At 40.1% G+C, this 71741-nt stretch overlaps 3 protein-coding genes across 5 annotated transcripts; all 3 read left to right on the top strand.

Annotated features, from left to right (window-relative positions):
- The first annotated feature begins 15190 nt into the window (after positions 1-15190).
- LOC103361423 (WW domain-binding protein 1) lies at positions 15191-21886 on the top strand. The gene is made up of 5 exons (XM_008287502.1): positions 15191-15223; positions 18181-18328; positions 19623-19784; positions 20769-21220; positions 21644-21886. The coding sequence occupies exons 1-5, from the start codon at positions 15206-15208 to the stop codon at positions 21884-21886; spliced, it is 1023 nt and encodes a 340-aa protein (XP_008285724.1). The 5' UTR covers positions 15191-15205.
- A 9996-nt stretch (positions 21887-31882) lies between these two features.
- On the top strand, positions 31883-52998 carry pdcd4a (programmed cell death 4a). 2 transcript variants are annotated; one of them, XM_008287052.1, is made up of 11 exons: positions 31883-32325; positions 38626-38898; positions 39599-39696; positions 44538-44651; positions 45377-45598; positions 46141-46238; positions 46342-46456; positions 48225-48332; positions 50544-50654; positions 50792-50931; positions 51790-52998. In XM_008287052.1, the coding sequence occupies exons 1-11, from the start codon at positions 32280-32282 to the stop codon at positions 51839-51841; spliced, it is 1377 nt and encodes a 458-aa protein (XP_008285274.1). In that variant the 5' UTR covers positions 31883-32279; the 3' UTR covers positions 51842-52998. The 2 variants fall into 2 exon arrangements, with proteins under 2 accessions (XP_008285274.1, XP_008285268.1); XM_008287046.1 differs by having other exon boundaries at positions 38596-38898.
- Positions 52999-55183: 2185 nt separating this feature from the next.
- On the top strand, positions 55184-65596 carry mogs (mannosyl-oligosaccharide glucosidase). Of its 2 annotated transcripts, none has more exons than XM_008287034.1 (5): positions 55184-55268; positions 60035-60398; positions 61472-61695; positions 61846-62039; positions 63071-65596. In XM_008287034.1, the coding sequence occupies exons 2-5, from the start codon at positions 60050-60052 to the stop codon at positions 64839-64841; spliced, it is 2538 nt and encodes an 845-aa protein (XP_008285256.1). In that variant the 5' UTR covers positions 55184-55268; positions 60035-60049; the 3' UTR covers positions 64842-65596. The 2 variants fall into 2 exon arrangements, with proteins under 2 accessions (XP_008285256.1, XP_008285248.1); XM_008287026.1 differs by having other exon boundaries at positions 61843-62039.
- The last annotated feature ends 6145 nt before the right edge of the window (positions 65597-71741 follow it).

The raw sequence follows: 71741 nt of genomic DNA, 5'->3' as shown, positions 1-71741 counted from the left end.
AAAAGCAAAAAAAATATCTATTAAGCTAATAAAGGAAACATCTTGAACCACTTCTTCAACGTAATTTGTTTTGAAGCTCTCAGTGTGTGCTGCGTTCGTGCTAAAACGTGACGAGACAAAGAACAGATCTCACACAAAAACATCACGAGACAATCCAGTCGCACAAAGCTGTCATTATGCACACAAAACAACACTAATTAAAACATTCGCAGAAAATGTAGCTGTGTTTTGAGAAAAAATTTGGTCGGAGCATCGTTTAAGTTTCTAAGCTCGGCCCCCATCCATGAGCTTAAAAGAATGCACACGCGCCCTACCAATAATTAGCTGTGTGCGCGCGTGTGTGTGAATACCTGCGTTGCTGACATGCCGAGCTTAAGCTTTTCATCAGCAAAACTCACAAGTGGTCAAAGGGTGTGGCGGGGACAAATGTCAGAGACAGCACGCCACTGTAATTACTACCATCTCTCGAGGTCATACATAGAGTACAACTTGTGTTTTTGCGACTGACTGAATGTGAGCCTTTGTTTATTCTCTTTGTTTGCTTGCACGAACACGTGCGTTATGTTCTATATGTGGATGTGTGTGTGTGTGTGTGTTTGGGTGCCCATCTGGCATTTTGGCCCACAGCTGTAAGGTACAGGCGCTGGCTCATGTCCCGTGCTGAGCTGGCAGCGGAAGGGAGGAGTGTTAAAGGGTCTGCAGTGCAAAGAGTCATCGTGGTTCTCCTTCCTGCTGCTTCCCTTACACACAGCATCAGTGTTTTCTTGCTTTTGTGGTTTTTAATCTACGTCTTTTAGGGAGGAGAGCTTGACAGGTGGCGTCCCAATCGGCCGTGACAGGTAATTACGACCGTGTGCAAGAAGCAAGCATCCGGCAGGGGAGGCCCGATCTGGAGGGGCATCCAGGGCTAATGTAGACACGCTAGTACTGGTGTCATCTTCGGGACCACCGCAGATTTCGTACAGCTCGGGCATTAGCTGTTTAATTCATGCTTACACATTGGCCGTTGTCCGGAGCAGCAGGAGGGAAACGCGTTCTGCTGTTGAGCAATGGTTTCATCTGAGAACAATGGGCAGAACCACAGATATGCCACACTGTTTTACAGCGCTCAAAGAAAAGGAGGGCAGTGAACCTCCACGGGTGATTTTATGAGGGAAGCGAAAGAATAACAAGAGAGGAAACATGCAAAAAGGCAAAACATGCAAACACTCCTTTCTTTTGTCCGCATGGACAGAGACCAACGGGGCAGCAGGGGGATGATTCAAAAGATTAGTTTACTTTGCAGTCCAGGAACAAGGTTCATAAGGATTGAGCATGCAGTCCCCTTATTCATCTTTTTTTTTTTAGGGGAGGAAAGTAGAACGACGTGCAGGAGTTTCAGAGCAGGGGGGGGCTTTCGAATAGCAAAGTTATTGCTCTGCACGGCTCTGCAATGGCTGCTGGCCTCAGCAGACAGAGAGAATGGCCCACAAACACACAGCTGTTTCTAATCGGTAACTCAGCACCGATGGCTGACCTACATTCTAGTGCTTGCACGTCTTTGAACCCGTGGTCCTGCCAGACTCAGCCATGGGGGAAGGTAGAGGGAGAAAAACAAGAGGGAGGAGAGGCTGGAGTCAAGAGGGGTAAAAGAAACAACAGGGGGAAAGAAAGAAAGAAAGAAAGAAAGAAAGAAAGAAAGAAAGAAATTCTTGACTTTCTTGCGTTGTTGTTATCTTATATTGGATTGTGCAGGTATAGCTTCAGCACAGGTTGCATGGCGTGCATGCATGTTTAATGACAGAGTATGTCAGACAGCTTGTGAATGCCTGCAAATGTTTCCACAGCCCCAATGTGCAGCTGTGCACACCTAAAAAAGAAGAAAAAAAAAAAAGAAAAACAGGAAAAAAAGATCTCATAAAAACCTCCTGACCGTCAATTTTCTGGTTCTCTGGATGGACTTGCTACACATGGAAAATCCTCACTTTTCGAAATTACTTTTCTTTGTCAACACCCTGCTGTCTATCAAACTTTCATAAAGTTGTCCCGTCTGCATCTGAATGAGTGTCCCTTTTCATTAAGGCTTTAGTGCATCTAGTCTAGCATTCCTTGCATGCAGAGGAGGGGTACAGCAGAGTGCCAGGGGTCCCCTGGTAATGACTCATGGCAAAGTTCCCTGTCCACTCCCACTCCCAAACAGGACGCTTTCCTGGGTTATGCAGAGAGAGGGAGAGAGAAAGGGTGAGTGAGTGGGGGTGGGTGTGTTGCATAAAAAAGAGAAGTAAAGCGAGGCTGGGTGTGTGGTGGTGGTGGTGGTGGTGGGGGAACTCTGGAGCAAAAATGCTGCAAAAACAAAAACCGTTAACTTTAGCATTTACACACACTCCGCTTCGGAGGGAGGAAGGAACTGGAAGTGGGTCACTGTGTCTCAGGACTCCAGAAGAAGAAAAAAGAAAAAAGAAAATAGAGAGCAGGGGAGAAGGAAAAACTGAGAGAGAGTCAGTGGTGGAGTCAGGCCAGCCAAGAATTCACTGGATTGAAATGTGCAGCAACTAAATCCACACAGACAGGAGGCAAAGGAGGACGAACTTACGCCAGATTAATTGAGAAAAACGGTGCAGTGTCAGTCAGAAAGAGAGAAAACAACAAATTAAAGGTGTTTGTAAAAGAGTTACTCCTCACAGGCACACTTTCATCTTGTGCCCTGAAAGCAGGCGTGGCACAGAGAAGTGCAAGTCTCAAAAGCTGTTTGCAGCATCGCACAATGGGGCATGTTTCAAAATAATTCAGCTCCTTATCAACAGTTTCCCACCAGAAAACTATTGTTTTTGTCACCAGACATGTGACTTTGTGCTGTCTAGCAAAATGTGACTGTGGTGGTAGGACCTGACGTTAGTCAGCCCTCTTTCAACCGCTGTCAGCAAACTCAAATAAGGCATTCACATGAGGGAAACCGACACACTGCAGACACGCAATGTGAACTGGCTTTTCTGCTTGTGCCAGAGTTTCCTCTGCTAACTGGGCTGCAGAAGTCAGTGGTGTGACTGAGTTTGGTTCACTTGTTGTCCTGCACGTTCTCCTCTGTTCGTCCCTGATGGTCCTCTGGGTTCCTCTTGTTGTTTTTGTGCTGGGCTGAGACAAAAGCTTTGTGTCAGCAGCAGCAAACACTGAAGAAAGTCATCACGGTCCTGCAGAGGGAGGGAGGGAGGGATCAACAGGGGGGTTCAGGGAGGAACGCCACTGACATGGAGGCCTTTTTTGATTTGTCCCTTTCTGTTTTTCGCATGCGCTTCGTTCAATTCTCTTGTTTTCTTTACTCCTCTTTAAATCAATGCTTTTTTAATACTTGAAGTATTTTAACCAGAGCCTTGTCTTGCTTAACTTTAGGCCCAAGCCTGACCCTCCCGTGGATAATTCATTTGGTCAGGGTTGACACTGTGAATGTGATCCCCCTTGGTGGCTGGGTTTCTTTTTTCTTTGATATATTGTGTTTTTCCATTGCTCAACTGGGTAAACCACTGTTGTTTCACTGCTGTCTTAAGCAAGAGTATCAGAAATAAACTGAAATGAAGGGGTGGCTGCCAAGAGCAGCATAAATCATGGGGCTGAATTGAACTGCCATTTATTACACTGTGAAGTGAGTCTCAAACATGATTGCTTACAATGTGTGCATGTGTCACTTCCAAACGAACATGTTCAGGCCTTGTTTGGCTTCAGTACAAGATAAAAAATTACACGAGCTCAGTAGGTAATCCTATCTAACCTGCAGGCAAACAAAAATATCAAAACTTAATTCAATGGATTATGGCACACAGCATTTTGTTTGTGTTCTCTGGTTGTGATCCTCTGAAGTGGATTTCAGGCGTCAGGAGTGAGGTAACCTGATGAAGTCTTCTCATATGATGTTTTGGTCGTGTCACTCATCAGCATGATAATCATGTTTGATAGCACGTATGTGTGTGTGCTGAGGTCCCTACTACCCTCATTAAGTTCACTATGGTTGACTTGCCAGGACTTGTCATGAACCTCTGTTTGGCCTGTGGTTCCAGTGTGTGTGTGTGTGTGTGTGTGTGTTTGTGTGCTGAGAGGGGGGCGGGGTCTGTCACTTTAATCTGCTGTCAGAGAGACGCACAGGGCTGCAAAACAGCCCGTCAGTCACGTGTGCTCTCTCTCTGTATGTGACCAGTGTTTGTCTCCTGGTGAAGGAGTTCACAGTTGGAGTAATGCAATATGTTCCCCTCAGCCGCCTTCAGTGGAAACAAGACTTCCATTAACAAAAATGAGCAAACAAACAACAACAACAACAACAACAACAAAAAGTCAAAAGAAGCAATACTCAGTGGAGGGAAATCAAATGATGCCTGTATTGGTGTGAGGTTTACAAAAAGGCCAAAAAAATTAATAAATAAATGGATTGGTTGTTTGTTTGTATTTTTAGTCAAAAAATAGGATTAATTTACAGATATTTGCCTTTATTTATTTATTTATTTTTTTGGGGGTGGGGGGGATGTACATTTAGGGCTGCATATTAGTTAACAACAGCAACAACAATCATTTTAATACATTTTTTAAACTTTTATTTTGCAGATGTTCCCTGTTTTCTTAAAAAAGCTAGTATATTGTTCTTTCAGAATGTGTGATCATAAAATCGCACAGTTGACTGTATTTATATCCACAAAGATGTCATTATTTTACAGATATTTGCCATTATTATTACTGGGGTTTTTTGTTTGTGTTTGTTTTTTTCTTCTTTTTATGGTTTTTGAATGTTACAGTATTTCAGCATTTTCTTAACACATTGTTTTTGGCACATTTGTTGCAGATTTTCAGAGTTTTATCTGTTTTTTTTACAGTGTGTAAGTTGAAGTGCAGCAGATATTTACTGCTAGCTTAATTTCGCAGAATGAAGGAGCACTCTCCTTCCAAGAAATTGTGATTTACATTAATTGAACTCTATATGGAAGCAAACAGGACGCATTGATTCCCTCTGCATATTGCTGCTCGCACGGAATAGCACGAAGCTGTTATCATGAAGCAATAAGGCAAATAAGCAATAAATGCTATTGTGTCTGTGCATTGACACCAGTGTATGGAGTTTTTCTGTTTGGTTTGCACGTGGCCGGTGGAGGGCTGTACCACAGAACATAATGACAAATGTTTGCTGCCAGATTAGTGCTGTGATCCTTCGACAAACATCACAGGAATAGTTTTGTGTATCTGTCTCCTTGTAGTTCTGTTTGACAGCTGTAGTATATTAGCACAGGGACAGCTGATTTACAATGCTGATGTTAACATACTGCCATCATACTTCAAACAAAGAGGCCAAAGACACTGATCCAGTGACTTGGTCTGTCTTAACCAGTGACAGCTGGCGAAGGATCTTCTAGGCAGCACATAAAGCCCTCATGCTGGATGTCAGGTATCTCTGGCAGGTACCTGATTCAAATATGACAAACTGTGTAGTTTGTAGAACTCGCAGTGACAGATGACACAGTTTTAAAGCGCCTGACAACTTTGTTTCAAAAGTTGTGTAAATCTTTAGTAGAATAAATATTTACAGCAACAGTAAAAAAGTGAAGTCAGGTTACAACATCATTTTCCTATACATTAAAAAGAGTTAAAAATTCTGCTAAACTGCTTCACCAGGACTGTGCGGGTGTGGTTGAATCAGAGTTGAATGACAGTGACATTTCCACGGCAACACGGACAACAAAACTAAACAAAACTGTCAGAATTTGCCACTTACGCTGAGTCCAAAATCACCAACTGTTAATATGATGTGCTCTTAAATGGCTTCATTCATTACATTATTTAAGCGTCAAAGTTTCGATCTCTCTGCTTCATATGCTGCTGAAAGGAAATTTTCATGCAGCACAACACAATAAGACCCATAAGTGTCCTAAATCTCCAGCATCTGCTCACTATAGATGGAACTAAAGTGTGTCCTGATCTCTTTAGGTTTGTGACGCCTTAAAATAAAGCAAAGTCTACTTGTGACCCTTCATCTAAAGTTACAGACATGAGCAGTGATGTACCTCTTTTTTTCTTATTTTGAAGGATTTTAAAGGCCTAAAGAGGGCAGTGTTTCACGAGAGGAAAGAGCAAAAAATAATAAGAAAAAAAACCAGGTGAATTTTTCTTTCATTTGCATTCCTTTAATCATCCGGTGACACCTCACATTTACCTTATTTATAGGCAATAATGAATGAGTGAATGCAGGTAGTGATAGGAGGAGATGTAGACTCGTTCTTATCATCTTGGCGTCACCTATTTTTACCGTCCTGACCACTTTAAACCAGTGATTTAAGCACAAACGAAGAAGAAATATCTAATTAAAATGACCAACACTGTTTTAGCTTCGGAACATGATACTGTATTTATGTGGGGCCCTATTGATTATAATTACAAGCTGGCTTAGAAAGTAGTTTTTTAGCTCCTTCAGTAATCAGTCTTCACAAGAAGAGAAGCTGTTGCAGTTGATTTTGGAGTCAAACTGGTGTTTTGGCATACTGACCTTTTTCGCTGGTTTTTATTCAGGGAACTGTAATTTGACATGTGAGTAAATTAAAAACCTGTGGCATTGCATGTTCTAAAAAAACAGGTTAAATATGTTGCAAAACTGGGCCTTCAAACGCTGTAAGGTGTAAAGCATCACGAGGGATCGGCCGTTCAGATATTGAGGTTTCTGACATGCACACGTGTACGTACAGTTACAATTGAAGGCACACATGGAAAAAAAGACAAATGTGCTGTAATTGTATATGCAGCTTAGCAAAAAGTGCTTCAGAAAAATGACTGGTAATGATGCAAAGTGTGGAATTTTTTCCTCTCCCCTTCAGGGACCCATCAGGGACCTACTGTGGACTGTGCTGTCATTTACAGTGGCATTTTTAAATGTCACATGTCCACAAGGCACAGGATGTGAACTGACAGTGTGCTAAGTGCAGGCAGATGAGGCAGATGCATGCTGTTTTTACGGCACCAGACCACTTTGCATTTCCCGGCATTAGCAAATTATTAAGCTTTGTTGGGTGTTTTGTGGACTTTCTGTTGGGGATTTAGAGAGAAAAAGGAAGTTCAAAGTTGTGCGACTTTTTTTCCCTGTTCACTTTCCAGAGTGACGTCATTGTCAAGCCTTAAGACTAGTGTTTGACGGGCAGGTTTCAAAATAGCACAGCGACCATGTGGCCACAGGAAGCAGTCTTTACTGTCATATAAGGACTTTTTTTTGACAACTGTGTCAAAGTCTGCAAAGTGAACTTATCAGTTTGGGCTTGAGCTGCATTTAAGCTTTCAGAAAACAACCTGTGTTTTGTCATTGTGCTTTTATCCTGTCATTTGCACTTCTGTACAATATGCTTGTTTTGCAAATGAAAGTGTACCAGTAGGTATGCAAAGGGGGGAAATAATATTTGTTTTAAGTTTCATGTATATATGCTTATTTTATTAAAAAATGAAAATATTTCAAATACAGATGTAGCAAAGTCCTACAGCCTTACATCTTATTAAGAATATACAGATTTTAGCCTTGCCAAATACATAAAGGTCTTTAATGGGTTGAAAAGCTCTCTTAGTTTTCACTCCTAACACAGTCTGCTTTTTGGAAAGCACAAATTGAATTATCTTTGTCAAGAAATGTTTAGGGGTTGGCATTATGGTTTTTGAACTCCATGTGCACCTTCCAGGTCTGGAGGATTCACTGCCAGACAAACATTTGAACAACGTCTCCCCAGAACTGTTACTTTAAAGTGTACTATTAAATTGTTTATGTCAAAAAAAACATTTAAAAAAATTAATATTTGTAACTTCATTCTTACTTTGCTGCATTTAAGGATGCTGCTTTGTGAAGTATAGCCACTCCCCTCTGTGAGATAAGTCAGAGGGAGAAAAAGAGACGTGCTGTAAGGTCACGTCTCATGCAGTTGTGCCAGTTTGCAATTTGCATTTCTGCATATTCCACGGACTATAAAACAAAGCCATAAAATACAAACAGGAGTAATTACTGCATAAACACCTTATCTCACTGGGGAAACATAAAATGAGTTTCACTTTAAATTTCCTATAAATGATAATTGCACACTTTGCGTCCCATTCAGTGTTCCTGTTCCTGAGTCAAGCTTAGTGCACCATAAAAGTTTGATCCACTGCAGCTAAGCTGTTTTAAATTTTAACAGTTCCTAATTTAATACGTTTTAAGCAATAACACTGTTTCTTTCTGTATTTTACACTGCATGGTGCATTTATGGAAATTGATTTTCACGAGAGCTACATCCACAATATAAAACACTAGTCAACCCTTTTACAGGTATTGTTGGTCTTGTGTACGTCTGTGAGGGTTTACATGCATGTGTATGAGCTAAAACTAACCAGAGGAGGCGTGTTCTGTCACATTGCGTCATTATATGCCAGCAAACAAGTTGACCAAATGTCTTGTCTGTAATGTTTTGGAAAATTACAGTTTTATGGTGGATGGAGCTGCTATGAAGATCACAATCATCTCTTATTTCTCACCAGATAAAAATCTCTTTTGTTCCATTTTCACACAGTTTAAAAGTTATGTGTTTTTTGATCTACTTTTAGTTCCTGTTTTAAGGAACTTGGTCTCAGCTTCGTTTCTGTCCTTCTTTCCTCGTTCAGCTACAGCTTTTAGTTTCGTATTCCACGCATTAAAGATGCTAGTTATAAATCCCTGTCTGCATGCAGCACCCTGACATGGCATGAGTGGTTATAAATCAATTAACACGTGTGGCTGGTTGAACAAAATACCTCTGCAAACACACCCTGTTTATCAGTGTCGCCATTAATCCAGATTGATGCACAGGCTTTACAGCACAAAACATGATTACAAACTAGTGAGCAAGAGCTGAAATATTTACGTCACTATGAGGGATTTTAAGCACAGGTATCAAATGTGGGGAAAACAGTAGGTGTGGCAGCTGAAGAACTTCAGAGTTTCCTTGTTCCCCTTTTATTTCAAGGTGCTGACACGCACACGCTTACAAAAAGAGACAAGAAGAGAGGTTTCATGACAAGCAGAGGAGGTGTATTTTTTTTTAAAACTGTAACACAACTGAAACTGTCCAACTCTTACTGTGTTCAGGCTCTTTTTCTATACCAGGTCATTGAACTTTCTGACAGCCGCCACAAAGCACAAGCCTGTTGTCTGCTGCCCTCTTGTGATGCACAGACACAAACTGCAATCGATGCGTGTTGCTACATTTGTACCGTTAAAACCAGAAGTTTACATACACCCTATGAAAAGACACATAACTTTTTTTTCTCACTGTCTGACATTAAATCAGACTAAACTTTTCCAGTTTCAGGTCAGCTATCCACACAGGGTCAAAGCTGTAATTGTGGCCAAAGCTGCATCTATTGAATACTGGCTTGAAGGAAGTAAATACTTATGTAATGACCATTATTGCATATTAAAATGAAAGAGGAAGACCAGAAGAGGTAAAAAATTAGGGTGAATACTGTATTTATTACATGGTTTAGGCAATTTATTTAGAAAAGCTTTGACATTTAACTGGTATTGCACAGGAGATGACTCTCTTCTGATGCATATTGTAAACACTCATTTATCAGGTAATATATATGTATAATTATTCTGGCGTTTAGGAAATAGAAATAATTTTGGTAATCCTAACTGACCTAAAAACGAAAAGTTTAGTCTGATTTAATGTCAGATAGTGAGGGGAAAAAAGGTTGCATGTCTTTTTATACGGTGAATGTAAACTTCTGGTTTCATCTGTATATGTTTGTTTGTGGAGTCATGATGAAGACATGCAGATAGTCACAGCTCACAGGTCCAAAACTGAGATAGTTCTGGTGTCCACATGTTCTTTTTTCATGCAGTCTGGTGCAACTGTGGTCTTATTAGTTGGTTCCTGTAAAATATTGTAAAATATTGTAAATATTTTTCACATCCTCTGGCGATGTTTTTTCTTGTATGGAGCCATGATGCATACATGCATATTCACACAGCTTATATGTCCAAAACTAAGAAACTATGTTCATGCAGTCTGGCCAATTGGAAATCACAGGTGTTTGTGTTTGGTTTCAGTGATCACAAGTGTATTCACTGTTTTAAGTTTTCACTTTGAGGCCTGTATTTTCAATACAGCCTCAATACAGTCTGTCTTGACTTTGGTTTTGTTACACATAAGAGGAAATAGTTTATTTGCAAACTTTCAAATGATGCAATTATTGAGGCAATGCAAATTTGAACATTTAACTGATATTGCACAGGAGAGGACTCATTAATCAGATAAAAATATATATTTTTTAAAAACCCCACCACAATTACATTTTGATCACCTTTGCATAATATACTGTTCATGTCATGTTTCACTATTATTTAAAAAAAAAAAAAAGAAAAGAAAAGAAAAAAGCCCTCGTGGATCTGTGCCCACAGAGCAACAGAGTGTGGATGCAGAGCCCAGTGGAGGCAGCCTCTGTGCGGCTGTTGCTGGGAGCTCCGGCCAATCAAAGTCGCGGCGCTTCCATGCAAGTAGTTTGGTGGCTGGAGAAGCATGACATCATGCACAGCTCCGTCCCCCCTTCTGCAAAAAAGCACGAGTGAAACATCTTCATTTCACTACGACAGACAGCAGCCGACCACTCCGCCGTCTAGACCGTGAAATCCCTCCGTCCCGTCCGTTAAAAAAACCCCACCGTGTGCGTGAGTGTGGTCCTGGCGTGTGCAGCGGAGCACTGGGAGGGGCATCCGGTACGTTTGAGGGGGGAATGGCGGATGGGAAGGATGCCGTGTCTGTGGAGCGGGACACCGGTGATGGGGGTTTAGCAGAATAACATCCCCCCTCTTGTGCGGGTTTTTTTCTTTTCTTTTCTTTTTTTGTTTTTTTTAAATTCTCTCTGTTTAGCTTGGTAGTCGGTTATCGCCATGGATCCAGAGAAGACGCTGACATTCTGCCACGGGGTGCAGGCTGTGGAGGTAACGCACCGCACACGCTGCTGTCAACAGCTGGGCTCCACTGATTCTGCAGAGCAACACGCTGCCCTCGGCCTGTGTTGTTGTTGTTGTTGTTGTTGTTGATGATGATGACACACAGTGGCCTCGCTGTCTTTTCATGTCTTCACCTTGTGCCACTGCACCTTTGACATATTGTTGGAGACAACAGGTGCAGGGCTTTTTTTTTTTTTCCTTCTTTGCACCACTGCAGCAAATGTTTAGTGTCCAGTCAAGTCAGGCAGGTTTGGTTTATGTTTGCATGGCTGGTTGACAATGGACAAGGCTGGCTGTGGTGATGGGGGCAATGCAAAACTGATGAGCTTTTAGAGTAGTGGTTCCTCTAATGCACAGCAACATCTATCCGGAACATTGTGTGATTATTTTGCAGACGCTTTAAAAATGTACCAAAAAGCTGCCTGGACTCAGTTTCTGCGCTGACAGGACAACCACAGACTCTTAACTTTGTCACTTAGGTTACATATTTTGGGATTTCTGCTTGAATTCAATTAAGTTGTTACCGTCAATGTTGCTTTTAAAATCTGTTCTAATGCACAAAGGATTTCACCTTAATTTATACAGGAGCCTGCCAGATTCTAAGAGCCTAATAAATCTAATGTACGGTTGGTTGTTCAGAAGAAGAACACTGTACTGCTGATTCAGGAAAACTGCTTGTTCATCCCAGGATGATGTTTGCTGCTTCAAGTGTGTTGTTTTGAGTTGTGTTAAGACATCAGTGAACACACGGCTGAGTCGATTATGCTCAAAGTACTCGAGGAGAGCTTGTGGTGAAAGCTGCATAGTATGATAAATTGTCACCTTTGTTATAAATATAGAATTGTCAGTGCGGTCTGTGCAGGATTTACTATTAGAATTTAAGAATCGAGAAAGTCAGAGACAAATTTCAACCAGTAATAGGTTAGGTCACTGCAAACAAGTCCTTAATATTAGTTGAATTAAACTCCACACTGAGAACCATAAAAGAACAGAGGCCAGTACACTTTTAATGTATTGCTGTCGACGTTGGCTGTAACGTGTTCTCACATGTTGTATATTGCTGCTTCCATGACAATTTCAGTTGTTTGCTGTTTTGATTAAACAAACATTTTCTTGGTTAAGTTTGATTTTGGTCCTTCTGTCTTTGCTTTGGCTGCAGTGTAGCAGAAAGTGTTGCCTCGTCTTACTCCAGCTCAACTCACAGCTGACAGCGATAATTTGACCTTTAACCTTTGACTGGATAGTGCTTTTATGACTATTTTCAGAATGATGAATATCATCATTTTTTCCTTACACTCCTCAGTTTTGTTCGCAGTGCAGTGGAGACCGTTGGGGTCCCCTGGGTGGAAATCATTTGTGGTTAGTCTGCGGTCTTCGGGGAAGCCAGAGTGACTTGACTTTACACACTTCATGTGCTGATCCTCTGCCATGTGGTGGGCTGACCACAGAAACTCTGCTTGACGTTATTTATGACAGAACATTACCCCTCGTGACTCTGACTTTCATAACAGTGTAGATTAGTTCAGTTATGAGGTACCTGAGGCTATATTTGTAGGATATGACAGAGATTTATTGTTGGACAATATCGGTGGAGGTTTATGCTTTTTTTAAAGAAAAAAAAACACTGCAGAATCTCTGATGTAGCTCTAGTTAACAGCAGAAAGAAGATCCATCCATCCATCCATTATCTATACACCGCTTAATCCTCATTAGGGTTGCGGGGGCAGAAAGAAGATACAAATTATAAATAAGATCGCGTCAATCTGAAATCAGCAGCATCATCAGCATCAGCTGTTAATGGCTTTTAAATGCATCATGGGCATTGGCTCATTATGAACACTGACAGACCAGTGATCCCTGTTGGGCTAAAATGTTGCATAAAAATAAACTTGGCATGTTTTATATGTAAGTGGAAGGAGTTTTGTTATTTGCCTTGTAAATGGCACATTTGCAAAGCATTGTACTTTATGTCTGCACCTGTCAGTGGGCCATCACGATAAGAGTAGGCATAATATTATGTTAATTCCACTACAGGGGAGGCTTAATGTTCTCTGCAATGAGGTGGACAAAATATGTGAATATATCAGCATCTGCAATCAGCCAAAAAGAGTTGGAAAATATTAGCATATCAGAAGAAAATCCAAAATCATGTATCCCTGGTGTTAAGTGAAACGTGCCTAAAAACTATCAATTAATGGGGAAAAAAAAGTTATTTTTCAGCCTGTGCAGATTACAGCGCTTTGACCTCTTATGTTAAATTGAAAACATGTTCTGTGGGAAAGAATGTTAACATTCCTCCATGTATACTATTTTAAATAATTCCCATAATTACACGACCTGCGAAGCTGACGTGTTCTTGGTCACGCAGCTCTGTTTGAAACCAGAAAACTTGAGTTATTCATTTCCTCTGCATGCTGCAGTGCTGGTTGCTTGTTTGAAGCCTGTGTGTCCTTGATTCGATGTTGCTCTTTCACCAGTGTTGTTCTGTGTGCTGCTAATGAACCTGTGGATGCATCAGGTGGTTATGAGGTGTATGCTACACACTACTGCACAGTTGTGTATGATTACTACAGTAAAGGATATTAAATATGAGTGTGTCTTTGCTAACTAAGCTTCTGTTGTCACTCGTTCAGCGTGTTAAAGTTAGCAGCTTTATGAAATTTAGATCCCTTATATTGGGTACTTTGTGAACAGACAGTAGTTCTGATTCTGATTCTGGTAAATAGCGCCTGCAATGGCATGTGTTGTGCACACACACACACACACACACACACACACACGCACACACACACTGCAGTCTAGAGCCAACATTGTTCCCCATGCTGACCACATAACCAGAAGCCATTTGTTAACAAAAGAGGTCTCATTTACATGGCTGCAGGTTTGCTGAGCCCCCAGTGTCTTCACATTGTTTTTACAGCGGCCCCACAACCAGCACACACGCTGACATTTTTCGATTTTACTGCATGCAGCAGGCCTGCGTGACATTTACAGGGGCATCAGTGACACCCATGAAATTTTGGCTAAATGAACATATAGTACTAAATTCCACTGCAGATCATCTTCAGACACAAATCATATATATATGATCAGGTAATGGTGTAAAATATAATCATCCCAAATCTGTCTAAATTTTACAAATCTTTTAAATTGGCCAGGTGTTTTGAGAATGCTGTCAGTTGATAACTTACTTGCTGATTGGGTTATCTATCAATCAAAAATGCCAAACATTCATTGATTTCACCTTCTTAAATGTTGGATTTGTAGTTTTTTGGAAGAATGAATTGAACTGCTGGTCAAACAAAACAGGATATTTAAACATCTCTTCCTGGACTTTTAGAATATGTGTTGAATGTTTTTCTTTGTAGCATTTTACAGTATTAACTTGTTATATCGTCAGCGGACTATGCAGTACTAAAAATAATTGGTGGTTACAATCTGTGATATATATATACCTTTTTTTTTTTTTTTTTAAATATTTATCACAATGTCAGACATGCTCATTTTGCAGGCATGAGTGTATTTGACAGAAACGAGGAAGAGAGCACAGAGAGAGAGGTGTTTGGTAATTGGTGCCTTCTGCCTGCTGCTACTTCTTCCAGCTGAGGAGAAATAGGTTTTGTTAAAAAGGCGCTGACCTTCCCATCTCCTTGAAGATCCAGGAGCGTGGCAGCCAGCGGCTTCTGACTGGAAAATGGGCCCTTAGTGGCCTCTTTGTTATGCTTGATTATTATAATAATAAGTGCACGGCAGATCTGTTGCTTGTTCTCGCCGTCCACGTCATGGCATTCATCTCTGCTGCTCCGTCCTAACTGTTGTCTCTCTCTGTTTTTTTGTCAGATGACTATGTCCCTGCATGGGTTGGATGCAACCGAAGATGCTACGGTAGGGGAGCTCAACCTTTAACCACAACTAACCATTTTGCACCGCTGGATAATATAAAACACTGTCCACGTTGGTAGAAAGCCTTAAAGCCATTTTCTCAGTGGTTGCTATGGCAATGCATACTTATTTGTTAGCACTTCTGAGTCTCATGTGTGGTAACTATGTACACAATAGATTTAGCAACATCTTCTCGCTGCATTATTATTGCGCTTCATAGTTTTGCTTCTGAGCTCGTCTTGACCCTTCTCCCAAAGCAGTGAAATGTAATGGCTTTTTATGATGTGTCAAATATTTAATGTGTGGGCTTTAGTTCTTCACTCTCTCACAGAGTTTTTTCTTTTCTCATTTTAGGTGCCTGTGAAGGAGATTGACATGAGTACAATTAATAAGGTGGGAGATTTTATTTTCAGACCTAATCTTAAACCTGTAGCTGCCGTCAAACATGCCGTCATCTGACAAAATAATCTTAAAGCGTCGGTAACCAATGTTTTTCTGTTCACAACGGGTTAAATGTGCGGCATGTAATATGAAAACGGTTGCGAGGAATTCATAGAAAATGATGACTCTCGGAGCTCTAGAGTGCCGCCATTTCTGTCGTTTTGGTCTGTTAAACTATTGCTGCTGTGCGCTTTGAGTCACAGGTGTTTCTATAGTTTGTGTTTGGCCCACGAGATTGAGTCACTGCAGTTTGGTGTTCTATTTTAGCTGCTTGATATTTTGGGTACAGGCAGAGTTACTCCATATTTTAGTGACATTTGTTCATGCTGGTTTAGCTGAATTTTTTTTTTTCTTACTATTTCTCAGTTCGACACTAATGAAATACAAAGTGTGTCTTTTTGGACTTTTTTTTTCCTTTATTTGCTTTGTGGGTGTTATAACATCCTGGTGATTTTCTAACGTGCAGTGCTCTGGCTGTTTGCTGCTGTCACATAGTGTTATCTCATATATGATATGTCGGTAGTAAACACTGTTGATGCCCTATGACTGAGCAACATCATGTGGGGTGTCAGGTCACTTTGGGCTTGGGGAGGGGGCAGCGCATTGTTTTGCCTGGGAGGTGCTGGCAAGTGGACCCCCAGCAATTATGAACGCACTGTTGACCAGTCAGTATCAGACCGACCGCTAGTCCCTGCTGCTAGCTCCACACCCATTGTCAATGCATGTTCCCGGCCCTTTTGTTCTGCTCTCCTGTTGGAGTGGCCAGTTACATGATGCTTTTTGTTTATATGTATCACGGCGTCCTCTTCATAACAACACAAGCCAGAAGCCCATCTGTGACGAATTTTAGATATTTGTCAGTTATGAGCTGCTGCACCTAAATGAAAAAGATGAATGCATCAATGCAACCAAGGTAGAGAGTTAATCAGGACGCCATACGCTCTAAAAGGATTTGAGCGACTTTCAGCTCATTCGTTTGGTTTTTCAGCCTCCTGCTTTACTGCTTGAGTTGGTTTAGTTTACCTAGTTGACATTCAGGCTCACATCAATCCTGCAGTAAACACCTTTTTTAGCACAAAGCTCTGAAAAAGTCTCCCAGAACCAAGCAGCAGGAAGACAGGTGCTACTAGCTATTGAACATACAGTGCCTGTAAAAGGTGTTCACCCCCTTGTGTTTCCATTTTATTGTCATTCAACATGAAACCATGGTCAATTTAATTTGAATTTATTGATGAGAATTTACAAAGAAGAGTCTTTCATGTCAAAATGAAAACCGATTTTTACAAAGTAATGCCAATTAGTTGTATATATAAAATGTAAAATAATTGATTGCTTAAATATTAAAGCGACTCACCTGATTTAACACAGATGCAGTTGATTGGTCTGATTGGTTGATGTGTCTCAAATCATTTGAGTATAAAGACACCAGTATCTGGAAGGTCCAGTCACTGTCTTTGAATCAGTACTCCTGACTGTCACTGTGAAAGAAAGAGATGACTGAAGTAGGCCACCACAACACAAATGATACCTCTGAAAGAGCTTCAACGTCTGAGATGGAAGAGAGTGTTGATTGGGTTTTTTAACAATCAAATCTTTATGTGAGCGTGTCAAAATATACATTACTGGAGTTCACCAGATGTCATGTGGGAGACTCTGAATTGAATAAAGGTTCTTTCAATATTGACTAGATGCTATGTTTGGTGGACACCAACCACTGCACATCATCACAAACGCGCCATCCCAACTGCGAAGCATGGCGGTGGTAGCATCATGATGTTGGATAGTCTTCGGCAGCAGGCCCTAGAAAGCTTGTAAAGGTAGAGTGTAAATTAAATATAGTAAAGTATAGGAAAATACTGGAGGAGAAGTTCATGCTGTCTGCAAGACAACTGTAACTTTGATGAAGATTTGTTTTCCAGCAACAGATTGACCCAAAGCATACAACGAAAGCGACACAGAAATGGTTCAAAGACAACCATGAATGTGACCTCAATCCAATACATAATTTGTAACTGGACTTGAAATGGGCTTTTGACTTAAGATCCTCATGTAACCTTACTGAGCTGAGGCAGTTTTGCAAAGAAGAGTGGGGTAAATGCAGATGTGCCAGATGTGTAATGTGACTGAGACCTATCCATGTAGGATCAAAGCTGTAATTGTGGCCAAAGCTGCATCTATTTAACACTAGCTTGAAGGATGTAAATACTTATGTAGTCATTTGTTTTACATTTTATAGTTTTAATTAATTGTGGAAATCAATTTTCACTTTGAAATAAAAACTTTTTATTTATTTATTTTTTTGTAAATTGCTCTTAAAAAGGCAAATTAAATTGATCATTATCCCATGTTAAAATAAAAGGGGGAAGCTAAAGTGCAAGATATTTCCCTCCAGATGATGGTGGAGACCAGAAGAATGAATACTGTATGCATTAAATGGATACTAATACAGCAAATTGGTGCAATTGTTGCTTTGCATTGGCTTGATGTATAAAAAAAAAGGAAAGATTTTCTAGTATGTCTGGCATAATGTATAGCCACACATTCCAGGGTGTTTGTGACTTGTTAGGCAAGGTGGCCAAACATTCAGATACGCTAGCTTTAAAATCCACCCACTAGTTTTTCCTGAAATTTTCAACTTTCTCTCATGTTCACCATTAGGAGGTACCTATATCTTATTGAGAAGGTTCAGTTGCGATCATGTGACTTTGAGTGAGTCGTGTACACGGGGAGCTCATGACCCCGTCTTGGTTAAAAGATTAGCATCAGTCTCTCCTGTTCTGTCCTCACCTTATGTTTTGATTAAATGCTGTGAAAAAATCTAGAAAGGGAAATCATAAAGAAGAAATGTTTAGTAATGTTGTTTTTTTTTTCACTGTTTTTACATTGCAATGTGGTATTTTTCCCACTAGGTGGTGAAACCTCACGGCAGTTCTGGTAGCCAGCCTGTAGTCAGTCCCAAGTACTGTCCTGGAGTAAACAACAGTCCAGGTTACCTGTGTGAAACAGGACACTGCTGCGGAGAGACGGGCTGCTGTACCTACTATTATGAACTCTGGTGTGAGTCACCTGACTGACTTCTTCTCCACTGTGTCACTGTGGACAGGACCATGAATCACTGACACATCAAGTGAAACATTTTCTTACATTACCTTTAAATATTTAGAACAGGTTGTAGAATTATTTTTGCCTTGTGATTGTTATTTTGACTGTATGTGTCCCACCAGAATCTGCAGACAACTCACTCTGTGTGAAAAGAATCTTAACAGGAAATTGAGTCAGGGAGACGGTCCAGATCATTTACACGCTACACGGTCAACCAGTTAGTTGTGAAATCTTCATCTCCCTCCACATCTCTGTTACTAAAATTGCTTTTTAGTAAGATGTAGTGTTTCTAGCTCATAGAACTATCATATGGTCAAAATTACATCTTTGTTAACCCTATTCAGGACCTTTGGGGTCTTTTGGACCCCAGACCATGTGGCTTAGTTGATAGGTATTGTTTTTTGTTTTTTTTTTGAAGATTCTTTTTTTAATATAATAAGAGGGACATTTGTCATGCATTTGGAACTCAACTTATCAGAGAATTTATTTCACATAGTATAAACGTCTATAGTAAATACCGACAGATATTTTGCACATTACTTTTACATTACTTTTGCACATGACCTTCTATGGATGGCAACATGGAAGTCCTGAATAGGTTTCATGTCTGAAGTGTTTAACTGCTTTTCTGGAAGCTTTTTACTATTTTTTTTTTTTTTTTTTACTAAGACCTACGTATGTCTGTGACATTGTAAATATGCCAACAGTTAGGCCTAGATTTAGATAAAGGTCGTATATAGGCAAAATTTGGGTTTTCTCATCTCCCTTTACAAATCTTTCTTTTCACCATTTTCATTGTTTGTTTTTTTGTTTGTTTTTTACAAAATAACCTTGAATTAAACACTGCCATGAATGAAGAACATTAGGAGATACCTAACAGCTGTTTTAGATCACAGGCTGCAATGCCATGTAGTTGAAGTTGGTCTAGTATTAAAAACAAACATCATGATATTTGAAACTTGAAGATTTTCATGGTCAGATCACTGCAGAACATTTATGGTTGAACAGCTCAAAACCATCATTCATGTTAGTGCATTCTCAGGGTGTGCTTTGGAAAATGAACAGCAGTAATGTGAAGCAAAAATCATTTGTATGAAATGGGATAAAACGTCCAAAACCCACTGATATTGTGTTTTTGTAACAGTTTGTGCTTCTGTGTAATCTGTGTAGGTCTGACAAGTAATTCAGACCAGAATGTTTGTTTCTTTTCATAACGATGAGCGCTGGCTTCGTTTCCTGTTTACTGCAGGGTTCTGGCTGTTGTGGACGGTGCTGATCCTGTTCAGCTGTTTCTGTGCTTACCGCCACCGCCGGGCCAAGCTGAGAATCCAACAGCAGCAGAGACAGAGAGAAATCAATCTGATCGCCTATAACGGAGCCTGCAACTACCCTTCCTCAATGCTGGACCTCAGTACGTTCATTTCAGTGCAGTTCTAAAACAGGTTAAATACTCTGAACTCCAAATGTTTCTGGATGGTTTTTGCTCTTGTCACATGTAACACGCATACATTTCTGCACCTGTGGCTAGAATTAGAGAGCGCTTATAAATGTCCTCTGTGCAATAGGACACAGTTAAAAGTTGAAGATAAAAAAAGATGTTAACTGTGTTAGAATATTTAATTTACATTAAAAAAAACAAAACAAAAAAAACAAACATGATGACTTAATATACTTATTTTTTAATGTCTGCTCTGTGTTAACACATCCTGCAGTTCAATCCAGTTCAGCTAAATAGTCCCTGAATTTTAGTGACTTGACTGACCGCTGAGTCAGCCAAAGCTTCTTGGTTCACTCAAGCAGTGCATTTTTTTTCTTTTTTGTTTGTTTGTTGTTGTTGTTTTGTGTGTGTGTGTGTGTGTGTGTGTGTGTGTGTGTGTGTGTGTGTGTGTTTGGCAAATTCTTAAATGAAACAAATTATATCAAAATATCACAATTTTAAGGTTATATTTGGTTAATTCAGGCTCTGATAAATGGTAGACTTTTGGCAACTTCTTTTAAAGACAGTATGCATTTCAAACTGTGTTTTGAGCTTTTTTCAAATTGTTTCTTTTTTCTTTTTAAATACTTACTGAAACAAATTTTCCAGACCTTGCACATGTCTTGCATATGTCTCCACTCTTGTTTTGTTTTAGTTTTTTACATTAACAACAATAATAGTGTTTGTATACTCTACATACAGTGCATTGCAACATTACAGCAGTTATTTTCACCTATTAGGACAGCATTGCTATTACACCAAACACAATAAAATTACATCAACAAAAATGTTTAATAATTAAACTCTGCTAAATATAACATGATCCAGTAAATCAATCATTAAAAATGAATTGCCAGCCTGATTGTAGTAAGCAACGTAGCAGAATCTGCATCTGAGTCAATGCTTCTTCTGTCGCAGGTTTTCTGGCTTCCTTCAAGTTGCCCTCCTACGAAGAGGTGGCTGCGCAGCCCAGCACTCCTCCGCCACCTTACAGCTCCGTCTTTGCTTTACAAGGAGCTACCACAGGGGGTCCCGGCTCCTCTTACCCCCATCATCACCACCACCGTCACCCCTGTCCTCCCTACCTGGGCCCCGGCCCAAGCGGCTTGACCTCCTCCCAGAGCTCCGACAACTACACCAGCTGCTCCTGTGAGTCATGCTCCCTCACCTCCCCGTCCAGCACCTCCTTCTCTGTGCAGGTGACAGACGAGACGTACGACAGCAGCCACATGTCCACGCCCAGTGAAGCAGGAGGCGACTTTGCCGTCATGCCGAGAGTCGGGGCTGGCTTCACGCCGACGTCCCCCCCACCTCCTCCATCGCAAGTTCCACCTGATGTGATACCTGCGGCCACTCCAGACGTCATACCAGTGCAGAGATGTTCCTCTAATAGCAGTGAAGGAGTCTCACCTCCAGCTCCGCCACTGTCTCTCCCTTTACACTCTCGTCCTTCACACTCTTCACGCCTTCCGCTCTCTCCTCTTGTCCTGTTATCTTTCATCCCTCCTGGTCAAGTGCATCCTCCTGTTTCCGCAGACCCTCTTGGAGCCGTGGGCACTCCGAAAGCACAGGAAGGAACCTCACCTTGTGATCCGGACCATCCCAGACCATCTCCCCCTAAACAGGCCCTATTCTCGCCAAACGTGGCTGTTTTCGTGCATCGCAGCAACAAAGAGGAGCAGAAAAAAGAAGAGGAAGAAGAGGAGGAAGAAGATGACGAGGAGGAGGATCATTTCCGGCATAGACGACTAACAGGTGACTCAGGCATCGAGGTGTGTCGCTGCCATGTGAAGAGAGAAGAACGGGAGGAAGAGGAGAGGCAGAAAGGCCACTTTAGTAAAGGAGGGAAAGAGGTTGTGAAGGAGGGGGAAAAAGCAGACATGTTGCATGACAGTGTGGACTGTTCCCACCGAACGAAGGCCGCCGTGCACTCGCCTGTCGTGGAGAACTGTGCGGAGCAGCGTGGCCACGTCTCATCGTCGTCCGCCGTCATCCACAAGAGCGGCGAGGCCATCGTCACTGTGGAGTCCTCGTAAGGTGACCAGATGGGAGGTGTTGTGAAACAAGAGGGAAAAGTGACATATTTATGCTCGACAGCTTACTTGTAGATCAAGACTAGTAGGTGAAAAGTAGAATCACTGAAGAAAAGTCTTGAGGATCCTTTTACTGTAGTGGTTGGAAGCAGAGGAACAGGATGAGTAATGGAGTTTTTTGGTGTCTCTGTATTTTGTTTGGAGAAATTCGAAGGGAACCCGACTCCTGAAAGTTTTCTTTTATTATTCATAGTTACTTTATTTGGTATGAGGTTTGGGAGATGGCATATTTTTTTCTACAAAATGCTAATTAATTAATTGTGCTTTCTCTTTTTTCAAAGCAGCTGCTTTGCAAATACCTGCATACATACTGAAACACATGCACTGCACACCAACCAAACCCACTTTTACTCCACTTAATCCTCTTTCCCCCTTTTCTGTGTGATGCAACATTGTTCTCAAAGTAGCATTTTAGCTCTTACACATAGAACGCCTTGCGTCGGTGGTTCCCAACCTGCAGGTAAGAACACATTTAGGGTGTGACAACACAAGTCATGAGAAGAAAAGTATGGTTCCACTTTTCAAAACTATAGGAAAAAGTAATCAGACTTTTCTATAATCTGAAAATGAAAATTCTGTTTTTATCTCTTTCGGCATTAAGAAATGATTCACATAGAACAAACTAAGAAGTGAGAATTAGTCCTTTCTAAAAAAAAAAAAAAAATCACAACTCGTTGACATGCAATGTGTGATGGGGCCACAAGAAAATATTATTTCAATTTAAGGGGGAATACCATAAAAAAAAACGGTTGGGAATCACTGCCTCACTTCACTCCTGTCATCCCAGTTTAATCAGCATCTAAAAAAACAAGACTGTTTATCATTAACTGAAGGTTCCTCAAACCAGATTGTGGAAAATTTCATTCTCAAAAGAGCAGCTCCAGTACAAGGGTGTTTGGATCCCCTTAAATAGTTTTACTTTCTAGATTTCTATCTTTTGAACTCAGTTTCACAAATGTTGAAATGTTGAAAAGTAATGGTTGTATTTTTGCTGCAGGGTTTTTCTTTCTTTCTTTGCTTTCACCAGCCTCCTTTCCTCCATTTATCAGTGGAAATAACGGCAAAACGCAACTGTTTGATTGATTCAGTGTGTCACTGTTAAATACATTGTGTCTTATTTTGCTTCCTTCGTGAAAAGGGGTGAAAAACGTTGATTGAAGCGTGTGGGTGGCAAAGCTTTACAATGGCATTATGGTAATACGTTGTTGTTTCATACTGTTATATGAATATACTGTATAATTACCTGACTGTTTGACTTTGGATTCAATGTGTTTCAACTTGTTCCTCGTTGCCATTTTTGCAAGGCAACGTGAATCTGACTCCTCCATGGACGGACTGTTGAGTTTTTACAAGGCAGACACTTTAAGCTTAATCTCGTCACTGATTATGAATGTAAAAGGTTATGCATTGCAACAACAAAAAATACACTTAAACTGTTTACAGAGAATTTTTATAGCATGATGCTTGACTGAAAAACCTCTGGGAAAGTGTCCGAAACTGCAGCAAGGCAATACAATCTGCCGGGTGTGGGCTTTGAGAAGACACTTTTGAAAAGAAGTGCCCATTGTGATGTCTGTCTGCGTTGAGTAATGCTTGTTAAAAATCAGAGGTGTAAAAAGTGTGACGTGAGGGTTCAAAGTCACAGAGCAGAATCTTTTTAGAATATTGCTCTGGCTTAACGTGTCGTCCCTTGGACTGGTTTTCTCTAAATGCATCCTGGTTGATCCTGGTTTTTTTTTTTTTTATGTGCACAGCGTCTGTCTCTAAAGTTTATTCTCTGCCTCCGTGGGCCCAGTGGTTCGATGCTCTGTGCATCCAAGGATTAAGTCGAGTTAGTTGGTCCTGGTCACAGTATGTCATAGGAATAGCACACATGTACTCTCTTGTAATTAATTGTCAGTACAAAATGTACTTGAGAATAGAACGAGTTTAGAAAGAGAACGTCTCTGATCACATTTTTTTGTACATGTTTGTCTTGCTGTAGTTGTTATGAGACAAGCGTCTCTGTAGTTTGCTGACTGGAGGCCACTTTGCTGTGTCCTCGCTGCAAAGCTGACTTAATTGTCTAATGCCTGAAGGCAAAGCTTTCAACTAATTTACAGTTCCGTGGACAGAAAACTTCACCACAGTTCGCTCTATTTGTCAAGGACAAAGATGTGTTAATTTGTACCTTCATATGTGAGTCTAGGGATTGCGAGGTTTGTGTTGCAGTTTGGTTTTGTTACGAAGGTCATTTTGCCGTCTGATCATCTCTGTTCAAAGCTCTTGTGCGGTGACTCACCAGTCTGTCTCAGAGCGCACTGATGCTCTGACGGACACATATCAACATAAAAGCCTTTTGGCAGCTGTACATTTTTTTAGGCTAAAGGCTGGACAGTCATTGTTTTCATTTTCATTAGTTTCAGCTACTGTATGATGTTGATCAAAGTATATGGTGCCTAGATGAAAACGGATTTTCTGTTAGGCTTTCTCTAGTTTATTACCAATATGTGAGTGTGCGTGTGTTTTCTTTAAATTGTGAATAGTTGTAAATTAAAATGTTTTCTAACAGTGCTTAGCAGTCTCTTTATAAAACATAGACAGTACATGTGAGACTTGCAAAAATAGTATTTAGCAATAGTATTCACACTTTTTTCCTTATTCTAGTTGATGCTGGTTGATAGGAAACAAACTGTTGTGAAAAAAGACATTTACCTCTTTGTTACTGATCCATGAGCTGTGCTGGGCAGAGGCCCTTGATTGTAAAAACACAGCATTTTAAATGCCTTTGGCTTAAGGTTTCTCCCAAGTGCAAACTCAGATTATCCGGTTTCACGTTAGCCCCAGTTTGTGTCTTGTGTATTAATATTACCTCTGATTCACAGAGATAAGCATCGATGTTTGTGACAGAACAATACCTGCAGATCTTTAAAAAAAAAAAAAACCTGGATATTTGCTGAAGAAATTCACAGATTTGTCAAAGACTTTTCCTTTCTTTCCATCTGGATAAAAATAAACCTCCACTGTGTGATATAAAAGATTTGTGAACCATTTCCTGAGTTGCAAACTGATTCCACGTAAAGTTTAACAATACATGCATGAACTAATCATTGAAAACATATGCATTGTAATATTTTTCAATATATTATTTTCTCCTGTACAAAATAAGACATATATTTGACCTTTGGTACTCAAGATGTGCAACATCTTATGTATGAAGAGTCTGTAGTGACTTAACTGTACATTTCTTTATTTTAGGTTTGTATTGGAGGATAGACCTCGTAGGATGCATCATCTTGTTTTCAAGTTGCAAAGCAAAGTTTGAAAAATGGCGGAGAAATGTAGAACTTGTATCTTTCGGTGGCAGTTCATGTTGGTAGCTTCAGAAATTTTTAGGAGGAAAACAATGTGACGTGTGATTTGGGCGAATTACAAACTATGTTGCATTTTATTTTGTACTGTACTTACTACAGTGAATTTGGACTCTCAGTGCGTATAATATCTAAAACAACAACAACAAAACAACAGATATAATCTGACATACAAATGATTAACAAAGAACAGTTGTTTTAGTTTAATGTGCTTACCTTTGCCTTCTAACTAATATGCAAAATGAGTTACTCCAGTTTAGCAGCACGGGCACATGTATATTATACACAACTTGTTTTGAGAGTATTTCTCATATTCTTTATTTAGACACGGAGGTCAGAAAACCTGATCTTCTCATTTATTTTCCTTGCTCTGGGCTATTTGCTGTTGTGTTTATAAATGTATGAGCAGAATTCTGGATCTGGCCTTTATAAATTCTTTATGAACTCTTTTAAGCTCATGTGGATGGAGCCTGCTCAGGTTCATGTTATTTAACACTGATAAAAAACACAAGTTGTCGATAATTCTCCTGTACAGTAGCAAGCAATGGGGTATATATTTTAATTTGCAATTTAGGAAAAGATCTCTCTTTTATTTGTATTTTTTATCCAGGTGGAGAGACAAAGGTTCGAGTATTCTGAAAGTGCTCTTGTGTAGTTGTGAAAATTGTAGTAAACCTGTGGAGGCCTGTTTTTTGAGCTTCTTTCAAACTTCTTTGTTTGAAAATCTTCTGCTTCTTGACTCTCACTTTAAACTGTTTGAATCCCAACACTGCAGCGGCTGATTCATTTCGTACTAATTACACATTGATTCATTAGACAAAAGATTTACAACATGATCTGTAATCAGCACACACACACACACACACACACACACACACACACACACACACACACATACACACTCTCATGGCTCTAATAACACCAGGGGCATAAACTGGGGCTACTTTTCTCCCGACTGATTTCTAATTGAAGCCAATCTTGTCTGAGTTCAGTGTATAAAGAGCAAGTTTGATTTGTTTCGCCTTGTCAGCAGCTAGTATGTGCAGACAACGTGCCCAAACTCTGCCCTCATTGCCACTGTAGGCCAAGGCCTGATATAAGACTGTTACCTCGCTCGAGTTTTGACTGCAAAGGACTGTTTTACTTCTTCTTCTGAAGATAGTATTTACTCTATATTTGTACTGATTTTATTTTGTAACGCCAAGAAACGAAGAATTAACAAAAGCCCACGTTGGTACAGCTGAACTACTTTGCCAGGAAAAAAAAACAAAAAACGTCAAACCCTGTTGATTCAGGACAACTCAAGACTGTTTGTCTCCCGCGAAAAACAAAGTGTTCTCCTTTTCCTCCTGCAGCTACGAGACGGCAGGTTATTTAGCAGTATCTTTATGTGACTGTGTGTGGAGTAGTTCAGATTAATATTACTGCAAAATGTGGTGTAACTTGAGGGTATCTTTGTGCAATTCTACCTGCAGCTCTTCAGTGTGTTGTACGCATGTGTGAGGGAGTTATTGTCAGCCGTGTTGTTGTGTTGTTGAAATCATCGTCGCTTATTATGAAGCCAAAGTTGAGTGTTGATGGTATTTGTTAACATGATATTTGTCGATATGAAAACACAAACATTTTTATGTCATCATAGATATCGAGTTGATTTTGTATCGTGTAGAGATTTCCGATGCATACTCAGATGTAAAATCCAAACAGTGAGATGCTGTCATATTTTTAAAGATCCTCTCTGGTCGATTAAACCCTTAAAATCCTACAGTTGTCCTCAAATTTATAAATACCCTCCCATTAAAGAAGGAAAAAAACATCTGTCACTGAAATAAGTTGAAATTGACAAAAGTAATAATAAATAAAACATATAATGAAAATCATGACATTGCTTTTGAATTGTGGTTCGACAGAATTTTTTTTTTTTTAAAAACAACAACAAAAAACACAAGCAAATAAGCATGATGGGACCTGTAAACTCATATTTTGTTGAACAACCCTTTGAGCCAATCACTGCAATCAAGTGTTTTCTGTAACTCTCAGTCAGACTTCTGCACCTGTTGACAGGTGTTTTGGCTTTGGTCCACTGCTAATCAGCAAAGTGCTCTAATTTGTCCGGGACAGTTTTTTTAAAATTAGTCTTTTGAACCACAATTCAAGATCAATGTCTTATTTCACTAAATTATAATTTAGCAAATTTTCATTTATTATTACTTTTTTCAGTTTCTAGTCATTTGAGTGACTATTGTGATTTTTGCCTTTTCTTTAATGGAAGGGTATGAATACATTTGAGGACGACTGTATCTCTCTGTATTAAAGTGTTTAGAAAATTTTCCATCCAAATAATCTCTTCCTGCCTTAAAATGGCTTAGACGTAACTCAACGTTGCCTCTTCTACAACGTGCAGATCTCTGTGTCCATTCACAACTCGCTCAAGCACACCAGCTCACCTATGACTCTGCTCAAAACTGTAAAGCTATTCTAATCCAGCCACACGAGTTAGAAAGAATTCCAAAACTCAATTTTCACCAGAGAGGGTCTTTAAATGTATCCTGGTGCTTTCTGCAGAAGGTGCAGGTGTATTTAAGTTTCTTTCATTTGAGGTTTTTCTTTTTCATTTCTTGTCACTTGGATTCTGCCATGTTGGACATCTTCACTACTTAACTCAACAAAAAACTTTGGAATTTTGTGTCAAAATAAATGTGCTACCAAATACATGTCTGCGTTTTTTCTTCACGTAGCGTTCTTCTTGTTGCTTTTGGTGCAAACACTCTTGCTTTGAAATACAGCAAATGTCAAACTTTTATTTGGGGAAAATAGGATGACCTAAAAGGCTCCCACTCATGAGTATCTGTCACTGCCAGTGACTCAGGATGAATCATCTCGTTGCACTCGCTCTGAAAGCTTCAGCTTTTCAGGAGTTTGATGAGTTTGAAATGTGTGTCCTTGCCTGGGCTGACGGCGCCGTGTATCAGCAGCGACGATCACAACATGCAGTGTGAGAAAATTGGCCGTCTTTTGTAGTTATACGTGATTGTAATGTAAGAGCTGCCACCATATGCCTTGACTAAACCTGTCTGGTCTCATTGTTCCTCTCACACAGAGTCTGAGTCACAGTTATTGCTGTGCCACTAGAAATATTACTGCCGGCGCTACATTATCAAGCAGCAGCTCCGGTGTTAACTCTGTGTCAACCGCTCTCTCCTCAATAAATCGAAAAGTTTGTTTGCAGTTACGACCAAAGCACAAACTCGACTGAAATGATAAGAGGCCAAGCGGTGGGGCTTTGCAGATTCTGACGCTGGTCAAAATCTACTTTCAAGACCTTCATTATTTCAGTCTAGTTGCGTAAGAGGAAACAGGTGTCTTCTCCTGCAACGAACTTTAGCTTGGTCGTCTTCCTCAAAACACAGCAATGCCTGTGAATGAGTCCTGACAGGTATTCTTTAAAATTGGGTTCTGTCCTGTCCACATTAAAACTCAACAACGCAACTGAAGTGCTTTCAAGGGCCAAAATAAAAGGTGGTGATATAACCTTAATCCTAAAGCCATGCTGGCCTGTAGAAGCCTGGAACAAAGCTTAAACTTGTTCCATTGGGCTGCCACCAATGCCATAATGAGGACTGTGGAGACTGAATTTGACGACCATGTTCGTCAATTTGTAGTGGAGCAGTAACTGTACATTTTTTTAAAAATCCTATTACTAAGGTTAGCACTGACACTATTTTTTCACTGAACAAAATCGGCTCTAAAACAAATGAGATAACACAAATTCTGATTTTACAGGCCAGAAACTCCAGTTTTACATGTCAACTGCAAACAAAGGTCTATAAAAGCTGGTTAGAGAACCTAAAGCTCCGTCTTATGCGATCTAAAATGGCATTTGCATGTGGACAAAAGGTCAAAATGTTTCTGAAAAAACTCCACAAGAACTCCATAGGTCAAAAAGAAAAACAGAAGAGATTTGTTGCATGTTGTATATTCCAAAGGTAATATGCATTGAATCAAATGCCCAAATGGTAAACCCAAGAAACACTGCACAAATTATCAAAAGAGTTTTTAACAAGTGGATTATTCAGGACTCACAAGTTATTTTTTGCCTTGTGCAGGTTGAGCTGTCAATGACTATTCCAGGCCTGATATGTTATTGTGGGTCAACTGAGATGATATCCTGAGGCGGCTAAAAAGAGGAAGTGCTGACTGCAGTGGAAGAAATAAACAACAACTCGGCGAACAGGAGGACATTGTAGGTAGTGAGCCAGCATCTAAGTGGGGTAGCGAGCGACACGCAGACGTTTTATTCATATGATTGTAAAAAATACCAGGAACATCTGAGAGTTTTTTTTGTCAAATGTAGCTACACAATTTTTAGCACCATCTGGTGGTGGGAAATCAGATGGCAAAAATACTTCAGTGTAGATTTGAACGTTTTCCTTTACCCAAAGGTTGAAGTATTTGCTTAAAATAATTTATCACAGGAGGCTGTAGTGACCTGACAGTTAATAAGGGAAGAGAAGATAAGAAAGACATTCAGCAACATACAGAAGTCCTTAACCAGATAAAACACCAGGACATCTCAAACCTCTACATCACCAAATAATCCCCCCCCAAAAAAAAAAGTCATTGTGAGACAAATAAAATTCAAAAAGGTGCACTGAGAACATGGACAGCACATAAACATGCAGGTATGTCCCCTGCAGTTAATCAGAACAGGCTGATAAACCACAGGACAGTCCATGAAGCTGCTCTGAGGTGAACATCCAAGCGTGTAACACCATCGTCTCTGTTTCATTCATCCAACAGCCACTGTTTTTGCAGTAGCTCTGACTTAGAAGCACCGTGTCCACTAGTTTCTTTTTCATACTTCTGTTTTGTATTGATCGGTAACCTGATTTTCCTGTTTTCTCTTTGACTCTTTACCATCAGAGCTCCACCTGTTCTTTCATCTAGCCAATACTTTCACCTCAGCTGTCCTGTTCACACGGCCTGGGTGTGTTCATTCTCGTCATTTCCTCCATGCGTTTATATACACAAACTCAGGTTACTAACATTGTACCATCTCTCTGTGGTAGTTTATCCTCTCTGTTCTCTCTCTCCCTGTACATCTCTGCAGGTATTTCTGGCTCTGGGGCTGCACAGATCTGATCCGCAGCTACTGGTCCCACCAATCAGTCTGGCTTTTATCTCTACTTTGTTGTCTACTGTCCCTTACCCTCAACCCAACCAGTCGAGACAGACGACTGCTCTATCTGAGCCTGGTTTTTGCTGCTGGAGCTTTCTTCCTGTTAAAAACCTCCAATTTTGCAACTTACACTTGCTCATGGGGAATCTTTGGATTCATTTTCCATGTATAGTTTTGTCAAGCCTCATTTTTGTTTTAGTCAAGTGAACCTAAATTTAAGGTTACTTTGCAAGGCTTTAGTGGTAACAGTAACTATAATGAGGTAAATTTACATCTTAACCCTCCTGTTATCTTTGGGGTCAATTTGACCCCATTCAATGTTTAACATCTCTAAATAAGTCATTGACATCATTTTTTTTCAGTTTTATTTAAAGGGCTGTTTACACATAAACTTGGGTAACAATTAGAGATGCTCGATACATCAACGAGCACATCGGTATTGGCCAATATTAGTGTTTTTTCCTATGTATTGGTACCAGTCCGATGAACACTTAGCCGTGAAAAACCAATGATTGTCAAACATTCGCGCCTTCATGTCAACATTTGATATTGCTGATGATTACAGATGTTTTTACTTAAATGGTCCTGGACTTGAACGTTAAATATATTAAAACATGTTTTTTTTACTTTTGTTACGTAATAAAGAAGACTATGTGGTCTAATTTGTGCTTCTTTTGAATAGTTATCATGTTCTCACAGTGCTTATTTATAGTCATTTTCGGCATGAACAAATACTATCGACATCGGTAATATCGGTTATTGGCGATACCAGAAATCTTAATATCGGATATCAGCCTCAGCCAGAAATTTTAATATTGTGCATCACAAGTAACAATTTTAATTATGATATTTCTGGAGGTTTAAATTGCTGGGGTCAAATGAAACCCAAGGATAAAGGATGTTGGTACATTTGAAGGTAATAGGAGGGTAAAATTACACTGTGAGGCCTTAACCTCAACTTTTAAACCTGTTAGGTAAATCTGCAATGCCAAAGCATTTCGTTGTTGTATTAAACATGCAATATAAAGTAAATTTTGAGTCCAGTTTAAAGTCATACAGACAATAATGCCAAACCGCAAATCTTTATTGATCCTAATTAGGTAAAGAACAACGTGAGATCACAGCTTAAACAAAAGCATGAATGAGTGATTGAACACAAGCAAAATGTTAAAAGATTATTACAGATCACTGATATATTTGTAGGATAAAAAAATTTACAAAATGGAGTCGCTGTAATAATTTGAGGCAATAAAAGAAAAGAAAAAAACAGCTAAACATTGAGGTATATTTTCCTGCTCTGTGATTGGTCAGACAGGACCAGCCCCCACCCCCTCGACTGACCACTCCCCATCCGCGTTTCCTCCACGTGACACCACTCGGGTCGCTCTTGCAAAGTTAAAAACAGACTTTGTTTATCTTGCAAGGCTGTCTGCTGAAATGCTCTCCGACTAGTTAACTCGCCCCCACCTGCACAGTCGTCTTTTTGGAACTCCTCTGAGGAGAAACTCACCGCGACTTGCTGCTTTTTTTCACTCTGTCGCCTTTTCTGCTCTCTTTGTAATTCAGTTTCATCGTTTTTTTGTTTTTTTTTTGTTCCTTTCAGCTGAGAGATCGTGCAGGAAAAAAACAGAGGGACTCGAGTGTTTCTCTTCTCTCGTTTGGTGCCATTTGTGCAAAAGACTTTGCTGCATTCAACGAGGTTACCGTGCACACATTTGATTTGCAGTTTTTTTTGGAGGGGGGGAAATCTGTTGCAGCTCGACAGGAGGAGAGGGCACCGTGAGGGCTTTTAACCGAAAGAGAGAGAGCCATGGCGACCGAAGTGGAGACGTGGTCCACCGCAGCTCCAGCCGACGGTGAGTGAATGAACCCCGACGTGATGTGCTGAACACCGGGTGCAGAGTCTCTCGGTGGGGGAGCCATCGCTGTGGGGCCTTGCTGCCGAGCTCTGCTCGATCTATTGTCCCTGCATGGGATGGGCTGCAGCGCCAGCCATGCTCCACCATGTGCTCCGTCCAAAAGCGCACACAAACACATCGAGGTCTCCTCGTGCACGAATTACCGCGAGCAGCTTTTGCACTTTGGTCGGTAAAACCATTTGCAATTTGTGTGTGTGTGTGTCTTTTGTTTCAGAGTTTTTCAACGTTTGTTGTTGAGCTTTTTTTTTTTTTCTTTTTTTTTTTTAACCCTTTCGCGCTTTTGATTGGACGAGGCCATGGCGCGTACTTCCGCTTTGACAAGTCGATGTTTTGTGTGTGCACACTTCACACTTTTTTCTTCTTCTTCTTTGCAGCACCTTTTTGATCCGTCTTTGCACGACTCCTCAGTCGCCGATAGTCGTGCAACACTTTCTAACCTTTTACGCACGCCAAAAAACGCCGCAGCGCAGCACCGTTCCTGCATTAAAATCAGATCGCGTTGCAGAAATCATCGCCCCGTTTCATCACATAGAGACTCTAAAATGTGACTTGCAGCAGCGTTTCTCTCATGATGATGATGATTTTAGATCTGTGAATAATAGCCGAGCTGCTGGCACACTGGGTTCCGAGCTGTCCTCTCTCAGCCTGGAGATGACGTCGACATGTATAGCCTACTATAAGAGCCAATCGGAACGCCTTACATAATCCCTGCCTTGTTGTGTGTTTAAATGTTATATAAGAAACGTATTGTTAGCCCCTGGAAACTCGTCTTAATGCATCAGTCTTAGGCATATGTGGTAAACATGGAACCCCACACTCATAATACCTTTTTTTCTAATATGCGTAAAAGCTATCTGCAGCAGACAGGCCCGAGGTGAATCAGTGACACACACCACATGGTATGTTGCTGGTATGTTGTGGCAGTGTAAAAGCAGCTGGTGCATCAGTACACAGATGGACTCTTCTGCAGCCTCAGTTTGATGAGGTGGTAACACACACTGTCAAAGAGTCTATTGTCTTGGCTGGAAAACAAAAAAGGGGGGACCAGCTCCTTGTTGCATTGTGGGTCAGTCTGGGCACCGAGCCACCACAACAGTATGGGGAACATACAGAGCTCGATCAAACATGAATCAGCCCTAATGATCAGGCTCTGAAGACTTTCTTTTCGGTCCTGGATCACAACTAATAGTTGCTGTTTTAATACAGATTAATCAGACACATTATGAAATGACTGTGGCATAATGCAAATGTTTTACATTGTTAGTCAAGCACGTTGCCAAAACACTCCCGTTATTTGCTTAAAAAAATAAACACGACTCTTCACGAAAAAGCAAGCTTTTAAGCTTCTTGCCTCCTCACATCTATAACCATGTAAATGTACTCGACCTTGGAAATAGTTTGATAAAATAGTCTCAACTCTTCAGAGCTTGTTGAGAGCTTAGGTTCCGTGTACTTCAGAACTGCTTACTTGGCTGTCAGGTTCCTTTTTTCCCATAGACTTTTTGTTGTTGTTGTTGCATCAGCTTTTGCATCGACATTTGGTGCTTTAGAACCTTTTGTTGTTTTAAGGTATCATGATTATTATTTTTTTTGGCTTAAAAGTACACGTTTAATTAGTTGTGAAAATTGGACACAATTTGATGTTTCACCACAAACATTCCCTTAAGTTTTTATGCCACACAGAGCAAGTCTGTGCTGTAAGCGCCCTATAGGGGCAGATTTTACGGCTGTGTAGAGCTCCACCTGTGAGAACATTTATGTAACTCCTTGGATAAATAAATGTGTTAAGAGCATAAAGGAAAAAAAAACCCTGCCATAAATGTCAAGCCAGATCTCCTCGCGGCCTGCTGAGTACACATTCTGTTATGGTCTTGGCCTCTGTTCTTTTGTTGACCCCCACATATGTTCATGAAAACGTGTTTGCACACACCATTCGTTTGCATTAAGGGCCTCAGTTTAGGAACTAAGCAAATCACCCAACCCGTGCAAAGCTGCGTTTTGCATTGCACCAGTGGAGGTGATTCCCTGATTATTGAAAAAAAAAAAAGCCAAACAAACCCTGCTATCAGATACTCGACTGTCTATCTGCGTAGCTCTAATCTTCTGAATGCATGCTATCTGTGTTGTTGCTCTGCAGCTGTTAGAAACAGCACACTCAGCAAAAGTTTCCATTTAGCTGTTTATTTTTATCTCTCTGTGTTCCTGGATAAAAGAAACTAAAGCATAGTTTCCTGTTTGACCTTTTTATTTGTGGTGCATGTGTGGCCAGTTTCTCAGCCTCCGCTCCTACAGTTGTATATTTAAACCTGATTCATCATATGCACACAAGTTTAGGCTGTGCGCCTGGAACATGTTTTTAAGTTTAAAAAAAATCTGCCCAAGTCTCCTTTCATTAAATGAAATGACAGTTAAACCCCAGGGACATCCACACCCTTCTCTCCTGTCATAGATAATCACCGCAGGACCATTTACAGGACGCCTGCTCTCTATTTGTCCCCTTTATCATGGTGCAGATGCTTATTTGACCCCAGAGGCCACCACACATGTGTCTGCTAATGTTTATCTATGTTTGTGTTAACGGAGAAAGACTGTTAAATTGAGATTGAGAGCATCACTGTGTTTCACAAACTGATGTGGGACCATGGAGTAAAGAAAGAAGAAACTGGCACAAGTCAACAAACTTATGTCATTTTCTTCTTTCCTTTATTCCATTGAAAACAGCACAAAAGTTTCTGAAAGTACTGTTTCTGTCTTTTCTTGTGTGCAACCCTTAATTGTGTGTGTGGTGGACTACCCACCAGCACCTGCTAATAATCAACAGTTTACACAGAGGTGTCATCACAACTTAATTTAGTGTGTCGTTTGCTTGCAGCCTTGGGGTTGTTGCACTGAATTTGTTAAGATACACTGAAACAGAAGCTAAATCTTAAACTTTTTGTGAGTTAGCCAAAGCTTTTGTAAAACACGCCTGATTTCTCCTTCTGGCTTTGAAAGGTCCCTCTACACATGTCCCTCCCCCGTTAGTGGTTAAAGCCTTAAAAGCTATTTTTTTTGTCTCAAAGTTGCATATTTTGAAGATTTTCCATGAATACCCCCTCCTGCCTTCAGGTGACTTAGATGCATGTCCACCCACTTCCCACTCGCTGCAGCTCAAACACACTAGCTCACCCACGATTCTGCTAAAACACTGCAAAGCTACTGTACGCTACACGGTGGCAAGTTGAACTATTGCAATAATTAACCCATGCATGTTCAAACTAGAAACTGATTCAGAAGAAGAGTAAAGGAACCTAAAAAAATAAAACTTTTTTCATGCAGGATAGGTCTTCCATCATATAAAAAAATGCCATATGGAGGTTTAAAAAAAACAACTTGCTTTCTCACCTGAGGGCGTCTTTAAGACATGTCAAGACTCTCTAGAGAGGATGAAAAAATCCAAGCTTGAGTTACTTGAGTTTCTGTTCCCTCATTCTAAAGTTAAGAATTTATGAACTTCTGGACACATATTAGTAATGTCACAAATCCTGTTTGTCTTAAACTCAAGATTTAAATTGAACAAAGAGAAACCTTCTCTCTCCTTTCAGCAGATAAACATAATAACAACCTCCTGGTGCCAAACTCTTACACTGCAAAAAATGCGTTTTGGAGTAGAGGGCTGCTATAAAAATGTTGCACTCCTGAAAATGTCAATACTACAGACTAGGAGACTTACAGTTACAGTTTGGAAAACTAGGCTGAGTTATGTGGGAACTCTGTTCCACTGACCCCCTTCTCATTCATAAACACTGCTACTGTATGGATGTCGAAGACTAAATACCACTGACGCTCAGGTTTGCTGTCCTTTCAAACCTCCCACGCAGCATATAGGGCTGAGGTCCTTCACCGGCCCACATCTGGCTCCGTGTTAACTGGTAAACCGTGGGGGCGGTGATGAAAAACCATCATGATACTGCTGGTGTACTGTGGTAGGCGTGCAGTGTTAAAGGCAGCGGTGTGAGTTTGTTTACGCAGCTTTAGGGGACTGTGACAGTGACGTTCAGAGCTGCAGTTTGTGGGGTGAACCTTTAAACAACACTCCTGGCACAGTCACAGTCAAACGCCGACCTTCCTTCCAGAGCCGCACGGTCCTTTACTGTGTTTAAAAGAGTTAGTTGGCTTGGCTGCATTTTTGTTAGGATTGTTTTGCAACGCCTGGCAAAGAGCTCTGACTTTTTCTGCCTTGACTTTTTTTTTTTTTTTTGCTCTTTTCCAGTTGGCCAGTTGAATGTTTTGGCATGCTGCCATTGGTTAGTTCCTAATTTACTGCCCTGGCAAGGCCTCTTGGCCTACATTTAGGGAAGGAGGAGGAGCCGCAGGAGGAGGTGACACATGGTCTGCTGTTTACAGATTTTTGAAGGCCAAGGGTGTGGTGCTGCTCGTACTGCAACAGGTTAATTCAGGGAGGTGACCTGCTTTTTTTCCTCTGAGGTGCTTCCTTTTGTTTTTCGCATTGTTGAGCTGCCTGAACTCAATGCTTGAAATCATGAACACCTTCTTTTAAAGTTGTCATGTAAAACATAGAAGTACGATCCCCACTCAAGTTGCAGCTATTTTGGTTTTTGCTCTTTAGATTATTAGTTTTATCTGTGGCTTGGCTGTTACCCCCTCCCTCTCCCCTCCTCCACATGTTTTCTACGTGTCCTATAATCTGAGAGGCCATAACTCCTTAAACTGCCATTTGGAGCCACGCACATGGGATCTGAGTATTCATTACACCCTCAGACATTCCTCCTGCTGCTTTCTCCTCTCTCTCCTGTCATGTGACCAGTCATGGCCCCAACCATGCCATATGTAGTAAGGTCCACTCTAGCTGGGGCGCACAGATCGCGAGAAGACGGAGGAGTAAAAAAAACAAAAAACTGGTGTCAGCATTTCTGCAGCATGTGTTTCCCTTCACTCCCTCCTCCCAGGCCTGCAGCAACGCTCCAGTCCCACTTGTTGTTTTGCTGCAGCTCTTTTTCTGCTCTTTACAAGAAGCAGTTTGAGATTAGGTTCTTTAACACAGCATTTCTGCACACCCACAGAACAGTAGTTCACTCATTACCAACTTGTCCCACCGTATGTCTGCTGATAGAACTGGCAAGCGTCACAACCACGTACGTGTGCCACCTTCCCGTGTAATGTTTTGGGGGTTGTGTGACCTTTGCCTTGCTGTGCAAAAAAACATTCCTGTCATGACACACGTAGGACACATGCAGCACACGCTGTCACAACGCATTGTTTTCATGCTCACAGCTGGTGTACCTGCTGGAGTGGAAGTGTGGTTAATTGTGCAGTTTGCAGAATACACACTAAATATTCCATACTGTTTGAAACGCAGGTAGAATTAGACCAAGCAGCCTCAGCCTTTACACCATAAATATGTGCCAATGTCTCGCTGTAGTCCTGAGCAGTTTGGTGCACCCGAAATCCTGGAGCTGTAGTAATTGCACAAGACTTGGCTTGACTTTATAAACATCTCTGGCAGAAACATGTTTGCAGAAAGCATTAACCTTGTTAAGCTTGCAGTCAGCCTCAGCTTTGTTAGCAGAGTTGTGCCATAAAGTTGTTTTTTTAGTGGAGTTTTTGTTATTAACTTTGTTCAGGTGTTTACTTCTGGAATCGATTCACAAGTGAAGACAGGATTTTTCTTCAAATTATTTGTATTATTATTATTAGTACTGTATTTTCAATAACAAATCTGTAACTGATACATGTGTTTGAACAAAATTCAATTAGTATTTCCTTTTCCACTTGGTTTATATTTTCAGAGTGTATGTTTCTATCAGTCGCACCACAAAAGGAAAGCGAAAGTTTAAAACGTACACTTCATGGCCAAAACGCCAACATGTGACTGAACCGATAACATTCTCTTCTCTTTTCAGAACTTTCTTAAAAGCATTGGAACTTTATTATTATGTTCATGCCACAAACTTGAAACATCTTTATTGCCTTGAACTGTTTGTCGAAACATCATGATTGACCATGATTACAAATTTTTAAAGCCAACCTCAAGCCGTAAAAACCGAGCACCGACACCTAAGGCATTGACATGGTTGTCCGCATTCTTTTGGCTATTTGATGTCCTGAGTGAGGAGATAGCTTGCAGGATTTATGACTGTCCCCTTCTGGCGCAGTACAACTTAGGTTGTTCAAAGCAAATCAACTGTCGTAACTCTTTGATCACAGGGATGTTTTCTTTTGACGCCAACTTGGCAGAGGCTACCCGGCCCTACAGTGACGACGAAGACGCGCTGAACGACCCCGAGGTGAACGGAAACTGGACGCCCCAGGAGAAGGCCCTCCACGAGGCCCGCCTCAAAGCCAAAGCCAAGCGTCGCCTGCGCAAGTCCTCGTCCCGCAACTCCACCAGCGACTCCATTTCCGAGTCGGGAGATGTGGCAGGCGGCGACCCGCACAGTCCGAAAGGCAAAGTCAACACCAATGACCGCAAATCCAGGACAGGCAAAGGAAGAGGACTGCCCAAAAAAGGTACGTAGAACAGAGCAGTGCATGTTTTTATAGGTTAAAAGGTCATGTTTTGTAGAGGTGCACTGAAGATGGATGGTTCTCCTTCTATAATGAGTGTAAACAACATTGAACATACAGGTTACAGCTTTAAAATCCAGGTTGGAAAAGAAGAAGCAATGATTTCCTCTCCTCATGAAACTTTTAGTGTTTAGAATTTGTGAGTATTTGCTGGCTGCAAGGTGGATCGGTGGTTAGGACTGTTGCCTCACAGCAAGAAGGTCGCCGGTTCGCGTGTGTGAGGTCACCCAGGATCTTTCTGTGTGGAGTTTGCATGTTCTCTCCATGTGGCGTGGGTTCTCTCCGGGTTCTCCGGCTTCCTCCCGCACAGTCCAAAAACATGTTGAGGTTAATTGGTGATTCTAAATTGTCCGTAGGTGTGAATGTGAGTGTGCTTGGTTGTCTGTCTCTAAGTGTAGCCCTGTGATAGACTGGTGACCTGTCCAGGGTGTCCCCTGCCTTCGCCCTGAGTCAGCTGGAATAGACTCCAGCCCCCTGTGAGGATTCAGCGGTGTATAGATAATGAATGGATGGAGTATTTGCTGATTCTTGACAGTAGCAACTACTTGGATGGAAAATGTGTGACCTGCTATTCATTAACTGCACAAACTACTTCTTGCACAAGTTGTGTTGGTGATGGGTATTTTGTGCTGTTTGTCTTCAGGTGGGGCAGGTGGTAAAGGCGTTTGGGGAGCTGCAGGGATGGTTTATGAAGATGAGGAACCTGACGCTCGGGACCCCAACTATGATGAAGCTGCCCAGGTGAGTCTGTCTTTATGTTTTGGACTGAAAATACAGAAATATGCAAGTTTGGTTTGAAAAGTTGGGTCTCAACTTCGATAAAAATGTGAATGTGGCACATCTTTACTTTGGAGAATTGTATTATTGTAATAGTGGCAGACATACTGACAAATAGTTTTGACACGTTTATTAAAGGATTTTTAAAAATTATTATTTCTATGGTGCCATAGAAGTCTTTTAATTCCAGATATTGGCATTACTCGAGCGTCAGCACACAAACAGTGTTTTCCAGTGAATGAGCTTCACTCGCAGAGGTTAGTTTAACATGGTTGTCGGAGCAGCTTTTTGTTCCAAAGAGCCGCACTGATCAAAGCCCTGTGGGGAATTGGCACTTTTTTTTTATGTCTTGTGTGGAACCAACATGCTGATGAAACACAGGGACTATAAAAGAGGTTTTGAGCTATGAACAAGATAATGTTTGTCCACACTCTGACAACAAGCGCATACACTCTTGAATCTCTAATGAATTTCACAATGTTTTGCTCTCCTGTAATAAATTGTCATATCTTTTAATAGCGTACTGTATGATCAAAGGAAATTGTAATTTTTTGGAACTTATACCAAAACTACAGTTCAGTTTAAAATACTGTCGTGGGCCGTTGCCATAGCTCAACTGGTTGTTGAGCTATGGCTCTCATGTATAGGGGCAATAGTCCCCGACACAACGGTCATGGGTTCGAATTCAGCACATGGCCATGTGCTGCAGGTCCTTCCCCCATTCTTCTCCCCACTTTCCTGTCTCACTCGCTGCTGTCCTGTCAAATAAAGGCAAAAAGGCCGAAAAAAAACCTATAAAATTAAAAAAAAATACTAGAGTGGCTGACGGGGGCAAATGACGTCCATATACATAAACGAGCTGCATATATACGGTGCATGAACAGAAACGCCCTGCAACAGGAAAACGCTGCATATACAGACGCGCTGCATGAATGAAAACAAATGCAAAAAGAAAACGCTGCATATTCAGTCACACAGCGGAAGTGCCACAGGCCTCTAGGGGCAGTTTTTAAGTCTTTAGCTTTTCAGTCACTGTGATTATATGGGTGCTGAAGTGGTGTTTTACTACCGTCTCCCTGTGTTATCTCTATTATTGATGCTTATTCATGAAGACGAGAGAGTACATACCTTTTCATAAAGCTTTTCCCTCAAGTAACGTCACTTGTCTTGCTCACTGTTGTCTGCCTCTCAGGTGAAAAGCTCACTATTGCCCCTAGAGGCCTGTGGCACTTCCATTGTGTGACAACTGGATATGCAGTGTTTTCTGTTCATGCAACGCATTCATGTATTTGCAGCTTGTTTGTGTATATGCACGTCATTTGCCCCTGTCAGCCACTGTAAAATACTTACTGATGTGAGGCATTGAGTGTGCAAACAATGCACATATACACACATTAAAAACAATCCAAAAATGCACCTTTACAAATAGTTACACACAAGGGTTTGTACAATTGGAAAGACCATAGTTGCAACATCACAGTAGTGCACACAGTCATGTGTTTAAAAAGAAAAGTGCAGAAACATTGTTCTCTTTTTCATATATTTGGACAACCAAATATTGGATCCTCTTGGATACAGTGTCTACATATACACAAGGAAAATTAGCTCCTTCAATCAGTTATTCAACTCATATATCAATAGATGTAATATTCTTCAGTGGAAGACTGCGTACAGTGTTGGTCTCAGAAGTTAGTGTTGGCCCCTTCAGCAGAAATGGCTTCCTTCAGTTATTTTGCATAATTGTACACTACTTTCTGACTTTGGCCTGCTGAAATGTTTGGCTGCTCTTCCCGGCAAAATTCCTTCAGTTGCAAGATGTTTGAGGGTTTTCTTGCATGCGCTACCCATTTCACATCTCCCCCCACAGCATTTAAATCTGGCCATTCCATAACCCTCAATTTCTTCTCTTCCTGAGCCATTCCTTGATGGATTTGCTCGTGGGTTTAAGGAATCATTGCCTTTCTGAAAGGTCCACTCATGGTTCAACTTTTAGACAGATGGCCTCGCATTGTCTTTGAGGACTGCTTGATACGACACAGAATTCATCGATGAATCTATGACTTGCAAGCTGCCCAGTCCTTGATTCAGCAAAACAACCCTAAACTGTAACATTCCCACCACCATGATTCACAGCTGGTATAAAGTTCAGCTCCTGAAAAGTTGTCTCTGATCTGTGCCATGTCAGCTGTTACTGAGTCTTAACAACTCTATCTTTGATTTATCTGTCCAGAGCACATTATTCCAGAAGGCCTGCTCTTTGCTTGTATGTTCAGTTGGCAAACCAGTCTTGCTGTTAATGTTCTTTTTGGACAGCAAATCCTGACTCCTGGCACGTCTCCTACGCAGCTCAAGTTAGCGCAGTGTTTTTTTTCTTGATGAATATAACAGCTACCTGCAGGTCTTATGATGAAATTGAGGTTTGTGGTGACTTCTTTTTGCATCAAACGGTCTGTTCTTGGGCTGAATATGCAGTCTGGACAAATTGGCAGTCGATACACCTACAGCAGTTGTATCTGGTTTATTTTTTTTCTACAGGGGAATAATTTATTTCAAATAATTTGGAGATCATTTTAAATCCATTTTGAAGAGTGATAAATGCCCTTAGTTCATTCATGTGACTGATATGTTTTTACAATTTACTTAAATTATGCAAATAACAAAAAGTTTTAATAATTAAGATTACTATGGGGATCTTTCTGTTTTGGCAATAATTTTAGAGCTGAGGTTAACATCTTAGTATTGGTTCTTGTCATTTTAACAAAGTAAAGTAGATGGTAAAGTGTTGAAGTAAAGTTAAAATATGTTTGATAAAGCTGGTGAAAGAATTTTATACCTAGATGGTAAATATGCTGCAGAGCCTTATTATTATTCTTATTATTATTTTAAAAACAGGTTTCTCCACACAGTTCAACCTGTCAAAGACCAACAAAGGTCAACTCCAGATATTTGTGGGTCTTCAGAATTTCAACACTTCATCCATGAATGATTGTTTTTATGTTTTTGTGAAATGATCAAGGGCTGCAAGGTGGCACAGTTGGTTAGCACCATTGCCTCACAGCAAAAAGGTCACCGGTTTGCATCCCAGTGAGGACACCTGGGATCTTTCTGCGTGGAGTCTCCCCATGCAGAGTGGGTTCTCTCCGGGTTCTCCGGCTTCCTCCCACAAGGTCCAAAAACATGCTGAGGTTAATTGGTGATTCTAAATTGTCCGTAGGTGTGAATGTGAGTGTGCTTGGTTGTCTGTCTCTAAGTGTAGCCCTGTGATAGACTGGTGACCTGTCCAGGGTGTCCCCTGCCTTCACCCTGAGTCAGCTGGGATAGACTCCAGCCCCCCCGCGATCCTAGTGAGGATTAAACGGTGTATAGATAATGGATGGATGGATGAAATGATCAATTCTTTGGTATTGAATGCATTTAAATCTAAGAAGATTTTTCACACCAGTCCACACATTTTCACAATTTAGGTTCATGTTATCCGTCTGACTGAGGAGAGACATAGCAGCACTCTTAAGGAATTCTAGACTGATTTATATCGAAATGTTAGCCTGACTCGGCCGAGCTCATTTAAAACATGCCTGCTCTTGCGATTGTTTAATCCAGGTGGCTCCATCCCATCATAATCAACAGCACGTTGAATCTTTAACCCTGTTATCATGAAAATGCATGACGTGACGCTGAAGGCCGAGTTTGTTTGTCTCCTGTCATGGTCACGACTGAATGCAGAGTGGGAACGGAGCTTCTGTCAGTAAAAAAAAAAAGGCTGATAACAATTTGAGAATGAGTCAGAAAAGCCAGTGCGATTTTGGCCTTGACTTTCGCTCGAAGGTAGTTGGAAAGATGTCGGGTGTTAAAAGGGGAACTGGGACAAAATGGCACAGAAAAGTAGCCGGGACGTGTTCAGACTGTGGCCTTTGAATCACACTGAGTGGATCACCTGATGAAAGATTTGTGAATGGCACAGGTCATCCTGTCCCTGGGGAAAATGACAGAATGTTAAAATGAGTAGCCCTAAAATGGGAAATATAACACGCATTGACGCTTCCTTTCCTTCTGCGCTCGCAGAAATGTTCGGCGCAGGTCATCGCTTTGCCTGTACTTGGCCATAAATTGATTTTCTACCATTCTAGAGTCAACACTTACTTGTGTAACATAAGAAGAAAACAGGAAAGTGAATCAACATGTTGAACTTTAGGCAATAATCCTTCTTTATACTCTTACTTTGGTGCTGTTACATGCACTCTAATTTTTACAGGACACTAAAATGAGGAGCCAGCTTTTAATTCTGCTCCAGCTACAGTTTTATTTATTCGGTCTGCAGTAGGATTGCTATTCTGTCAATGCGTACTATTGTTCTCCAGGTCATGCAAAACCTGACCTGAAAAGTTTGTTGGACTGGTTTTTACTGATGTTCTTGGCATTCATGAATGCAAACACCAAAGCGAAAGAGAGAAGTTGTTGGATTGAACTACAGAGGGACAGAACATGGACAAATAACACCTTCCTTTTTAAGGAAATCCCAGTGATAAAAATCTGATCTTTTTTATTTGATAAGAAGTTGGCAGTAGATGTTTAAGCTTGCTGTTGTTTTTAATGATTATCCTCATGACATCAGTTACCAGTGTTTAAATTTCAACTTATAACAGTGAAAGGAAGATGATGAGAAATGCTAAGGACTGAAACGTGTCAGGCACATTGCACGTCAAACTGGAAAACCTGCAGTAATGATTGTGCATCCATGTTGTCGGGCTGTGTTGTGTATATAAAAGGATTTTTTTTGACTGATAATGTGTCTGTGTTTTGCACAGGGGGACACGGTTTATGCAACAGTTGTACCAGAAGTAGACGAGAAAGAGCTAGAAAAAATGGTCAACCCTATTGTACAGGAGTACTTCGAACATGGAGACACAAAAGAGGTCGAGGTAAAGTATTTAAAATCCACCTTTTTTTTTTTCTTGCTTTAATTGAGTTTATGCTGGTTTATGAATAAGCAGGTTGAGAGAGTAAAATAAGATGGATAACAAAGCAAACAATAGGGAGCTGATGCCAACAGATCATCAGATCAGTGGCAGCACTGGTTGGACTGGATACAGTCGTCCTCAAATGTATTCATACCCTTTCATTAAAGAAAAGGCAAAATTCACAATAGTCACTCAAATAACTAGAAACTGAAAAAAGTAATAATAAATAAAAAATTACTAAATTATATTTTTGTGAAATGAGACATTGCTTTTGAACTGGGGCTGAAAGTAATTTAAAACAAAAACAAAAAATTGTCCCGGACAAATTAGAGCAGTGGGACGAAATCAGAATACCTGTCAACAGGTGCAGAAGTCTGATTGAGAGTTACAGAAAACACTTGATTGCAGTGATTGGCTCAAAGGGTTGTTCAACAAGGTTTTTTTATTATTTATTTCTGTTAAACCACAATTCAAAAGCAATGTCATAATTTTCTTAAAATGTATTTTTACTTTTGTCAATTTCAACTTATTTCAGTGACAGATGGTTTTTTTTTCCTTCTTTCATGGGACGGTATAAATACATTTAAGGACAACTGTAGTGGTTTAAACTTCAGCTACAGTGTTAACTGCATGTCGACACTCATTCAGACTGATGTTTAATTTTAGATTTCTCGTCTCTCTGTCAGATGTTGCTGAAGGGCTTAAACTTGGGTCCACATAGGTACGAGTTCTCCTCTTTAGCCGTGTCCTTGTCCCTCGAAGGCAAGGCCAGCCACAGAGAGCTCACCTCTCGACTGCTGTCTGACCTGTCGGGGAAGCTGCTGTCACAAAGCGACATGGCCCGCGCTTTCGACAAGATGCTCAAAGAGCTTCCAGACCTCATACTGGACACACCGGAGGCTCCACAGGTAAAGTCAGAGAGGGTCATTGTGTACCGAGGAGGGTGGAAAGGCATTACGTTAACACGCCTACATGATTAAATAGAAATATTAAATATGGCACAATGTACATTCAAGATTGTTTACCTCATATAAACTTAAATCAAACACAGTTTGAGCTTTGAACACCAAGTAACTTCCACACTCATGAAGCAAAAGATAACTTTTGTACTATTTGAGAAGCACAGTGTCTCTTATGTTTTCCTCAAAAGCTGAGTGGTTCATCCAGTTGTGGAAATCGGTGGGAAAATCCAAATCATCTTTGGGATCTTGGTTCTGTCCTCAGTCTAAGCTGATAACAAAGATTTAAGGACTGTGGGGTAGTAGAAAATAATTTAGGGGAAAACGCACTTTGCATGTCGCTGTCGCAGTGCTCGAGTGTTTTTTAATGAAAATATTCAACTGTGTAGTAGTTCAGTTGCACTATATCTGTCATCTATAACACATTGGACTTACACATACGATGTGGGGGATGTGTTCACGTTTTAAATATTTTTTCTTGTCTTTCTCAGATGTTAGGTCAGTTTATAGCAAGAGCCATAGCGGACCACGTCCTCCCCATGTCTTTCCTGGACTGTTACAAGGGCAAAGTGGACTGTGACCATGCCAGGTGGGTTAAGATGAAACACCTTTTTTTTCTTTTTTAAAAACACGTTGAAATTGTGAGTTTGTTCTTCTTTTTTTTTTTTCATCTCGATCTTTTGTTTTTCCAGAGTGGCTTTAGACCGTGCTGCAGTGCTGCTGACCATGAAGAGGGAGATGGTCCGTCTAGACAATGTGTGGGGTGTCGGTGGAGGTCTGAGACCCGTTAAACATCTTATCAAAGAGGTAAAGCTCACAACAAAAGGGTAGAATATTCAATTGAAAACCGTAAACAGAACCTGATAGGTCACTTGCTTGTTTCAGCGCTCAAATTGATTTCACAGGTAACCCTTTACACCTGAGGTCAGAATGTAACAAGATCTGCGTCTCTGTTAACATTATAAATGTAAACAGACGGCAAAAATCCATGCTGGGTAGCGAGCTGCAGGCCAGCCCTCTGCTATTTTGCTGTGTCAGCACAGCATTTTTCTCCCCCGAGGAGTGGGAAACGCAAAAACGAAGGCACAAGAGGGACCGACACGAACACACACCCAGGACTTAAACTGAAATACAGGCGACACACTGCTTCTCTTTCGCTCCCTCTGTTTCTTGGCTTTGTCTGTTTTACAATTATTGTTTTTAGATTTTGTGGATTGTGTCTGTGTGTGTTTGAATGTGGGCGTAGGAGTTTGAAGTGCGCATCTTTGTGTATTTCAAATTGTAAGTTATGTAACGATTTAAATGACTGTGTGCACGCTTGGAAATGAGAGATGGGTGATCCCCCAGCCACTGTGCTTTGTGTCGGCCTCAGACCTGCTGACGCTCCTGTCCATTTTTGATTTCCTGCCTGGTAGTTGCTGCCTGAGGCAAGGTGTACTGGCCTGGAGGAGGTGCGAGGCCTCATTCGCTCTCTGTTTTCACTTCTCTTCGCCGCTTTCCTGCTTGTCCACGTTACACTTCTCTCCCGTCACGTTTCTCTCGATGCTCAGACGACCACACATCAGTTCAGCTCAGTGAACCTCACAGTTCATTCAGAAGCATATTTCTCTCCGAGCGTTTTTGAGCATCTTGCATCGATCACGCTCTCCTCAGATCTCAAGCGGTATGACTAATTGTTCCATAAATAGGTTTAACTAAAACAGCGTTTGTTGATGTACATGCTGATTAGCAGTGAGAGTGACATAACCAAGCCTACTAACAAATGAAAAGGATTCAAGCAACGGCCCCAAACTGACTTATCGGGGACATCAGACATGTATGGCAGATTTTTTTTCCCAAGGAAGTCAGGTTATTGCTGAAGTAATATAGCTAAATTAAAATACTTCAGAGATTTTTAGGTATTATTGAGCCCTCGGTTCAGCTCCGTCCAGCTGCTGGAATTTCGCAATATCCAGGGTCATTTGGAGGGAGTACAGGTTTGCTCCAGATAAAAGCAGAGAAACACAGGTGGCAACAACAAAATTCATCTTAGTGTTGCAGGATAAATTCAGCACATTCTCAACTTCCAAAGTATTTTTTTTTTCACTCAATCCTCTGACTTCTTTTCCTACTGAACAAAAAAGGTCTTCTTACTCATAGATTAATTCACAACATTTCTACCTTTACTGGGCACCGATGCTGTTATGCTGCTGTTAATGGAACTCAGTAGTTTCCACAATTTGTTTCAAGGTAGAAGCTCTTCTGGGAAGTTGAAGGATTCTGTCTCTTGAACTGCTGGAGCGACATTTTCATATTATTGATTATGCAGGATAATAAACCTCATACATATCGTCTGAATTAGGTTGAATATTGTTTTGGCAAAATGTCTTTCATTTATGAATACATGGTTCACTGACCTCCACAAATTCACATGTCAAATGGAGATCAATACCTTCTTATGTAGTGTGTAGCATGAGAGACTCTGTGTCTGTTGGTACTTCCTGTGCTAGCAGATGTTTGCAGCCGTGCAGTTTCCAGCTGTGTTTGATGCACTTTGCACACACTGGTAACCTGATGGTTTGTGTGTTTGTTCCAGATGAACCTTCTGCTCAAAGAGTACCTGATATCAGGAGACGTGTCGGAGGCGGAGCGCTGTCTGCGGGACCTGGAAGTCCCTCACTTCCACCACGAGCTGGTCTACGAGGTACTAAAGACTTGATCTTACGTCAGCCTGTATTTATATAAACCAAATTAGCAGATAGTTTCACGCTAAATGGAATATTTCTCTTGGATTCCTTCACGCATTGTAACAACTGGATTACATTTGAAATCTACAAATGGAACCTTTTGAAGTGTTTCTGTCCCTGGTGTCTACTTAAGTTAACTGAAGAGCAAAACTAGAAGAAGAAGAAAAAAAAAAAAAAAGAAATCTCCTCCGTGACTGTCATTTCTGTCTACTGCCAAGGACATTGTGTGTTTGGCAGGGATTTTCTCTTTTTTGCAGTGCATGTATTCGTGAAGCTCACTCCAAATCAATCAATCCTAAATGCGTACTTGTGTAAATATATAAACAGATAATTGGTTATCAAATTTCTAACGTACACACATTTAACGCACACATTCTTGGACAGCAGATTTTTTAGATTAGATTAGGGGTAAACATGTTGCAGTTGAAACTGCAGTGGCTAAAAGTCAAAAATACATTCAGGGTTTTTGCCTATCACGTGCAACTAAACACACACACACTTGTGTTCAGTCGCACATAAAGCGATCAATTGTGCGACAGCAGTAACACATCTGTGCACTTGTTGTTCTATGTTGGCTAATGTGACTTTTTGCTATTCTGCCAAGAGTTTGGTACACAGTGTGTTTTGCACTTTGATGCAGCTGCTACACTTTCAAAAAGTATCCAGACAGTTTTACATTTTTGCCGTTTGGATTTGTACTCTGACTTCAAAGTGGAATCAAAGTGAATTTACCAGCACATGCCAAAATGTCTTATTCAGTTTATATTATTTAAAGATAGCTGTGAACGAAAAAGCAAAGCTAATGTTGCCAAATTTGGTGAGATAAGCAAAGTGATGTTGTCAGTCCCGCCTGCGCCTTGTTGAGTCCCATGTTTTGAAAATGTCTGATGGTAATTGCCTCCTGTAAAGGTGGAAACACTGCCACCATGTGGTGCAACGTTCTGCTGAGATGCCTCTGAAAAGTCACCGTTTTTACAGCACATTTTCAAACAGAAGTTGATTCGATGTGGTTTCAGTAGAGAAATAAGATTGGCATAACAGATTTATACAACAAGGTAAAAAATTAAGGTTAAGACGCTATAATATCAATATTATATAATTTAGCAGACTTATTTAAATATTAAGGTTCCGACCCCACAGCATGATGTACTCAACCCAGTTGCCTGACTAGGTTACAAATTAAGGTAAATACAAAATTATACTCTGAAAACCCGAAAATTCAGATTTGCTACGAGCAACAATATTGGTAGTAGTGGAAAGATGAGGAATACAATAGTGTATATAAATGCATGGAAGAAAACTCAGGTATAAAGACAATGTAAAGACAACCATATGACACGATGGTCAAAGTAAAGCACACTGACTAGACTGAAAAAGAGGTACAACTATACAAACAAAAGAGGAAACTGAGTCAAATCTGCCGACAATGCAAAAGAGTATGGCAATAAAAAGAAACTAAGAGTGGACGTGACAAGGGCAGAAAAGCCCAAAAGCCAGTTCAAAAACTGGCTCGTTCATTTTGATTTGAAATTGCCATTAGTTGAAGAGGATTTAATTTGGAACAGAAGACTGTTTCAGAGGCTGGGTGTGGTAACTGAAAAAGTAGCATACCCAAAATATATTGTGAAGCCAAACCATTAAGGACAAATAACAAAAATGTAGGCTCAAGTTAAGATCCTCTCAGCTCTGAACTAACTGTTGTCGGATAAGATTAAACCTCGTATGCAGGAAGTTTCTGCAACAAGTTGTGTACAGTTTGGGGATAGTTCTGCTTTTTGCACAGAAGCACTTTGTCCAGACAATTAAAAGAGCTGGGAACACCAAATATAATCTCACATCATCTCTCATATGAAATGCTGTGGGTTATTAAGGATGTACTCAAGCAGCAGCATGTAAAGACAAAATATAAGAGATCCTGAGATAGAACCTTGGGGGATGCCACGTCTTAGGGGAGCTGGGTTTGATGAGCAGTTGCCTTTTTTAAATTAAGATTCTTCTGTCATTCAGGTATGAGGTAAACTATTTTAACACTGTCCTGGAAAAGAACATGTTTGATCATTACTGACCTAATTTCTGCTCACAATTCACTTGTTAATTGGATTATGGCACTCGGTGCAGCGCGTTTGTCAGTCTCGTACATCATGTTGTGCATCACTGTTGTTTTGCAGGCTGTAGTGATGGTGCTGGAGTCGAAAGGGGACACCGCCAGTCATATGATGATAAAGCTTCTGCAGTCCTTCTGGAAAACAGGCCTCATCACTGTGGATCAGATGAACAGGGTTAGCCCTTTTTTATGTTCTAGCTTTACTTTTAAATATTTTTGATTGTGCGTTTTTTTATTGTTTTTTTTTTTTTAACAGCGTTTAACCTTGTCATAATGCCTTATATTCATATTTATACACTGTTTTCTGTGCAGGGTTTTCAACGAGTCTACGATGAACTCCCTGAAATCAGCCTTGATGTGCCACATGCCCACTCCATCATGGAGACCTTTGTGGATCTCTGCTACCAGGAGTCTGTCATCACCAAACAGCTTAGGGATGCCTGTCCATCCAGGTTAGTTGTGAAGCTAGTTAGCACTTCCTTTTTATATTTTCTAATTAAGTCGTTCAGACTCCCGCTTTCATATTGTCAAAAATTTCATGAAAACCAATGATCTGTTTATTAATATTATCTGACTTTCCTAGTTCTCAGCTACAAGCACTTGTACTGAGTAAAAATAGGTTTGAAATATATTCTTTACCCTCAGAACCCAGCAGGATTAAAAGGCACAATATTTTTTTTAAATCACCAAAACGACATCATTTATTGTAGCAAGAAACTTTAAAAGCGGGAAGAACTGTGGGATTTTCACATTTACAGAAGTTTTTGAATTAATCATGTGACCTTTTCCTTGTTTATGATTTATAGAATTATAGCTTTGTTATTCTGACATTTTTGGGGTCTCTACTTCGAGTCATGGTTGTGCTGTTTCCACAGAGAGGCAGGACTTTTTATTGCAGTTTAAAATGAGCCCACCGTTAGTGAAAATGCGACTGGAACAAAATAACTCCCAAAAAAAACTGCTCCGGGTCAGAGGGTTAATTTTTTAAAGACGTCTCAGTAATTTCATAGCGACGCTGCCCATTTTCATAGTGGTGCAGAAAAACATCACCTACTGCAACCGAGTGGTCCAGTCATGTTATTAGTAGTTTTTAGACAACAATTAAGATCTCAAACTTAGTCTCAGATGATTAAGCTTTGGCTTTGATTTCACAAGGAATACTAGTTGGTAAGATAAATTCATTGCTGGTTTTGGTCTTTTTTTTTTTTTTGACATGATTTGTTGACCATAAGAAAACATGTAATATAACCAACTTAATTCTTTAGTATTGTTGCTCTTCTAACTGGCTCAAACTTCACTTTCTCCACCAGAGGGCGGAAGCGTTTTGTAAGTGAAGGAGATGGAGGGATGATCAAGAACTAATCCACAAGAAGAAGAGCAGCAAGAGGAGGAGGATACAGGGGTGTTTACTGGTTCTTACACCCTGTTTTCTGCTTCAGCGTGTTTCCCTTAAACTGGGCATGCCTGCAGTCTACCGTTTCCTTGTTCCTCCCCTGATCATGTTGTCATTACACAAACCAGCGTTGACGTTCGGTGAAAGTAAGCTGAACAGTGGCTCGGGCGTTCAGTTCCCTTCATCTTGTTAATCACTGTTTTTGACAATTGTTTTTTTTTTTTTTTTTTTGGAAGAATTTTCTGTATTTCTGGGGTTGGTGCGACCCCTTCCTTTGCCTCAGTCTTTGTACCTGTTTGTCAAGAATAACTCAAGTCAGAGCTGCAGAAAAACCGGACAGGCAGAATTTTGTGGGAGATGATTTTGTTTTTTTTCTTTTCTTTTTTTTTTTTTTTTTGCTTTGTTTGACCTGTTGCCATTTCTTTTCTTCTTTTTTTTTCATGTATTGTGCTATAAATGGAAGAAAGCACTTAAGGACAGACAGAGCATACTGTACAGTCAGTGAGCACTTAGTAATTTAGCTCAGCCACAAGGATCTAAACCTTTTTATCTTCTGCCACAAATTATTTGAAATTATTTCAAGGACATCATGCTTTGTACCTTCTGGTTCAAGTGGTTCTATTGATACTTTATGAACAGTGCTTTTTGTTATTTTTATTTTTTTTTCTTTGAATCTTGGTCTCCGAGGCCAGATGTTTACTTTGTAAAGCAGCAGTCAAAGCAAGAGGTGTTTGGGCACGGTTTGGGTGTTTATTTGAAACGTGCATTGGGGCAAATGTACTTTGGAAACAATTTCTAAAAAATAATAAATTGGGGTTCATGTGTATGCAAAAAAAAAAAATAAAAAATTAAAGTAATATTTTGAACACTGACTTTTCTCGCTGTTAACTCATGTATCTACAGCCTCATGGCCAGCAAATGATTCTGGACGGGTAACCTTCAAACGCAAAACGAACCGTGCTGGAGAGAGCGTCTGAAAATCTTTAACCTTGGAATCTGACAAGGCCAAGTCAAGTTTTTCTTGGAAGAAAGTTTGTCACTGAGACTTTTCTGCCCTTGTCTAACAGTTTTACATGTTGACCAAAGTTAAAATGTTTCATTCATTAAAAAAAGGCAACAAAATAAAGTTTGTTTGTTTGTTTCTTTGCCAGCTGTTTGGGTGAAAGAGTAACCAAGAATAAGTGACTGAGGGAAAATGAAGATGTATATCAATCACATTTGATTGTCATTAGTTGTGAGCTTTGATGTATACTGAGTGAAAAGAGAAACTCGTAATATTTTATGAAATTGTGTCTGTTTCTTTTTAACATAGGGGAATACGTATTTGTTGTTCCATCACGTGGCATTTCTACAACAGAATGGACGTCACGAAACAACCATGTACGTACTATACTGGGAATGAGCAGAAAAAGAGTGGAGTCATAGACTAGAAGTCAAGTCAGTAATGAGTCACACATCTGTGACACACAGAGTTAATGAATGTGTTGATGCTGCTCGTACAGTGTTGTCCCACTCTTCCTGAAGCTCTCGGTAAAGTTGGCAGACTTTTTGGGAAACGGGATTGTGTTGTCAGACACGTCTATTCAGAGCTGTGTGAAATTACTTCTTAGACAACAAATGGTGGAGTTGTGGATATTCAAGTGCCAACAGCTTGTTTTAGTTTTATCACCAGGTGAACGACTGGAAAACTTTTTGTGCACGATTGGCAAAATTAGAGCCTTTTCTAACTATAACAATAGAAATGACATTTTAGACTTCGTCTTAAACGTTCACTGCTGTTAGTATTTTGTTCAGGTTATATTTCAACTATGTTTTTCTCTTGTATTGGTACTTTCTCTCATTGGCTGTCTTATTGATTAGACTGTGTAACACTATTAACTTAAACCTGAAACTCAAAAGCAGATTATGGTTGAACAAAGTTTTGATTGTTGTTTTTCCCAAAGGTATGAGCCTTGATTCCATTTATGGTACATTTAAGAGACCTTGCCGTGTTTCTTCATAGCACAGCTTTATTTCCTACACTGAAAGAACTGGTTTAGAGAAATGTATGTAAAATATCCCATACTGAACCCTTTTTTCAGACAGTAATGAAAGACTTGCATGTCCTTCGAATGTCTCTTTCAAGTTTTCAGTTCAAAATATGAAAAAATGTGGCTGTATAACCCCAGTTGCTAATGGACTGTTTAAGTTTCTGTAGCTTTAAATGTAGCAGAGCTGCTATCATTTCCACTTCAGGAAGAAGACTGTGTCTGTGTCTGTCATTGACAGCGCAGAGCAAAACGGTTCATAAAAAGGCATCTGACAAAGCTGTGAACAAGTGTGTGAGCCAAAGACTTTCTATTGCTTCGACATTAATTTCTTATGATGTTGCATGAAAATACTTACGGATTCACAACAATAGTTTTGACACTAACAACCAGCTGTCTTCACCTACATTAGCCACATTTACTGCACAACATATTCATACCAGGGATCTTACGAATGCTCTATTGACATTTCTATCAATAATACAAGCAATCCTCTGGATCTTTTGTTGTTCAGATGCTGGGAGTGTATGGAGACTCTTGTGTTCACTGTCGCAGTCAACAGCAGAACATTTGGTGAGCTTTTCCCTTGGCTGAGACAATTTAGATTTCGCAGAGGCGACTCTTGAAAGTAAATAAACGTGGTGGACTGTGAGGCAGCTGCTCTTTCTGAATGGCTCACATGGCAAGCAGCAGACAGTGTGGGGGCAGGATTATATAAAGATGGAGCTAGATGACTATTGGTTCATTCAGCGGTAAGTGGCACTTAGGTCAAATTGTAACTCAGTTGTAAAGCCGGGAGACAATCGAGCTGTAGATGGGGCTTCAGGAATGGCTGGAGGAATGTCTTAACAGCTTTTAGTTTACACCTCCAAGTTTATTAAAAAAAAAAACCCAAACAAAACACACTATTAAAGTAAAATTATTATTATTATTTTATTTATTTATTTATTTATTGCCTTATTGGACATTTAAATTATTCAAATTTGGGGACTTGCTTACATTTCACACTTATTAATGCAGTTGTCCACTCTCAAACAAACTCTAGTGGTTTATTCTAGATAAGCAAAAACACTACTCTAGACAAGCTAAATTTATATATATGTAAATTATATATATTATAAATTTATATATATATAAAAATGCACATATCCCTTTGTGTTATCGTATTTGCACGTTTGCTTTAACACTCCTTAAGTTTATTTATTATTTATTTTACATTTACTCTCAGTGGTTGACCTGTCCGTGGTGGTCGATGACGTAACCGCGGGAGCGACGTACACGTCAGTGGAAGTGAGTTGTAACCAGGAAGTGGCTAGCAAGCTTAGCCAGCAACGGATAATGAGCAGCTGAGACTCTCGTATTTCGACAGGTCAGTAACCATTTGCTAAATGAACATTAAGCTAGAACCACGAAATGGACCCGCATTTTAGCAGGCGCTGGCAAATTAAAGCCGCACGACGTCGCAGCAGCCGGTCGTTAGTGCCAAAAACTAGCATTAGCATCGCGGCACTAGCGGGTAGCGTGCAGCCTACCGGGGCGTAGCGGGGAGCTGCTGGCTGAATGTGGCACACAGGTGTCGGTGATTAAGGCTTAATTTGGGGGCAACGTTGCATGTGAGCTAGGTTACATTTGTGAAGTGTTTAGACACCCTTTCTGCCTTCGTAGATTATGCAACGTTAATGTTAGCTAGACCGCTTTTTTTTTTTTTTTTCAGTGTGACATGACGTGAACTTAACGTCGGTTACAAGGGTCCTACGTGACTCACAACAAGGATCATGACACATTTTGTGAGATAAATATCGCTTCAACTGTGGCCACGTCACATGCAAATACTATTTAGGTAAACCACGGAAAGACGCGAGCTTATGAACAATGTCTATCCTCCTTTGAAATATATATTTTAATATCAATATATTATGTACACAATAAGTGTGTTTAAGTGAACACAATTAGAACTTACTGAAGTCATAACAGACTACAGTCTATTTCCTGCGTAGCATCTAACTGCAGCATGAATGCTTTTTAGAAATATAAAAGTACTCACAGTTGCCACTTTTTTTTTTTTTTTTCCAAATAGAAACACCTAACTAAAACCAGTGCAGTCTGTATTGGTTGAATTGGTGACCATGTTTTCTTGTTGGGTTACTTCAGCGGAAGGAGCTCCAGATGTTTGCACATTCATCATATTCTTGTCAACTGTGACAGCCAAAGTTGGCATTAAAAATGAGAAAAAGCTAAAAACACACAATTAGTTTTTAGTGTTGTCACGTGTCATTCATGTCATAATAAAATCATGTAAAATGTTAGCAAGAATTACAAAACAGAGACCAAAAAAAAACCAAAAATCCACCTGGTCAAAAGAAAAACACCCAACAAAAACACTTGCATAGTATATTAGGGTTCTAACCGTTCCTCCCTCTTGCAACGGGTCCTAAAACAACGACTAAACCAACCCTGGTGTTTGTGAAGACACAGTTACTGGAATGATAATTATTAAATTCTGTTGTAAACTCTTTGCTGAGATTTTCTGTATGTCTTAATTTGGCAATACAAATTTGAATATGTTTTAAGTTAAGCTCGAAGTTATGCTCACGCACAGGCCAACACACAACACAACAATGGCCGTGCTTGTGTGTTGCTCATAACACCAGGGTTTTGCTTTGCGAGGCACTAAGTTGTTGTGGAAACTTGCTGTTATAAAGGCAGTGTGGGCCTGTGTTTAGTTGTGACTATTACCAATTGACATCAGTGTTTTTTTCTCATAAAAGAGGTATTCAACAGTTACTTTTTGATTGATTTTTTTAAAGAGAAAATGTTGTGTTGATGGGAATGATCAGAGCAATATGGACAGCGTCACAGGTTTTATTCACAAAATCAAATATTCTGCAATGTGTTTCATTAATCTCTCCAGCATTATATCAGAAATAAAAGCTCCACCTTGAGCAGATATCAAGTAAATGTCAGTACATTGTGCTGATAATACCTTTTTTACTCATCACTTTTAATTATGAAATGAATGCAGGACTTTTTCATCGACTGTGTTTTTGTGGTTTGATATTAATAGTTTTGGTAAAGAGAACAGTTGAAGTACTTCCTCTACCACTACCACAACATTTAATTAGAGAAAAACTGAAAATAAAGTAAGACAGAGTTGGTCTGCAGCCACCAAATCGCTAAATCCTGCTGCTCTGTGCTCTGAAAGTACAAGTAAAATTCTGAATGGCAGTTCAGATGATGCTCTGATGCTTAAGACTGAATTATCAACACAGCCACAGTAAAAAAAAAAAAAAATCTGGTGGATGCTTGCTTTTAATCATTAATCCGTGTTCGCGTAATTTAATTAACTCCATGTGTAGGCTGCTGGCAAATATAAAATACCTGATTAGTGTGGGATGAACTATGGGTTCAGCTGTCAAACTATGCATTCCTTTGTATGTGATGAACTCTTGCTGAATGTTTCAACACATCGGTCAGATCGCAGCACAAGGAGAGCAATATGAACAGACCTCACCAGTTAAACTGAAACGCGGTAAATTGCAATAGCCCTGGCATAAACCCAATGTCACCATTATAAAGCTTCTCAAGTGATAATAACAATAAACATAAACTCGACAGTACTTTTAAAACAGGAGTTATAGAGTGCTTTATAAAGCATTAAAAAGCGATTATGAAGCCTTAGTGAAGACAGTAAGATAATATAAAAACAATGGTAGGAGAACATTGGAAAATATACACAATTTTATACAAGTGCCTTGCTGTATAGATTTTTTTTAAAATGTATTTAAAAAAAAAAAGTTTTTTAAACTGAATATTTAAGCATGGTCACTTTGTGTTGTGCTCGGGATAAACCAATTACCAAATCCAATGTTCAGCACTTTTAAGATTATCAGTACCGTTATTTTTAAAAGCCATTGTTAATAAAGTAAATTACTTGGGCTCTGATATAGCTACTTTTCCCTACCTGTGGTCTCAGTCAATGTCCCACTTATCGCACTACTTGACTGGTTACACTTTGCTAGGAATAGTCCATCAACACTGAAGGATAGATATTGAAAAGTTAATTTACATTTAAACATATGTAAACTATACGTAAAAGTATTTCAACAAAGCTTGTGTTTATCAAAATTTTATTCTGCAAATGTATATATGGTTCCAAATATTGATCAGTTTCCTTGATTACTAATTCTTGGTACTGATATCAGTCAACCCTTAGTTTTTACATAGTTTAGTCACACAAGAAAACACTGACAAGTTGGTTTATAAACTGTAAAATCTTCCACTCGCAATAAAAAAGGAGGGAGAAAAATTACAGACATTGCATCTGCATCGAGACTGTGTGTGTGTTATATGTTGATGTGAAAAAAAGTAATTATACCAACTGTTGTCCAATGAATCGTTATTTGATTTGTGTTTTTAATTCCCAAAAATCAAAATCAGTGTCAGCCTCAAAAATCCAGTATCAATCAGGCTATTATTCATTCAGAATTAGTTAAAAAAAAAAAAAAAAAAAAAAAGACAGCTCTTAGTGTAATGCAGTAAAACAGCACCCTTCCCGAGTGACCAAGTTGAATCAACTGATGATCTCGCCAAAATATCTTCTTCTGCACCTCAACACTATAGCTTCAATACGATAAATTCTTCTTTAAAGATAGGATTTATTTAATTGCTGTTGTATCAGACAGCATTTTCACTAGCTATTAGCTGGAACCTAATAAAAGTGGTCACTGAGTAAAGTGAATAGTTACAAATAGTTCACAATGCAGAGGGAAATACTTGTGCATCCGTTGATATTTCTCTTTGTTTAGAACCCTGCTTTTTTTTTAGCCTTTCTGTAGTCTACACACCACCGTCGCTTCAACTTCACTTACTTGTACAATCATAATTTAGCAATAATTTTGTGTTCTTGATGGTTAGAATTGAATCAGGTAGTCTCAATGAGATCAAGGTCTCTTTTTTTAGAAGAAATCTGCCAACAAGTAGTTGCTACAGGCAGGCAGCCATAATAAGCAAGCAAAGAGTAAGCTGAGGACATAGATATGTCTCAAAGAGCTGTTCTATCAGAAAACACCACTTTCTCGTTCTAATTCAGTCAAGGAAAACTCCAGAGATTTAAAAATATGTTTAAAAAAATCTTTGGTGGGGAATATACTGCTACTAAACATAACATTCAAAAAAGTAGGATTTATTGCAGAACAGTAGTGTAACATATTTATTTAAAACAATTACAGGAGTCATAAAATACCATATTACTATATTGTGCAAAAATGAAGCATCACAATTTCTCAGGCGAATGAAAGAATCTGATTGAGAGATGATTCCATTGGATTTATTTCAAGATGTTGTGTGCTTTTGTGTACATCAGTGATGTCAACGGGTAAACAATGATTGGATCCTATACTGTTGGTACAAGATTTAAGTGAGTTTATTTAGCAAAAAACATCGAGAAATTCATAAAATGTCTGGTTAGATTGTTTAACTACACACACACAAAAGCAAAATGGAAAAAGACGGAGGAAAAACTAGAACAAAGTACTAAATGATCTGTTCACAGAACAAAACTGTTACATATCTACAGCTTGTCCTAATTTTTCTCTTCTCCCAGGCTTTCAGCCAGCTCTGTCTTTGTGCACCATCCATACTTAAAAAGTCAGTATCTGTTTTTATCTTAATAACCAAAGCACTGCACATTTCCCAGTAAAAATGGTAATAGAAAACAGTATGAAACTTCCTCTGTACAGCACATTGAACAAATCTGCCTTTCTTCTTCCAGGGTGACATACTTATAACATGCTATGTCTCAGCAGGGCACATAGAGATATTATTTTTTTGGGAAAATTTGTACAATGTAATTCTTATTACACATTCATTGTTATCCTAAATAGTCCACGTATCATCAGCCCATCGCACTGTAGTTTGAAGGAACAAATGTTAAGCGTTTTGTTATTAATGAAAGCCTCTAAACTCCAGAGCAGTGTGTTCATGTCTTTTGACCAAGCATGAATAAAATATTTATCCCAAATAAAATGTTTCCCTTGTAAGTAAAGAAGAGAGACTTCTTTGAAACAGACCTTTGATGCTGGTACACACAGAATTATACAGCTTAATCAAAATACGTCTTTCTGCTCTTGTTTCCAGCTTCAGAAGGGTAGGATGGGCAGGCAGAGGAAGAGGGTGGTGACGGGTGAAGCTGCTCCCCTTCCAAGGAAAGATGAGAAGCCCAGCGTATTTCACCGCAAAGAGAAGAAAAAGAAAGTTGACATGGGAAAAGTATTTATCAACATCTCCATTGGTCTTTGCATATTCAGCCTCATCTGGTTCTTTTATGCCCTCTACATGAGATCCGTCCTATCCAAACGGGTAGCCACTCTGCACTCATCACCTCCTGTCCTGGATGCCAATAGCAGCAATGCCAAGGTTTCCCCAGAGAGGTTCTGGGGCTCATACAGGCCTCAGGTCTACTTTGGAATGAAAACAAGGAGTCCCAGGTCGATTGTGACAGGTAGGCTGTCACACTCAGAGTCAAACTCAAGTTAAACACATTGGAAGGAAAATTCACTCTGACTCAATGTATTTCTGTATTACACTAATGGGAGTAACATGCAAATTTAATAGGATATAAGTCGGACTGGTTGATACTGCCAGAATCAATTATTACAATATTGATGACTGAATACCAACATATATAAAATGTTATCATATTTATCAGATGTTGTTTCTTATAGTGACTTGCAGCTTCAACGTGTAAATACAATATATACATATGACTGTGTGGAATATGTTGGGCTTTTCTCCAGTTTTAGAGCTCCATAAGACAAACTTAACAGGGGGATGTGAAGGGGTTAAATTGTGTTTCTATGCTGCTAAAATCCAAACCAGTGTCTAATCTTTTGTTACATCATGATTGTTATGCTGACATGATACTCTGTGGTGCACTGATTTATGGCAGTAACATCACAGAGAAAGTAAATTAATTTGGATGTAACATTTTATGACCCCCACAGAGTCAATGACTACTTAGTCACAATGCATCCATTATAAAAAGTGTAAATACATAGACAGGAGACTTTTTGTTTTGTAGATGCTCTGTTTACTCTTAAATCGCACCAAGTTCATGTGGAATACCTCAATTTAAATTCCATTTAGGGTGAGATGTCCCTTTAATATTTAATTGTTTGTTTTTTGTAAACACTTTCTTTATAACATATTCTTTATCTATTGAAGATCAAATCTTCAACAGTTCGCACCACTAGAATCATGAATGGGAGGAAAGTAGCCCAGGCACTTGTCAAATTTCGGCCACAGTTCCCAGCAGTGTTAACCCTGGATGGCCAATATTGCTAATTAGCTGATACAGTTTTCAGTACTAGGAGAGCAGCAGTAAGTACATACTCCTGTGCTGAATACCCAGTTGGCTGCAAACATGTCAGGAGTTTTTGGGTATACCTTTTATCTGAAACTGCTGACAAGTAATTTTTACCACATAATTAGGAGCATCATTTGACAAGTGCTCTATTTGTGCATCCTCCGTTTCCACAACTGAATCAATTTCATTTTATTCTCGTATCTCCACAGGCATGATGTGGATGCGTCAGTTTTCTGACTTTGACATGAATCTAAGGCACACGTGTGAGCAGGGGGACCATTTGCAAGGCTATGGCTGGCTGATGCATGATGGGATGACCTTTGGTGTCCAAGAAATTCGAGACAACAACTTCACACTCACCACAGAGTTTGTAAAGAGGATGGGAGGAGATAATGGTGGAGACTGGACATGGAGGATTACAGCCAAACAGCATGTGAGTAGCTGCTTTGTTCATCCAGATTTACTGCATGTGCAGATGTTCGCACACGTTTAAAATAAATAGTATTTTGTGTGTAAAATGTATTCATGCTTAACTCCGATATTTTTGTTTTTATATATTTTTTCCCCAATCTTTACACAGCAGAGTTCTGCTCCCCAAGCACCAGTCATCTCCCTGATGTTTTATGCTGCAGCAGACACACAGGGCTCACTGAAGGCTCACGTTGAGGAGAGAAATCGCCTCGCTTCAATTACTGGTTTCTCAGAGGAACTTGGAAACTTTAAGATCACCTTCCGAAAGCCTGTTACCGGGGAATTATCCAGCGCAAAATATGCCAGGTAAATGCATGATTGATAAGAAGGACTGACTGCCAATACTCAGTCTTGTTAGATTTAAAACATGCCTGCAACAAGTGAACCAAGAGTTTTGTTAATTAAATTATTTTCAGTGTTCTGATTATAGGTATATTTTGCAGTGCAATTTTTTCACCTTTAGGGGAAGTTTTTATCTTGATAGAAAGGTGAGATCATTTTGTCATGAAGCAGCAATGAATATAAACCATTTTAACCCAAGTGTAAGATCCATGCAAAAAAAAAAAAAAAAAAAAATTTATTACATATTATAAATGTGAATGTCATGAAGCCTGTGGTTAGATACAGTGTAGCAGAAAGGCACAATATTTGAATGAGCGCTACATTTTAAAAAGTGTTCCAAATCTTTTTATGGTGTGCTATAGTTTGATCCTTAATTACTACTTGGATGAAAACCCCAACTACCAAATGGTAGAAGACTAAGATTTTTATCTGGTGTTTCACCATAAAAGTTGTCATAGCATAATTTGTAATTATATGTGAATATGTAAATACATTTTGAAAAGCCGAAGAAAGACAAAACCTTTCCATAAGGGTTCTGTCGTTGTGAAACAGCGCGTATGCCAATTAATCAGTGATGTGTTCATCCACAAAGAATTGCCGTTATTTTTTAAATTTAATTTTATTTTTTTACAGTCAATGAGTTTACGATAATGCTAGCTCTCTGCTCTCTGCTTTTAACACTTTCAAGGAACCAACAGTTCACACATTCAGAGAAAACCAACATAGCAAAATAGAAACTGCAGTATGCACTGATTGAAATTTTAAGATTTGTGTGAATTATTATTATTTGGATTTATTGTAGGAATGTGGATGATATAGTCTAAGATAGACTTTAAAGTTTGATTTTATAGTGACTACTTACCTGGTCTCTGAGTCAACTAAGCAACTGCTAAAGCCGCCTAAACATATCATGCAGTTTAAGGTTTTGTTTAACAGGTTGTATTTAGTTGATTTGAAAACAAAAGACAGTTTACACTAGTCTCTTATTTTTTCAGTTACAACCACCTTCAGACTGTCTCTCCTGGCTTGGAGAAGCTGACTGACATAGTGAAGCACAGTCTGAACCGCAGGTTTGTCTACAGCCCTCCTACTGGTGAGAAAAGGCATTACATTGCTGTAGACACCTACAAGCCCCCGCACCACCAAAACCAACAGAAACCCGCTGACACAAGGAAAGAAAGTGACTTTGTGGTTCACCAAGTGACTGTTCAAACGCCATTCCAGATTGAAGTTTTGTTTGAGTCTGGAAGTTTCCACAATCGTCCCAACCAACTTGTGGGCTCCATCATGACTCAGGAGCTGGAGAAGAGGAAAGCTGAGTTTGATGCAAAGTTTGAGAAAACTTTTGGACTTGAAAGCAAAGGTTTTAGTCAGGCACATATTAAATTTGGCAAGGCAGCACTCAGCAACATGTTGGGTGGAATGGGTTACTTTTACGGCCAGTCACTGGTACAGTCAGTCTACAACGAATACCCACTGCTGTACCCGGAGGGTGCTTTATTCACTGCTGTCCCATCACGCTCTTTCTTTCCCAGAGGATTCCTCTGGGATGAGGGCTTTCACCAGCTGCTGCTGAGTAAGTGGGACCCCCAGGTGACAAGGGAGACTATTGCCCACTGGATAGACCTGATGAATATGGAGGGCTGGATTCCTCGCGAGCAGATTCTCGGAGATGAGGCTCGTAGTAAAGTCCCAGCTGAATTTGTCGTTCAACGGAATGAGAATGCCAATCCACCTACTCTGTTCTTAGCTCTTCAGGAACTTATTGAACAGCTCTCCTCAAATCCAGACAAGGCGGCTTCTCAACCAACTTTGCCTTTCCTCCGACGGCTCTTCCCCAGGCTCAAAACCTGGTTTGAATGGTACAACACCACACAGACGGGGCCCAAACCCAATTCTTACCGGTGGCGTGGCCGTGACAAGGACACCAATCTGTTCCTCAATCCCAAGACCTTGACCTCTGGGATGGATGACTACCCGCGGGCCTCCCACCCATCAGCAGATGAGCGGCATGTGGATTTACACTGCTGGATGGCCTTGTCCTCAGGCATCATGGCTAGCATAGCTCAACTTCTAGGTGAGCCCCATGAGGTCTACAAACTCTCACATGATGTGCTTAGTGACAACAACCTGCTCAACGAACTCCACTGGTCAGAACAACTGCGTGCTTTCAGTGACTTTGGCAACCACACAGAGAATGTATCTTTGCTGCGGGAGAAGGTCTACGTACCTCCCGGACAGCCTCGTCATCAGTTTCCCGTGGCACGTCTTGTGCGCTCTGTCCGCAAAACCCCCAAACTGCAGTATGTCAATGCTTTGGGTTACGCTAGCTTGTTCCCCTTCCTGCTGCACATCCTCCAACCTGACTCACCCAAACTGGAACATATCCTCCAAGACATGAGAGACTCCAATAAGCTGTGGACACCCTTTGGCCTGCGCTCACTGTCTAAGGCCGATCCCCTGTATATGAAGCGAAACACGGAACACGATGCCCCCTACTGGAGGGGACCAATATGGATTAACATCAACTACTTAGCAGTTAGAGCTCTCTACCATTACAGCAACACAGAAGGGCCATACAAAGAAAAGGCAGCTGTTCTTTATGAGGAACTCAGGACTAACATTATCAATAATGTTTATAGACAGTATGTTGAAACAGGGTATATCTGGGAACAGTACAATGACGGCACTGGCAGGGGCCAAGGAAGCCACCCCTTCACTGGCTGGTCAGCCCTGGCAGTATTAATGATGGCTGAGCAGTACTGATTCTCTAGATTTCATCTCATAGTTTCTAAGATACCGGCCTTCATTTATCTGTATGTGATTGCGACACAGTTGAGTATTAAGGAATAGGAATATGGTCTGGTTGACTATACTAACAAGATCCAGGTGATAAATTGACCTTTGTAATTTCCTCATTTAAACTTTAATTAAAGTGACAGGTTTCACACGTGTACTCTGAAGGGCAATTTAAAACAAGCGTTAAGTGCGGCTACGCTGTCTTTGCTGTGGAGCCAAGCACTGTTTAGTGCTTCAGTTAAATACTTCAGATGCATTTTACTGAATGCAATTATAGTCCTGACAATTTCGCTTGCCTGCACCTTCACTGCTTCAACCTTTAATAGATGGAAAAGGCAGGTTCACCTCGCTAAGGAGGGTTTTTGCTCTCCCGCTAGATGGGAGGACAATTTCAAATAGCCAACTGTTGCAAGTTTCTGGGAAAAGTTGTGCATTCACTTGACAAATAAGGGCCTATATCTGTAATTGTGCCATTTTCTCTTTGATCTATCACATGTCTTTGATTCTCTGTCTTAATGTTTGATCATTTTGATATTTAATTGTTAAATCACAATCTTTCACAAAAAGGCATATCGAGTCTTGCTCAACATTTGTAAAATTACTGCTTGCAAAGGCAGCCATATTTTGTATACACAGGCTGTGGTTTGACTGGTAGGGAATACAACATCGACTGTGACATTGGTTTTGTTTTGTCAAAAACAATAAATTTTTTAAATATTTGTTGTCAGACTGAACTAAGTTTTGTTTGATAATGTTGGTGTGTTACCTTTATTGGAAGCAAATTGCTATTGAGTCAAAGCCTTAAGCTCCAATCTCTGCTTGAAATGCAGAAGAAAGAAAATTGCCTTTTAGCTCTGTCCTTTATAATTTGAGCTCGGCTGTTATGGCTCAGACACTCCTTCACACTGGGGCGCTTGTAATTGATGATCTATCACTACTTAGGTGTTGCTGTGGATGAAAGTATCACTTGAGTTTCTCACAAATAAAACAGACAACTCTCTTTGAAAGCAGAATTCATTTTCCTTTATTATCTAAAACAGCTGTGATTCTTACTGATAAGGTGATGCACAAAATATATGTAAGCTTGCAGCATGTTTTTGTTACAGCTGGTTTTGTTAAGTGTTACACTACATATGTATAGTAACTGCAGCCAGTTTTAAATGTGTGCACATTTTTAATTCGAATAAAATCTTGGATTTGTAAAACTGTTTTATTAGCAGCAGATGAAAACACACCATGAAGTTCTTATCGTATACTCTTCAGATCTTTCCAATATCTGGGAGGACATATTATCTGCTATCTAGGAGTGGATATTATCCCCAAAATATGATTAAGCCTAAGATCAAAGTGTTAATATTTAATGAACATTATACAGTACAGTGGAGAGCCAGGACATTTAAACCTCATACTCATAATATTCTTCCACTTTCAGTTACTGAAATTAAAAACAAAAAACTATTTTTTTTCTAATCATATAATTGCATGTAAGTCCTCACATGTTCACTATGGATGTTAGCGCCTCTCTGTCAGTCAAAGCAGAGAGTAGCTTCAACACACTGTGACCTTAAGTACAGCAGCCCGGTCCTCTTTCTTTTGTCAGATGGCACATTCGAAGGCCTCCAGCTGACGTCAATTTTTTTTTTTTTTTTTTGCATGGTTTCCATGGAGCGCAGTTGTTGTGAGGGCTTGGTGTTTTATTAGCCAACATCAAAAGGCATGGAGAGTACATAGATGGCAAATTCTTTTCACTCCTTGACATATGCTGGCATACATTCACACACTGGGGCATACAGTGGCAATGTTTTTATTAATACTTTGACTCCAAATATAAAACGCTGGTACTGAGAGCACTGATACTGGCTCTCAGTATGTGTGCAGGACCACTGGGTTCTAACCTCTAGACTTATATGAATCCTTTGAATGGGCTAGATGTGCAGTTGTATAGTTGGAGGCTTAGCATGGTGCTTTAAGGTTGCGTGGCTAAAAATAGTGCCTCTATCAGTTACAGCAGATAGGCTGTGAAGCTGCAGGTTGGTCGTATTGCCAAATGTATTATAAGCTGCAGTTTCAGCTTTTCCAACCACGGAAAGTGCACTGATTGTAATTAACACTAAGTTGAAACCTGTGTTCATCTCGAAAAAAGGTTTCAGATTTATCTTTTGGGAGTTTTTTTTACAACATTGTGAAAAATTAAGTTGATTGAACTGTTATGAGTATAGATCTGAAAAACAGTCATATGATGTATCAATGTGAAATGACTGCCTTCAGGCTCCGTCGTAGGAGCCGCGAGCGCATCGTTTGACCCTTTGACCCGTTAACGCACGGCGCGGTATCAGGGGAGTTTGGACACAGATGAGCCGTATCCTCTGCCTTTTTGCTGTTTCTCTCAGAGGAAATGGATTCCACATCCCCTCAATGCAACTACAGTCGAAAATGCATTTATTTCTTTGAAGAGTGCGGACAATCTGTGTGACTAAAGCACTCACTGCGCAATCCATCCCCCTCACCCAAGACCCTTTTTTCACAGTGAGATGGGATAATAGCCAAACAGCATCAGAGCTAACTAATGTGACTGCATAATAAACAGATGAGTCAGGGACTATTCATTTGCATATCATCCCAACCTTATCAGAGCTTCTATATAGTGAATATTGCTGCCAGTGAATCGACTGGTAAGTGCAGTGAACATGGAGTGAATACAGTGTCCACAATGCTGCTGCTCACTGTTGAAATAGTTTTTTATTGTTTTTTAAATGATGAAAATCATTATACATGTGCAGAGTAATTATAAAGTTGTCTAATAGTGCCCCCCTCCCACCCTCCCCCCACTCCACAGCACTGACTGCTGTGTTGAATGTAATTACTGGGAACGTATGCTAGAGGGAGCTAATTAATAAGGCATTTGTGAGTGGAAAAGTGGCTTTTTGAATACAGCTTAGCTATCATTTTACTTACAATGGAGAGCTACTTAGAATTAAAGCAGTATAAGTGGATAATTATGCTAATGGCTCAATTTGGTTTTAAGATATGGTGGCAGGCTGTATTTCTAGATGATCACTGTTCGTGCATTACAGCGGCTCTCACACAGGTTCTGTGCGTATGTGGGCTTCTATGTTCATATTATATCACTGCAGATGTCAGATGTTTTGTCCTGAGGCCGCATGGTAATATGTTTGTTTGTATGTGTGTGAGTGTGTTGTCCTCTGACACAACTTTTGCACCTCCCATACAAATAAACAAGGCTTCTGGGCCAGATGGCTGTAAGATTCTGCTCCGTGTGACGTATGCATTTTTTTTTCTTTCCCTGTGTATTCCTCAAGCCTCAGGGGCATGAAATGTTTAATGTGTCAATTTTCCTTGGCTTGCTGCATGTTAATGTGTGTGGAACTCCAGCTTTGACATCACTGACCTCACAGGACAGTGTATCGCTGCTCTCCCTGACATCAAAACAGCAAGCAGCCTTCTCTCGATTTAATTTCGTTGCCATGAGCAGCATTCCACACTGTACTAATTGCTGTTTATACATAATGTCTTTCTATCAAATTTACTCCAGGATGCAGCATCTTCACTACTATCTACCCTGCCTTTGCCCCCCAGAAGCTTTCTGTTTAGTACCAAACTTGCCTCAGCCAACATAGGTCTATGTATGTTATGTAAGGCCCACTATAAATAGGTTCACCCGGGATCTTTTGTCTTTACCTGATTCGCTCTTAGCCCAACAGTTTTTATTTCAGGAGAGAGCTGTGGAAGCTAGTGCAATGTAGAGCTGGCCGTTTCCATAGTTACTTTTGTTAGCTGCAAGCTCTTAACATTCTTCATCTGTTTCCTCACATGTCTGCTGTTAGCTATTTGTTTGAATCTGTTTGCATTGCATGCCTCCATAATGACTGTATGTGCATCAATAACGCAGTGATAGAAACATTGTCTCCTAATTATTTACATTCATTTCTTTTCATACACATTGTAGTGTCATTGGATAAGAGAAAGAGCAACAAATAGAAATCAGTGTGGGTGCAGATGAGTCAGAGACTAGAATATGTAGACCTATTAACTTCTGTTGGTCAAAAGTACATACAATTGGTCCCATGTTGTGTGATAATGATTTTGTGTAGTATATGCGATTGAGCTTCAGTCTGAAGGGATCGTTGATGTATCCGTTAAAGCAAATAACCCTGACATTTTTATTTTGACTCGTTATCTGCTGTTATCTAGAGTAGTATCTGGGAGTGAAGGAATTTTTCGGTCTGAATCAAACATTTTTTTTTTTGAATCGGCTGCAATTAAAGCAGAAAATGTAATATGTTAGTGTTTTTTTGTTGTGTGTATTTCTCTTGAAAATGTGCAAGCAGTTAGGTAACACCAGGTGCAGTAGCTGGATCAGGCCCAAGAATTGGACTGTCAGAGTGCTGCGAGCATGGATCCAACAGAGAAGAGGGCAAGGTGGGAGCCATGCGAGTGCAGTTTGTGTGGAGGAGTCTGGGGGCATGGTTAAAGAAACACTGGGGCATTCCGCAATCACGATTGGAGAGCTGAATATGATTCTCACCCATCCCTGTTGTAGAACCAAAGAGTACAGGCGGCTGGGGACCAAAGTGGGCGAGTGTGAAAGTATTTTTGGATCGCACGGGAAACCTGCCACACCAACAGCAGCAGCAGCATCGGGGCCTGGTACCGGGCTTCCCTAACCCACTCCCACTCTCAGAGGAAGAGCAGGAGAGAGATGTTCCTTCAAAAGAAGAACCACGCTTCCGCTGCTTTCATTTTTCTTATTTGTGCTATTTTTCTTTGAATTGCCCAGCGTTTGAATGATGATGTAGTATATATAACTATGCAGAGCCCAACATGACAGAGAGAGAGAGAGAGAGAGAGAGCGAGAGAGAGGGAGAGAGTGAGAGAAAGAGAGAGAGAGAGGGAGAGAGAGAGAGAGGGAGAGAAAATAACGAACTTGGCAGCTGAGGCGAGTATCTTGTATTTATAGAAAGTCGTGTTTCCGGCAGAGGTTTCTGTGGTTTTAGCACTCCCAATCCATTTTTGCGGTGTCTTATGGGCTCTATTGTATTCAGGTTTAGATTGAAGATGTTCCCTCATCTAACGCCTTGGGGGGGAGATTTGACTGTGAGACATGTCAGAATGTGATTTGGGGGAGGCAGATGGATTTCTCCGGCTCTGTTCAACCCTGGCTTTCGTAGGATTGCTCCAAAAAATGTACTTTTCATCCACAAACTTAAGAAGACATTAGTCAAAAGTACAACACAGCACTGGAGGCTAAATGTAAATGTGTGTACTGTATTTTATATATATATATATATATATATGCATCTCATTACTATATGGATGCAGGCAAGGCTGTAGCCTGTCTTATTTTTTTTTTTAAAACATCAGATTTTTTGTGTTTGTCTTGTAGATCCAGTACAGTATTTCCTGTATAACCTCTCTAGATCATGGTGGGTTTGAAGTGCTTTTTTATTTCAAACAGCAACGACAGCCTCTGCATCTCAGTGGATTTCCTGGTATGGATCAGGTTCTTCTATTATTTACTCTCAAACAGTGTGGGCAGCATAGTTGGTTGACAGGGTGCCAAGGCATTGAGATTTTCAGGAGCTACTGTACATCAAATTCATTTTGAAGTAACAACCATAAGTACAACAGCAGTGTCTTTTTTGACGAGTAGTAACAGGAATGTGACATTCGAAACAGCCGACGCTTAAATTTGTACTGTCCAGAAGTTAGCCTGGCGTTTCAGATTGTTCAAGTCTGAGAAACACCAGCAACAGTGGAGCCGTTCAGTCCGCTAAATTTAGATTTCCCATTGCAAATCCATGGATGAAAAGAAGCTGGCTACTGATTTTCAATAACGAGAGTAAGCCATCTACTTATCTGATTTGGCTTAAACCAGAATTATAATGCGCTTTTCAGAACAAAAGCAATAAAATATATCAATAAGAACAGACAATTATAACAGTTATTCTGCCTCTGCTCGCCTTTGGTCTCAGGCTAAGACTTGAGGTTACTTTTTTGGGGAGCTGAAATTATAAAGTCCAAAACTGACACCGACAGAGCCGAAGTGTAATACTAATGAGCCTTTTTGATTTGCAGTTTTTGTCACTAGCTTGACTGCTGCAGACTTGTGCAAAACCCACATGCCACAGCATGTATATTTCATCCTAAGATCAGCTTTGTCTGAAGCACAATATATCATTTGGTAAAGGTAAAGCATTTGTTTTTGTATGTTGTTTGTGATGATGTTTCATAAAGGCTCAACACACCAAGAGACAACTGAGTTTATTGCTGGTTTAGATTAGCTTGGTGTTGTCAGCAGAGCAGCCCATAGAAGCTCTTTTTCTTATGAAACTAATGAACACTGAAGGATAATATTAGAAGTCAAAACAAGAAAATATAGAACAGACATTACTGTCCACCCTAGCCTTCATCTTGCAGGCAGTGATCTCAGAGGGCAGTCACTCCTTGCTGCCTCTTCAACTCTATCAGGCACCCACCTGCAAGAAAAACACCCACTCCCTGTCCAAGAGTGAACCTGAAAATAACACGGCCAGGGGGTTAGATATGCAGTGCAAAGAAATGTATTTACCTTTTCTTTGTGGTTTCACTTCACTTATGAAAGTAATATTTGGCATCACACATAGTCATTAAAACAGCTGCAATGTAACAATTGAATCAGCACTGATGCATACGGTTTAAATGTGAGTCAGAGTAAACCTGTAGCTGTCAGGACTTTAACATTTTATGCATGCAGAAGCTGGACTCCATTGCAAAATATAAGGTGAATTTCATGAAAAACATTATGCATCCTAGCAACATGAATCTATGGACAGCAATGTAAATCTACCACTTTGATCTCCAAACTAA

This window comes from Stegastes partitus, unplaced genomic scaffold, assembly GCF_000690725.1.
Source record: "Stegastes partitus isolate 25-593 unplaced genomic scaffold, Stegastes_partitus-1.0.2 Scaffold11, whole genome shotgun sequence".
Taxonomy (NCBI): Eukaryota; Metazoa; Chordata; class Actinopteri; family Pomacentridae; genus Stegastes; species Stegastes partitus.
This window is presented reverse-complemented; position numbering and strand designations above follow the sequence as displayed.

Coding starts and splice junctions, on each gene's coding strand:
- LOC103361423 (XM_008287502.1), top strand. Junction 19,785..20,768: donor TTCCTCAATGCTGGACCTCA/GTACGTTCATTT, acceptor CTTCTGTCGCAG/GTTTTCTGGCTTCCTTCAAG. Junction 21,221..21,643: donor CCACTCCAGACGTCATACCA/GTGCAGAGATGT, acceptor TGCCATGTGAAG/AGAGAAGAACGGGAGGAAGA.
- pdcd4a (XM_008287046.1), top strand. CDS start 32,280: ATGGCGACCGAAGTGGAGACGTGGTCCACCGCAGCTCCAGCCGACG. Junction 39,697..44,537: donor ACTATGATGAAGCTGCCCAG/GTGAGTCTGTCT, acceptor TGTTTTGCACAG/GGGGACACGGTTTATGCAAC. Junction 48,333..50,543: donor ACCACGAGCTGGTCTACGAG/GTACTAAAGACT, acceptor GTTGTTTTGCAG/GCTGTAGTGATGGTGCTGGA.
- mogs (XM_008287026.1), top strand. CDS start 60,050: ATGGGCAGGCAGAGGAAGAGGGTGGTGACGGGTGAAGCTGCTCCCCTT. Junction 60,399..61,471: donor TCCCAGGTCGATTGTGACAG/GTAGGCTGTCAC, acceptor GTATCTCCACAG/GCATGATGTGGATGCGTCAG. Junction 62,040..63,070: donor TCCAGCGCAAAATATGCCAG/GTAAATGCATGA, acceptor TTATTTTTTCAG/TTACAACCACCTTCAGACTG.